Source organism: Nicotiana tabacum, chromosome 9, assembly GCF_000715075.1.
Source record: "Nicotiana tabacum cultivar K326 chromosome 9, ASM71507v2, whole genome shotgun sequence".
Classification (NCBI taxonomy): Eukaryota; Viridiplantae; Streptophyta; class Magnoliopsida; order Solanales; family Solanaceae; genus Nicotiana; species Nicotiana tabacum.
This window is the reverse complement of record NC_134088.1, coordinates 114,444,585-114,516,673: the sequence shown is the minus strand read 5'-3', so window position 1 is coordinate 114,516,673 and position 72,089 is coordinate 114,444,585. Positions and strand designations below refer to the sequence as shown.

Below are 72,089 nucleotides of genomic sequence, written 5' to 3'. Positions count from 1 at the left end.
GGTAAATCAGGTTAATAACTGCAAAAAAGAGTCTCTCTTTCTCTCTCTATATATATTTATTTATATAAAAATTAATTACATGGAGAGACATGAATTTGAAGAATAGTAGAAAAGAAAAGACGTAAAGCTCAAAGATCTGAAAGAAGAATAGGCTAGATGATATGGTGCGTTATGGTATGTTATGAAGTGTAAGAAGACAAGTGCAATAATATAAGGAAATAACAAATAAAGAAGAATTATTTTTCAAAGCCTGGCCCAATAAAATACCAGAATTCATATATATAAGTTGATTATCTGGAATTAGAGTTGACCAAATTACGTTAAATGTGTAGAGATATTATATTGTCAATGAATGAAATTCTTCTCTATGCTCAGAGTATAGTATGCTATTTTGACTTTCGAGTGACTTCTTCACCCCCTTAACTTTCACTTTCTTGCACTACACTATTTTGACTTTTGTGCTGTGACTTCAAGCTCCCCAACTTTCATTTGCTTGCACACCGAAAGCAAGCACATGCAACTATTGGCATGGGCAAATACTTTTTGGCAATCAAGGTGATAAATGGACATCAGGTCTTACTCAACCCCAAAAGTTAGCTCAAGATATGAGGATTGCCCAAGTCCTTATAGGCGACCACCCATCTCCTTCATTGTGGGACTCAACACCCCCTCTCACGCCCAGGACTGGATATCTGGAGTGTGGACAATTATGGGGGCCCAACATCGGAAAATCAGAATAGGTCCTGCTCTGATACCATGATAAATGGACCTTGGGCCTAACTCAATCCCCAAAGCTAGCTTAAGATGTGAGGATTGCCCAAGTCCATATATGAAGATCACTCATCCCCTTCATTGTTGACTCAACAGGTCAGTGGGGTCATGGAGCTACAGTATAGTTTACGAGTTTGGCCGAATTTAAATAACTTTATTTATTAATTTAAAATCTAGTGTAAAAGAATTAAAAATACGAGCCTATAAATTTCAAATTAATTATTAATTTCACATCACCTCTAAATGACAAAGTGGACCAAAATTTTGCTACATTGCCGATTCAAATTGAAACGTTATTGAAACTAGTCTTTCCCGCGGATTTTTGCGTAAATGAGAAACCCTGGAGTCATCCTTTAATTTGCTTATTTACGATAACAATATTTTAACAGTCGTGATTTTCATGCCAACTTGACATTATGTGCTAATTCTTTCGTTCCAATTTATAATGTGATACAGTCAGAGCTCTCTATAATAACATCCTTATATAACAACCATTCAGTATAAAACTCAATTTTTTTTCAGAACTGATTTTTATGTTATATCCTCTATAACAACACTTTACTATAGCAGACAAAAAATATCAGAACATATGAGGTTGTTATATAGAGAGATTTGACCGTACTACCTTTTCAAGTAATTGGCTCAAAAAAGAATGACATGTTTTATATTTAAAAGCAAAATAACTTTAAACTTCTGATTTTATATTTGATGATGAGCTTTTATAGCTACACAACAAATATATTTTAAAAATCTTCGTTGCTCTCTTAAAATAATGCAAATCAAATTAAATCAAATAAGTTGGAAGAGAGTGAGTATTATAGTTGACCTAAGGTAATGAACCTATTTTTAACGGCTCCTTTTCTGAGTAGATTAGGCTGCTGTTCTCCTATTCCAAGCATGGGCCGTTGACTTGGTGTGTTATAAACTGAACAATAGTCACTTCTATTTGAGTTTGCTTTATTCTTCTTGAACCACAAGACTTTAGAAAAATGATACTCCTATGAGAAAAAAGTTAGAAAAAGCAAATCCAACATATCAGTTTTACTGTACCCTTTCGGCTTGGATATGTCCCAAAAGGGGATATACTATTCAATCCGTTTTAAAAAGATTGATACATTCCTATATTTTCTTAACGAAAATATTTATAGTTACACAAAAGCTTTTAGAAAACAAATATTATAGCATATTTAAGATCACAGGTTTCAAAAGCCTTACTCTCTTTATTAAATTTTATGCCAAGTAGAAAAAAGGAAAATGATCTCAAACTTCAATGGGGTCTCAAGAATCAAACTTTCCCATAATTTTAAACTTGTTTTTTTTTTTCTATAACAGAATAAAGGGCAAACGAAAAGGGTCAGATCTAAAAAGATAATATAACTAGTGGTTCTGGTAATGTCTTCATTGTTATAATCTCTGTTGCTTGTGGGGGTGGGGAGGATTTATATTTGACCTAAATGAGTTGGTTGATATTCTAACCATGATATCAAATATTGACTCCCGTGGCCATTCCACATCAATGGTCACATTAGTGAAAGAAAATGAAGCTATGAATTAAATAAGTTCCATATTTTAAATTTTCTTGAATTTGATGGGAGTTGAGACCGAGTGATAGGGAAAGAAGCAATATAATTAAGAGGGTACTTGAGTATAAGATAAAGGTAAACTAAGCATTACAGTCATTTTCGTTTAGGCATGTTCGCCAGCTTAAAAGAGAAAAAGAAGTTTACCCGTTTGCGAAAGAATCGGCTTTTGGGAGTTCAGACTTTAAGAGCTAAATATCATCTAAGAAATTAAAAATGCTGGCCGATATGGTCAACTTTAGTTTTCCATTATTGTAGTTGGTTAGATTTCCAATTATGGAAAGAAACCTCCAATTAGAAGGTTTTGTTCCCCCATTTCTATAATCACCTTTTGAAGGTAAAATCATCCCTTATTTTTTACCAAACAACACAACTTTGACTCCGGGGAAGGCCTACCTCAAGGGGTGTGATGTAGACAGCCTATCTTAATGCAAACATCAGGACTTGATTCTACGGCTCGAACCCGTGACCTATGTAGGCAGCCTACCCTAATACAAGCATCAGTGACTGATTTTACGGCTCGAACCCGTGACCTATAGTTCAAGCCGTGTGATCTATAGGTCACTCCAAGGATCCGGTTCAATTCAATATGATCAAGATTATCCAAATCATGTTCATCATCTCGCAATACATTTTCAATAATAGATCAATTATATGTTGACTCGAAATGTTATCTTATCCTGGATATATTGTGTTTATAGATCAGATATTATTTTTTAATTTTATATATAAAATCTTGATCATCCTTAGGAGAATTCCAAACTTTACCGATGTTATTTCTACTACCACAATTCAATTGTTCTCTAAGCCTGGGACAAAAAAGAATGTGCAATAATAGTTCATATAGCTATGAGAGGAAATATGTCCTGATTAAATATATGAAAGTCTGAATTGTCTACTAATTTATTTCTCATAGTGTTCTGATACTACTAAAAAAGTGGCTAATTTCGTCAAGAAAAACCGATCGAAATCTATCGAAATTTGAGAAAAAATGACCGATTTTCGACCGCTTTTAATTTGTCGGAAAAATGATGGTCGCTAAGGTGTTGCGACCGAAATCGGTCGGTATTAATTAAATTTTTTTAATTTATTTTCAAATACCGACCGAAATCGGTCGGTATTAATTAAATTTTTTATTTATTTATTTTTCAAATACCGACCGAAATCGGTCGGAATTTTAAATATATAATAATTTTAGAAATCTTCCAAATATATATTTTTTTGTATCGCATATATGCTCCCCAACTCGAGATATCATAGCACCACAATATTATATCTTATTACTATATTACTAATTAGTACTATTATATATTATTATCATTATCGTTTTATTGAATTCTAATTCTAAATATAGAATATTAAATCTTATTACTAAGCACTAACTACAACCCTTCCTATATTTGCTTATTTTTTGTTAGTCCACAGCTGTTGGACTCTATGACATCAAAGCTCAACTTATAAGATGGAAAAGCTCACATCTTTCAGCCGATGTGGGACAAGAGTATAATTTCAAATTTTAAATTTTCCGACCGAAATTGGTCGGAATTTTTGAAAAATTTTAATAAAAAATTATTTTCCCATGGAAAAAGCTCACATCTTTCAGCCGATATAGGACAAGAGCATAATTTCACATTTTCCAACCGAAATCGGTCGGAATTTTTGAAATCAGTCGAAATTTTTGAAACCTTTTAATAAAAAATTATTTTCCCATGGGAAAACCCACTACTTCTCTTCCCATGAATATTTATTTACTAATCTAGCAATTTTATTATTTGTTTGTTTCTTTCTTTTTTATGAAAAAAGAGTGCATTAAATAAGGATTCCATAAATCAATAAAAGATCATTTCAAGTGAATAAAATTATAATGACATTTTAATGTAAAAATATGCTTAGTTATTTTTTCTAAAATTTCATTTATAATCCTGAAATAATACATTAATTATTTTATATAAAAAAATATATTAACTAACCGGAATTAAATATATCGTACATTGGTTAAGTAATTGGTATATAAGCTATAAGCTATATTCAATATATATATATATATATATATATATATATATATATATATATATATATATATATATATATATATATATATATAGAGAGAGAGAGAGAGAGAGAGCTTATATATTATACACTTGGTAACAATAAAGTAAGCAATAGTATATACTATACTATATATACATCTTATATAGCTTATATACTATACACTTAGTATATATATATATATATATATATATATATCAATTAAATATTAAATATTATTTATTTAAAAGTTATTTATATAAAGGTTGACAAAAACCGACCAACTTCGGTCGGTAATTTCATTAAATTTGTATTTTAATTATTTTAAAATTGTATTTTCGACCGAAATCGGTCGAAAATTTTGAAACATTTTAATAAAAAATTATTTTTTGTAGATTATACTATACTACACTTTATTATATATATATCGAATATAGAAAGCTATATTCGATATATATAAGATGTACATATAGATGTATATATATAAGTGTGTGTATATATATACACACACATACACACACACACACACACACACACACACATATATATATATATATATATATATATATATATATATATAGTGTGTGTGTGTGAGATCGCTTTTGTGATGACCCAAAATATTATCTTTAAATTTAATAATTAATTTTATATTCTAAGACCTTGAAAAGCACTATTTATCATTTCTCGACTTGCGTGCGCAGTTCGTAAAATTTTTCGAAAAGTTTTTATGTAAAAAATAGATTCAAATGTGAATTAGAGCTTTAAAACTCAACTGAGTTGTCTTTGGTCAACATTTTGAGCAAACAGACTCGGATCAGTATTTTGACAGTTCCGGTAGGTCCGTATTGTGATTTGGGACTTGGGCGTATTCCCAGAATCAAATTTCGAGATCCCTAGCCCGAGATGTAGAATTTTGATAAAAAATTAAAAGTTTAAGTTCAAATAGTGACCGGATATCGAATTATGTGCAAACGACCCCGAAATAGAATTTTGATGATTCCAACAGCTCCGTATGATGATTTTGGGCTTAGGAGCTTGATCAAAATTTTATTTGGAAGTCCGTAGTGAAATTAGGCATGAAATGGCTAAAACAAGAATTTAAGTTTGGAAGTTTGACCGGAGTTGACTTTTTGATACCGGAGTCGGAATACAGTTCCGAAAATTTTTATAGCTCCGTTATGTCATTTATGACTTGTGTGCAAAATGTGAGGTCAATCGGAGTTGATTTGATAGGTTTCGACATCAAATGAAGAAGTTGGAAATTCTAAGTTTCATTAAGCTTGAATTGGAGCATAATTCTTGATTTTAGCATCGTTTTAGGTGATTTGAGGTTTCAAATAAGTTCGTATGATGATTTAGGACTTATTGGTATATTTTGTTGAGGTCCCGAGGGCCTCAGGTGAGTTTCGGATGGTTAACGGATCAAAAGTTGGACTTAAAAAGCTGCTGCAATTTTCCCTTCTGCTAGATATTCTGGGCTGTGATCGAGCCCAAGATCGAGCTCAGATATCGAGCCCAGGGTCGATGGCCTGAGTCGAAGCCAGGGACGAGGCTCAGTATCGAAACCTCGATCGAAGGTCCAGCTTGAGGGTCATGATCGAAGGCAAGGCTCGAGGGCGAGGATCAAGACCCAAGATCGAGGGTCACGATCGAAGGCACAGGCTCGAGGCCATGACCGAGTCCTAGGCTCGAGGCCATGATCGAGACCATGATCGGAGTCCCAGGCTCGAGGCCATGATCGGGGCTATGACCAAAATCCAGGCTCGAGGGCCACGACCGAAGCCACGATCGAGGCCCAATTCCGAAGGCTGCCTCGGCAGTTTTATAAAAGAGGGCATTCGTCCCATTTGTCATTTTTGACGAATTTGAGCTTGAGCATATGCGACTTTTGATAGATTTTCAAGGGAAAAACTTTGGGATAAGTGATTCTAACTCGGATTTGGTCTACATATACAAGTATATCATTGTTTTCACCATAAATTAGTGTTTTGAGATTTAAATTTGGAAATTTTTTTGAAATCTCATAGAAACGAATTTTTGAGATTTCGCTATCGATTCGGAGTCGGATTTGAGTGAAACTGGTATGGTTGGACTTGTAATTGAATGGGTTGTTGGATTTAGTAACTTTCGTCGGATTCCGAGATGTGGCCCCCACAGATAAAATTTTAATTAATTTCGGGATTTTATTGAAAAATGTAGTATTTTCTTATAGAATTGATTCCTATAAATTTTAGTGATTGTATCGAATTATTTTTGGTTAGATTCGAGCCAATCAAAGTTGGATAATCGAGAAAAAGGCCTACTAGTGGATTAAATTGGAGCAAGACGAGGTAAGTCTCTTGTCTAATCTTGTGAGGGAAAAATTACCCCACAAGGAATTGAATTAATAATTGTTGCTAATTGTGGGGGCTACGTACGCACGAGGTGACGAGAGTCCGTGCGTAGCTACTATTAATGCTAAAGTCCGTGTAGTTTAGGGACACAAAGCATGAATTACTTGTGCAAATTATATTCTTTATTTAATTAAAATTATTATATATATATATATATATATATATATATATATATATATATATATATATATTATGAATTGTTAGGTAAAAATATTAAAGATGGAAATCTCACATGCTCAATTTTCTGTTTAAATTAATTCATTGTTAAAAAGAATCGTTCATCCTTCCGAATTTATTTTATAATGAATATACTCTCTTTCCGGAGGTACATAAGAAAATATCCTCCTTTCTTGTGGAGCGGGCCGAATGCCTCGGCAGAATAGATGCATCTATGGATCGTGCCGCACGTCCCTTGGCAGTGTACACAACACTCTGGATCGGGCCGTACGACCTCGATAGAAAATCGTGCCTAATAATAATAATTACACGATACTTTGATAGTTTATTGCAGCTTGTAAAGCTAATCGATAAATTGGAAATTTTATTGGAATTGAAGGAATTTAATTAATATATTGAGAATTGTTGCATTTGAAGGAATTTAATTATTTCTACTGGTTAAATAAATTATTGTAAATTTTGTGAATCATGCTGATTTAAATATTCTAGTTTTATCTTAATTATTATTATTGACCCATAGTGTCGGCCATCTCGTCTCTACCACTTCGAGATTAGACTTGATACTTACTGGGTACATGTTGTTTACGTACTCATACTACACTTGATGCACTTTTTGTGCAGGACCTGAGGCAAGTACTAGTGGGGGACCTATCGTCTTACACCCACGTTATCCAGGGGCATAGTGGTGAGCTGCCTTTCTCTAAGCCGTTCTGCAACTACCTATGTCTTTTCTTGTATTTTTTATTCTGTCTATTTTTATTTCAGACAGTTTTTGAGGTTTTGTATAATCTACAAGATGCTCATACACTTGTGACACCAGGTCTTGGCACATACATTGGTTGAATTTGGTGTCTTATTATTTTCTTGGATTTAAATTTTATTGATATACGTTTAATTTATTAGTTGGCTTACTTAGCTATAGTGTTGGGCGCCATCACGACCTATAGGACAAATTGGGTCGTGACAACATGGTATCAGAGCATTAGGTTCACGTAGGTCTCACAAGTTATGAGCAGACTTAATAGAGTCTTGCAGATCGGTATGGAGACGTTTGTACTTATCTTCGAGAGGCTATAGGGTGTTAGGAAACTACCTTTCTTCATATTCCATCGTGCAATTAATGTAGTACTAAATATCCTTCTTTTATTCTCTCACAAATGGTGAGAACGCGCTCTAATGAGGTTCCACACCAGGGAAGAGCTACTCCCCCAGTTGCTAGAGGCCGAGACAGAGGCCGAGGGAGGGATCCAACCCGTGGTAGAGGGCGAGGACGTCCCAGAAGCAGGGTGAAGTGCCAGTGGGTCCAGCAGAGGATCCCATTATTGAGGGAGCGGGGTGAAGTGCATGTGGTAGAGCCAGCTCCGGTGGATTTCACATCTGCGTCGGGATTCCAGGATGTTATGGGTCATATGCTGCGGTTCATGGACAATATGACTCAGGCCGGTTTATTTCCGGCAGACCCAGCCACATCTCAGGCGGGCGGGAGAGCATAGACTCTAACCGCGCAGGCTCATGGACAGGCAACTACTGTATATCAGACCCAGAGTGCACTACCCGTGGGTGGAGCCCAGCCAGTGGCTGCAGCTACACCTAAGCCCAGGCCAGTTATAGCCGCTGATCCGCTGAAACTATTAGACAGATGGACTAGACTACATCTTGCTATCTTTAGGGGTGAGCGACATGAGGATCCCCAGGATTTCATTGATCGGTGCAAGGATAGACTGTACAACATGAGGATATTGGAGTCTCATGGGGTAGACTTTGCTACTTTTTAGCTAGAGGGCAGAGCCCGTAGATGGTGGCAGTCTTATGTTCTTGGCAGACCAGCAGATTCTCCTCCCGTGACTTGCGACAGGTTCACCCGTATTTTCCTGGACAGGCATATTCCACCCTCTCAGAGGGAAGAGTTGAGGTTTTCAGTTTGAGCAGCTCCAGCAGGGTCAAATGTCAGTGACCGATTATGAGGCGAGGTTTTCTGAGTTATCTCGCCATGCACTTATGATACTCCCTACTGAGGTAGAGAGAGTGCGGAGGTTTGTTGCGGGTTTACATACTGGCATTCAGGCCACTATGGCTCGAGAGGTTGAAATGGGTACTTCTTATGAGCTAGTCGTGGAGATAACCTGAAGGATTGAGGGTGTGCATCAGCGGAGCCGAGAGCAGGTTATGAGAGATAAGCGGTTCAGGTATTCTAGAGAGTTCAGAGGTGCTCCGTCTGGGGGCAGAGGTCAGTTCGTGAGAGGGCAGTCCAGCAGGCCCCCATATCCAGCACAACCGCCTCCTCGAGGTGCTCTAGTGCGACCTTATTTCAGTGCTATACCAGAGAGTTCTTATAGCCCACCAGCTTTTCAGGGTCCTCTCAGTGGGTATTCAGTTCCCCAGGGCCAGACTCTTAGTCAGCAGCCCATCGCACCGAAGAGTTATTATGAGTGCGGGGATCCCAGTCACATACGGAGATTTTGTCCCAAGCTTCGGGGTAAGCTAGTGCAATAGGGTCAGCAACCTATGATTACTGGACCAGTTACTCCACGAGTTTTTCGACCACCAAGAGGTGGAGGACAGGTGGGTAGGGGCCGTCTGAGAGGTGGAGGTCAGCCAGGTGGAGGCCAGCCAGTTAGCGCTCCAGCTCGGTTCTATGCTTTTCTGGCCAGACCAGATGCAGAGGTCTCAGATGCCATGATTACAGGTATCTGTTTGCGGCAAAGATGCCTCAGTATTATTTGATCCAGGATCTACGTATTCATATGTTTCATCTCTATTTGCTCCATTCTTGGGTGTTTCTCATGAGTCCTTGAGTACTCCTGTTTATGTGTCCACTCCTGTGGGCGATTCTATTGTTGTGAACCGGATCTATCGGTCCTGTATTATTACATTATATGGTTATGAAACTAGAGCAGATCTCCTATTGCTTGAGATGACCGATTTTGAAATTATTCTGGGCATGGGCTGGTTATCTCCATATCATGCTATTCTAGATTGTCATGCCAAGACTGTTACCTTGGTTAATCCAGCATTGCCTAAGCTGGAGTGGAAGGGTTCGTCTATTAGTTCATTTAATCGAGTTATTTCTTTTATAAAGGCTCAACACATGGTTTAGAAGGGTTGTTTGGCTTATCTACCCTATGTTCGGGATACTGTTACAGAGACTCCGGCTATTGATTCAGTGCCTGTAGTTCGGGAGTTCACCGATATATTTCCTTCAGATCTTCCAAGTATTCCACCTGATCGTGATATTGATTTCTGTATTGACTTGGCTCCAGATACCCAGCCTATATCAATCCCACCGTATCGCATGGCTCCGACAGAATTGAAAGAACAGCTTGAGGAGTTACTAGCCAAAGGGTTCGTTAGACCGAGTGTATCGCCTTGGGGTGCACCGGTATTATTTGTGAAGAAGAAGGATAGAACAATGCAGATGTGGATTGATTATCGTCAACTGAACAAAGTCACTATTAAGAACAAGTACCCATTGCTATATATTGATGATCTATTTGACCAGTTATAGCGTGCTAGGGTATTCTCTAAGATCGACTTGAGGTCGGGGTACCATCAGTTGAAGATTCGGGATTCGGATATTTCGAAGACTGCTTTCCGGACTAGATATGGTCATTATGAGTTTCTGGTGATGTCCTTCGGTTTAACTAGCGCCCCGGCAGCGTTTATGGATTTTATGAACAAGGTATTCAGGCCATATATTGATTCGTTTGTCATTGTCTTCATTGATGACATTTTGATCTACTCGCGCGGTAAGGAGGAGCATGAGCAACATATGAGAGTAGTGCTTCAGACGTTGCGGGAACAAAAGCTATATGCTAAGTTCTCTAAATGTGAGTTCTGGCTTAAGTCTGTAGCAATTTTGGGGCATATTGTATCGGGCAAGGGCATTAAAGTTGATCCCAAAAAGATTGAGGCAGTTCAAAATTGGCATCGTCCCACTTCGGCGACTGAGATCAGGTGTTTTCTGGGTTTAGCAGGTTATTATCGTCGGTTCGTGGAGGGTTTTTTGTCTATACAGCACCTTTGACCAAATTAACCCAGAAGGGTGCTCCATTCCGATGGTCCGATGATTGTGAGGTGAGCTTTTAGAAGCTCAAGACAGCATTGACTACAACACCAGTGTTAGTGTTGCCTTCTGGTTCGGGGATATATACAATATATTGTGACGCTTCACGCATTGGCTTGAGTTGTGTATTGATGTAGGAAGGGCGAGTTATTGCATATGCTTCACGTCAACTGAAGCCCCACGAGAAAAATTATCCAGTACATGATTTGGAGTTAGCTGCGATTGTTCACGCTCTTAAGATTTGGAGGCATTATCTTTATGGGGTGTCTTGTGAAGTTTACACTGATCATCGCAGTTTGCAACATTTGTTCAAGCAAAGGGACCTAAATCTGAGAGAGCGCAGATGGCTTGAGTTACTAAAAGATTATGATATTACTATCCTGTATCATCCAGGCAAAGCAAATGTGGTTGCAGACGCCTTGAGTAGAAAGGCGGAGAATATGGGTAGTTTGGCTTTCATTTCAGTAGAGGAGAGGCCATTGGCTTCAGATATTCAGTCCTTGGCCAACAGACTTATGGAACTGGATATTTCAGAGCCCAGCCGAGTTCTTGCACGTGTTGTAGCTCAGTCTTCACTATCTGAACAGATCAAGGCTCACCAGTATGATGATCCACACTTAATGGTTCTTCGAGAAACGGTACTACGGGATAGTGCCAAGGAAGTTACTATTGGAGCGGATGGCGTTCTGCGACTCCAGGATCGTCTATGTGTCCCTAATGTGGATGGACTGAGGAAAAACATCATAGAGGAGGCACACAATTCTCGGTATTCTATTCATCCAGGTGCTACAAAGATGTATTGTTACCTGAGGCAGCATTATTGGTGGCGACGAATGAAAAAGGACATTGTTGAGCATGTAGCTAGGTTTCTAAATTGTCAGCAAGTTAAATATGAGCACCAGAGGCCAGGTGGCCTACTTCAGCATATGACTATACCGAAGTGGAAATGGAACGCATCACTATGGACTTTGTAGTTGGGTTACCGCGGACCTTGCAGAAGTTTGATGCAGTTTGGGTCATTGTTGACAGGTTGACCAAATCGGCACATTTCATTCCGGTTGTGACTACGTATACTTCAGAGAGGTTGGTCCAAATTTATATTCAGGAGATAGTTCGGTTGCACGATGTGCCAATTTCTATCATATCAGATAGAGGTCCTCAGTTTACTTCACATTTCTGGAGAGCAGTACAGAGTGAGTTGGGGACCCGTGTAGAGCTCAGCATAGCCTTTCATCCGCAGACCGACGTGCAGTCAGAGTGGACAATTCAGATTTTGGAGGATATGCTCAAGGCATGTGTGATTGACTTTGGAGGTCAGTGGGATCGTTTCTTGCTTTTGGCCGAGTTCGCTTATAATAACAGTTACCAATCCAGCATCGAGATGCCTCCATTTGAGGATTTATATGGTCGGCGATGCCGTTCTCCCATCGGATGGTTTGAGCCCGGTGAGGCTAAATTATATGGTACTGATTTGGTGAAAGATGCCTTGGAAAAGGTAAAGTTGATTCAGGATCGACTTCGTACAGCACAGTCCAAACAGAAGAGTTACGCAGATCAGAAAGAGCGAGATTTATCATTTATGATGGGTGAAAAAGTTCTCTTGAAGGTTTCACCGAAGAAGGGAATCATGAGATTCGGGAAGAAGGGCAAGTTGAGACCAAGGTTTATAGGCCCATTTGAGGTGTTGAGACGAGTTGGAGAGGTTGCTTATGAGCTTGCATTGCCTCCCAGCCTATCGGGAGTTCATCCGATTTTCCATGTATCTATGCTCCAGAAGTATCATGCCGACCTATCACATGTGTTAGACTTCAGCACAGTTCAACTAGATAATAGCTTGGGTTATGAAGAGGAGCCAGTTGCCATTGTTAATAAACAGGTTCGCCAGTTGAGGTCCAAGAGGATTTCTGCAGTAAAAATCCAGTGGAGGGGCCAACCAGTCGAGGAAGCGACTTGGGAGGCCGAGAAAAATATGCAGAGCAGATAACCACACTTATTCAGCACTTCAGGTATAATTCTAAACTCGTTCGAGGACGAACGTTTGTTTAGAGGTGGAGAATGTGATGACCCAAAATATCATTTTTAAATTTAATAATTAATTCTGTATTCTAAGACCTCTAAAAGAACTATTTATTATTTCTCGACTTGCGTGCACAGTCCGTAAAATTTTTCGGGAAGTTTTTACGTCAAAAATGGATAAAAATGTGAATTAGAGCTTTAAAACTCAACTGAGTTGACTTTGGTCAACATTTTGAGCAAACAGACTCGGATCAATGTTTTGACAGTTCCGGTAGGTCCGTATCGTGATTTGGGACTTGGGCGTATGCCCAAAATCAAATTTCGAGATCCCTAGCCCGAGATATGAAATTTTGATGAAAAATTAAAAGTTTAAGTTCAAATAGTGACCGGATGTCGAATTATATGAAAACGACTCCAGAATAGTATTTTGATGATTCCAACAGCTCCATATGGTGATTTTGGACTTAGGAGCGTGATCGAAATTTTATTTGGAAGTCCGTAGCGAAATTAGGCTTGAAATGGCTAAAACAAGAATTTAAGTTTGGAAGTTTGACCGGGGAGTTGACTTTTTGATACCGTAGTCGGAATACAGTTCCGAAAATTATCTTCGCTCCGTTATGTCATTTATGACTTGTGTGCAAAATTTGAGGTCAGTCGAAGTTGATTTGATAGGTTTCGACATCTAATGTAGAAGTTGGAAATTCTAAGTTTCATTAAGCTTGAATTGGAGCATAATTCGTGGTTTTAGCATCATTTTAGGTGATTTGAGGTTTCAAATAAGTTCGTATGATATTTTAGGACTTGTTGGTATATTTTGTTGAGGTCCCGAGGGTCTCAGGTGAGTTTCGAATGGTTAACGGATCAAAAGTTGGACTTAAAAAGCTGCTGCAATTTTCCCTTCTGCTAGATATTCTGGGCTGTGATCGAGCCCAAGATCGAGCCCAGATATCGAGCCCAGGGTCGACGGCCTGAGTCGAAGCTAAGGACGAGGCTCAGTATCGAAGCCTCGATCGAAGGTCCAGCTCGAGGGTCATGATCGAAGGCAAGGCTCGAGGGCCAGGATCAAGACCCAAGCTCGAGGGTCACAATCGAAGGCACAGGTTCGAGGCCATGACCGAGTCCCAGGCTCGAGGCCATGATCGAGACCATGACCGGAGTCCTAGGCTCGAGGCCATGACCGAGTCCCAAGCTCGAGGCCATGACCGAAATCCAGGCTCAAGGGCCACGATCGAGGCCCAATTCCGATGGCTGCCTGGGCAGTTTTATAAAAGAGGTCATTCGTCCCATTTGTCATTTTTGACGAACTTGAGCTTGAGCAGAGGCGACTTTTGACAGATTTTCAAGGCTAAAACTTTGGGGTAAGTGATTCTAACTCGGATTTGGTCTACATATACAAGTATATCATTGTTTTCACCATAAATTACTGTTTTGAGATTTAAATTTGGGAAATTCTTTGAAATCTCATAGAAACGAATTTTTGAGATTTCGTGTCGCGACCTTAAATCCCACCACAGGCGTCGTGATGACACCTAGTCTCTAACACTAAGTAAGCCGATTTTTATTACATTTTGAAGCCACTTTTTTAAAAAAAAATCTAACTGCGGAAATAATTATAATACACAACCTCCCAAAACTGGTTGTATTGAATCACGAACTCTAACTGAATACATGAAATGATCACGAGGACCGAATATACAATACTATTTGATTAAAATTAACAGTACAATGAAATGAAAAAACTCCGAGGGACTGCGATGACCAAGCAGCTCTACCTTGAGTCCTTATGATCCCGCTTTAACTCTTCTCAAATCCGATATCTCCAATACCTGGCTCTGCACAAAAATGTACAAAAGTGTAGTATTAGTACACCACGGTCGGTACCCAGTAAGTATCAAGACTAACCTCAATGGAGTAGAGACGAGGTACAGTCAAGACACTTACTAGTCTAATAACCTGTGAAATATAATATACAAAATAATAGGAAACAAATAATAATAACGGCAGGATAAAACAACCAGTGATATGTACAACAGACAACAAGAATACCATTAATATCACTCAATAATTAATAAACACAATTACACCTAATTAAATCAAGTCCTTCAAATAAATGTCTTTCACATATAATTCTTCCAGATAACTCTCTTTCAAATATAATTTTCTCAAATAATAATAATTTTTTTTCAAATATAATTCTTTCAATAAATTTTTTCAAATATAATTTCCTCAAATAAATATCTTTCAAATACAATTCTTTATTTTTTTCAAATATAATTCTTTCAATAAATATTTTCAAATATAATTTCCTCAAATAAATATCTTTCAAATACAATTCTTCCATGATAAAAACCTTTCAAATTAAACTTTCAAATAATTAGCCTTCAAACATAGTTCTTTCAAGATAAATACTTTTCAAGTATAACCCCTTTCAAATAAATATCCTTCAAACATAGTTCCTTCAAGATAAATACCTTTCAAATATAAACTTTTCAAGTAATATCCTTTGAGTATAAGTCACCCTGTGACACCTAAGCATGGAAGATTAGCAGCTCCGAACACAGATATAATCACAGGAGAATCTACCGGGATACCGTTACGTAGTCCCGAATTAATTATGCAGTACAAGGGGGATCTTCCGGAATACGTCCGTAGTCCCAAAATAAATATGCAGTGCTGGGGGATCTCCCAAAATACGTCTGTAGTCCCAAAATAAATATGCAAGACAGGGGAATCCCCCGCAATACGTCCGTAGTCCCAAAATAAATATGCAAGACAGGGGGATCTCCCGAAATACGTCCGTAGTCCCAATTTAAATATGCAAGACAGGGGGATCTCCTGGAATACGTCCGTAGTCTCAATTTAAATATGCAAGACAGGGGGATCTCCCGGAATACGTCCGTAGTCCTAATTTAAATATGCAAGACATGTGGATCTCCCGAAATACGTCCGTAGTCCCAATTTAAATATGCAGCGCAAACAACAGAGATAACAACTATAACACGACAGAAACCTCGTACATCACCACAGCAAGTAGAAAAGCAACAATGACAGAGATGCAAAGTACGGCGAACAAATCAACTCAAGAACTTAAATCACAAGAATGGTAGAACTCATTCACAAGGAATAACCGCAGTAAAGAATGCTAGACACAAGGAGAACATCTTAACAAGGGAAAACAAAACAAAATGTAGCAACGATTCCACAATATTCAAGTCAACAATAAAAAGCCAACATGAGTCAAATAATTTCAAATAATGGCAAGTCAACTAGGATATAGGTTATCTAAACTCCTTTTGAGGTTGAGAAATTACGAGGAATATTTAACAATTCAAGTAAGTATTTAGGCACGACAATTAGTTGATTAAATATATACCAACAATTACCCAATTTATCACACAATATGCTGAGGACTTTAACTCAATAAACTTTACATATATAATCCAAGTACGTACTCGTCACCTCGCGTAAATAATTTTCAATTACACAAATTGCACATAAGACTCAATGCCTAAGGGGTAATTCTCCCACTCGAGGTTAAGCAAGACACTTACCTTTTTGAAGTTAGGCCGATATTCCAAAATAGCCTTCTTGCTTGAATTGACCTCCGGACAACTCAAATCTATCCAAATTAATTGTATAACTTCATTAAAATTCATCGGAAACAATTTCGGATAATAATGCGTCGACTTAAAATTTTATTTCAAAAAGTCAACAAAAGTCAACGCGGGACCCGTCCCTCGGAACTCGACAAAATTTTTATGAAATCCGAACACTCATTCTGATACGAGTTCAACCATACCAATTTTATCGAATTCCAATAATAACTCGACCTCCAAATCTTAAATTTTTCGTTTTCAAATCCCTAAGTTCAAACCCCCGATTTACACCTCAAAAACATGTAATCTAATCTGATTATTCGATGATAATTCAATATTATGGAGTAGAAATTATCATAAGGGACTTACATTAGATTTTCCCTTGAAAACCTTGCTAAAAAATCGCCCAACCCGAGCTTGAAATGCCCAAAAATGGCAAAAGCTCGGAACTCCTCTGTTTTTGTATTGCCCAGGGATTTTCGCATCCGTGGTGATTTCTTCGCACATGCGGCTTCGCATCTGCGGTAAATTTTTTGCACCCGCGGCGAATTTTTCGCACCCGCGGCCTTTGCATTCATGGCCAATTTTTCGCACCCGCGGCCAATTTTTTGCACCCGCGGCAAATTTTTCGCACCCGCGGTGCCCGGCCCACCCATGAATTTTCTGCTTCCGCGACTCATTTCTCCCATCCGCGAGCTTGCACCTGCGGTCTTTTTTCACGCAGGTGCAATCACACCAGCAACCCAGCTGCTTCAGCTCCTCCTCCAAATCCAAATTCAATCCGTTAAGTATCCGAAACTCACCCGAAGCCCTCGGGACCCCTTCCGAACATACCAACAAGTTCCATAGCATAACACGGACCTACTCGAGGCCTCAAATCATATCAAACAATATCAAAACGATGAATTGCACCTCAAATCAAAATCTATGAACTTTGAACTTTCAAATTCTATATCTTGTGCCTAAACATATCAAATCAATCTAGAATGACTTCAAATTTAGCACACAGGTCATAAATGACATAACGAAGCTATTCAAATTTTCAGAATAATATTTCGACCCCGATATCAAAAAGTCAACCCCCGGTCAAACTTCCCAAAAATTCAACTTTCGAAATTTCAAGCTTAATTCCACTACACACCTCCAAATAATTTTTTCGTCATGCTCCTAAGTCCAAAATCATCATACAAAGCTATTGATATCATAAAAATTTCATTCCGGAGTCGTTTTTCTCAAAAGTCAACTCTCTGGTCAACTCTTTCCATTTAAGCTTCAAATTAAGGATTGTTCGTTTAACTAAATTCCGAATCTTTAGTAAATCAAACTCGACCACACCCGCAGGTCATAATACATATTGCGAAGCTGTCCGAGACCTTAAGTCATTGAACGGGGCATAAATTCTTAAAACGACAAGTCGGGTCGTTACATTTCGGTATCGATTCGGAGTCGGATTTGAGTGAAACTAGTATGGTTGGACTCGTAATTGAATGGGTTGTCGAATTTTATAACTTTCGCTAGATTCTGAGATGTGGGCTCCACTGACGAATTTTTAATTAATTTTGGGATTTTATTGAAAAATATAGTATTGTTTTATAGAATTGATTTCTATAAATTTTAGTGATTGTATCAAATTATTTTTGGTTAGATTCGAACCAATCGAAGTTGGATAATCGAGGAAAAGGCCTACTAGTGGATTAAATTGGAGCAAGACGAGGTAAGTCTCTTGTCTAATCTTGTGAGGGGAAAATTACCCCATAGGGATTAAATTGAATAATTGTTGCTAATTGTGGGGGCTACGTACGCACGAGGTGACGAGAGTCAGTGCGTAGCTACTATTAATGCTAAAGTCCGGGTAGTTTAGGACTCAAAGCATGAATTACTTGTGTAAATTGTATTCTTTATTAATTAAAATATTTGATGTATATATATATATATATATATATATATATATATATATATATATGTGTGTGTGTGTGTGTGTGTGTGTGTGTGTGTGTGTGTGTGTGTGTGTGTGTGTGTGTGTGTGTGTGTGTGTGTGTGTGTGTGTGTGTGTGTGTGTGTGTGTGTGTGTGTGTGTGAGTTAATTCATTATTAAAAGGAATCGTTCATCCTTCCGAATTTATCTTATAATGAATATACTCTCTTTTCGGAGGTACATAAGAAAATGTCCTCCTTTCTTGTGGAGCGGGCCGAACGCCTCGGCAGGATAGATGCATCTATGGATCGTGCCGCACGTCCCTCGACAGTGTACACAACACTCTGGATCGGGTCGTACGACCTCGACAGAAAATCGTGCCTAATAATAATAATTACACGATACTTTGATAGTTTATTGCAGCTTATAAAGCTAATTGATAAATTGGAAATTTTATTGGAATTGAAGGAATTTAATTAATATATTGAGAATTGTTGCATTTGAAGGAATTTAATTATTTCTACTGGTTAAATAAATTATTGTAAATTTTGTGAATCATGCTGATTTAAATATTCTAGTTTTATCTCAATTATTATTATTGACCCATAGTGAGTGTCAAAGTCGGCCATCTCGTCTCTACCACTTCGAGATTAGGCTTGATACTTACTGGGTACACGTTGTTTACGTACTCATACTACACTTGTTGTACTTTTTGTGCAGGACCTGAGGCAAGTACTAGTGGAGGACCTATCGTCTTACACCCACGTTATCCAGGGACATAGTGGTGAGCTATCTTTCTGAGCCGTTCTACAGCTACCAATGTCTCTCCTTGTATTTTTCATTCTGTCTATTTTTATTTCAGACAGTATTTGAGATTTTGTATAATCTACTAGATGCTCATACACTTGTGACACCAGGTCTTGGCACATACATTGGTAGAATTTGGAGTTTTATTATTTTCTTGGATTTAAATTTTATTGATATACGTTTATTTTATTAGTTGGCTTGCCTAGCTATAGTGTTGAGCGCCATCACGACCTATATGTGAAATTGGGTCGTGACAATAAGATTTACATATAGTATAGTATAGTATAGTATATATATATACACACTAAGTGTATAGTATAGAAGCTATATAAGATGTACATATAGTATATATACATCTTATATCTTATATAGCTTATATATATATACTATACTATATTCGATATATATAGTATAATATATATACTAAGTGTATAGTATATAAGCTATATAAGATATACATATAGTATAGTATAGTATAGTGTATATATATATATATATATATATATACAATATTAAATATTGAATATTAAAATTTAGGATCTTAAATCAATTAAATATTATGTATATATTATGTAAATATTAAATATTATGTATATATATATATATCAATTAAGTATTAAATATTATTTATTTAAAAGCTATTTATATAAAGGTTGAAAAAATTCGACCGACTTCGGTCAGTAATATTATTAAATTTATATTTTAATTATTTTAAAATATTTTTTCGACCGAACTCTGTCGAAAATATTTAATTATAACTTATTCCGATTGGTAAATTAAATATATATATAATTTTTGTTATATTAAAAACCAATTACCTTGGGCGGGAAATCATAATTTCAAATATTCTGATCGAATTCGGTCGGAAATTTTGAAAACTTTTAATAAAAACTTATTTTTGTAGATTATATACAAGTATGACCAAGTCTTGGTCAAATATTGACCAATTTCTGACCGAAATCGATTGAAATTTTTATTTTTTGGTGTGGGACCACTATTTCCATTGTTAGAAATATTGTTTTTGACTTTTGCGACCAATTTACTTAATTTTCGACCGAATTCGGTCGGTTTATTTTCCGACCAACTTCGGTCGGTATGCTTTGGATGAAATATGCCAGTTTTTTAGTAGTGTGAATCTCCTTCAATTAATTCTAAAAATTCAAGAATAATTCAGATAGCTAGCTAGAAGGTTTCAAGCTACTTCAGATGAGTAATTTAATTCCAACTAGTACATAATTACTATTTAGATGGGAAGTGTATGCATATGGATTAGTTCTAGGCCTAAGATCTCTTAATATTTCATGCAAAGGCCTAGCTTAATTTTTTGGCACCTCACTTTCGGCTTAATTATATTGGACTTTTGGGCTATCCCAGTCTCATTGACTCCTTTGCAATCTTATACTACTAGAGAGTAAAATTCAAAAAAAGCCAGATTTACAAATGATAATTGAAAAAAAGTCACAGTTTTAAAAGTAATCGAAATTTAGCCACTTTTTATGTAAAGATAAATACGAACGAAAGCACTGTTTAAAATCCGAAAAATATTTTAGCATAATATACTGGAGTTCGAATTTTTTACATGTGAACTTCCAGCATAATATACTGGTCCAGCATAATATGTTGGAAATTCATACACAGGTACTCCAATCTCCAGTATATTATATTGTAACTTTCCATGTGCTGGAGTTCCAGCATAATATGCTGGAAGTTCATACACAGGTGCACCAATCTCCAGTATATTATGCTGGAACTTTCCGTGTTGCAGCAAAATATTGACTATTTTTTAATGACTTTGCAATTGATGGCTATTTTTCAATTACCAGTCCGAAAACTGGCTAGCTCGTGCTATTTTTACTATACTAGATCCTCTCTCTTGAGTGGAAATGACACCAAATAACTACTCTAAAGGACTGTTATTTAGTAGTTAGCCAGTGTGTCATGAATTTCAATTTTTTAGTTTAATTTTTTAGGATAAAAATGTCTTGAATTGTCCTGAAGTTAAGATTTTTAGTTTAAAATTTTAGGACAAATTAAATACTAGCTAATCTTTAAATAACCTCTCTGAGAATGGCTATCATTGCAGTTGCCCCCTTCCACCAAATATTCTAACTATATCCACGTTAAAGAGTAGAGAAATTTTCAGAAACCACTATGTTTTAGTGATTATTAGCTTGCTATAGCTACCATTTACTAAATTACTTCCTATAGCTATATTTTCAGTTGTTATAGACTGTATTCGATGTATTTTTGCTACTATATTCATGAATACAGTAGCAAAACTCGGCGAAAAACAGGGGAGTCCAGCTAAGCAGAGAATGTATTTGACTGTATTTGCGAGCTATATTCGTGAATGCAGTAACGAAATTTGCAAAAAAAAAAAAAGGTCTTCAGCTGTTTAAAAACGGTAAGTGAATCAATTAACGCGATAGACTCCTAATATAACTCAACAAACTCAATTATAAACACACAAAATTTGTAATTCCAGTTATAGAAAAGATTCTTAACCGAAAAACACCCCAAAAACAGAGCAATCTTCAGAGATTCAATCCATCATTTTTTTTTAGTGGTATCTTTACTAAAATATTTTTTAGTGGTATCTTTACAAATAGATTTATATATTGAAATTATATAATTACATTGAGTACAGTTAAATACATAAAAATACATTGAATACATGAAGTAAAACAGGTCACCTATAGTGCAAAAATATTTGAATACATACTGCAGATACATTTGAATACATATATACATCTGAATACATAAATTATATTAATTAAAAAAATATATGAATACATTCATGGAATACAGCGAGACAGTGAATACAATGAAATTCATAGAATACAACGAGATACATTGAAATACAATTAAAAAAAAGATAACAGACTCTTCAAGTTCCTCAGCCCCAAACTCCATCCCCAATCCACCGATATCAAGGTCGCCGCCATGTGGGGCGTCGCCGCCGGTACCGGCACCCTCTGAGTCGTCCAGGTAGTGAGTCTCTCATTTATGCTTTGAAAATTTTGAGATCTGCACTTTTGGGGCCTTTATCATCCTTGGAAGGATCAATGGCTTCCCTTATAACAAATCCTGCATTTGTACTTCCTGAGGGAATAAATGGCTTCGGTGGTATAAATTATACCAACGCTGCATCGCCAATGGGGCTTGATCTCGACAATGGTCTGTTAAGTCCTCCGCCAGTAATTTTCACAAGCTTGGCTAAAAAATTGAGAGAGATAATGGAGATGAATCAGTGGAGAATCGTTGATAGAGAGAATGGGGAAGAGAATAGCGCTGTGACAGAGAGAAATTGGAGAGAGAGAGATCCTGGAGAGAGAAGTTTACTTCCTATACGGTAATTTTGTGAGAGAAAAAAAAGAAAGGAGAGAAAAAAATAATACACAGCATATTTAATGGCTTAAAGATAAGAAGTGACCATAAATAGATATTTTGCTATAAAAATTAAAAGGTAGCTATAGGAGATAATTTTTTAAAAGGGTATTTATTTATAATAAATAAGGTATCAACCTTTGCTATAGGAGATAAAATTTCCTAAAGAGTATCAGTTGCTCCCGACTCGATAAGAGTTAACCACACAAAATTAAACTCATGAAATCATCTAATTATTCATCAATATCAGCTTTTCTTTCTCTTTCAGATTAAGCACAAAATATTCATAAACCACAGAGTAGTATATATTGATTCAAATACTCATAATTTTGTACAAACAAAGAGGTGCATAGCTTTAGATTTATATGACCATTACAATATTGTATAGGAGATGCGTACAAATATTAAAGCATTAATGGGGTATGGCCAGTAATGCTTGTGATTGTTTCTCATATTTGAAACCATTTGACTTAGAATCATCAGCACTCCACACAAATATTCCAGCCAACTCTCCTTTACTTTTCAGCTTACTACACGCTGTGAAAAATCCATTTTCTGGAGATAATCCCCCACTCCCATCAGTGCTGAAACTAGCCAAGATCTTTCCCCCTTCGTAATTGGATCTTTGTGTAGCAAAATAGTCCATGAATTGAGATACAGTGGTTCCCTCATCGTACGCGTAAAATTGGAAATTAACATAGTCTATAATGTGACCATAGCTTTTCCATAGCGCCTGATAATGACTTTGAACTTCATCGTTATCAAACGGAGCTATTGAAGCAAAGGAAATTACTCCATTATTTTTGAGTGTTGTAATAAGCCTACCTATGCACTCTGTAAATGTATCAGGATCAGCTTGAAAATGTTCATAGTCGATATCGATTCCATCTAAATTGTATTGCTTAATTATATCAGTAAGAGAAGAGACTGCATTTGAAACCCAAGAATCGACAGAAGAAGGGTTGAAATAGGCGCTGCTTCCTCCAACACTGTCTCCTCCTAAGCTCAATGCTACTTTAACATTCGAATGTTGGGTTTTAATGGATGAAACGGAAGAAGGGGTGAGATTATCTGTGTCCCAAAATATGTTGAATTGACCTTTCGTGGGAGACGCAGAAGAAGTGTAGTCAATGGCAAAGGAGAGAATGAAGTGAAATTCGACGCCAGAGTGAATAGGGACATCACTAAACTTGACATTCTTAAACTCAGCTCCAATGTATTCCCTGAATATGTTGGAATTTCCAGGTTCTGCCTGGATTGGTGATAGAAAAAGCACTAAGGCTTGAAAAGCAAAACTTGAAATTAAAAATTTGGAGAACTCCATGAATTGTTGAGATATTAGAAAATATGTAGTCTGATAGAATGGTCTGAAGCTATGCAGTTTAAATATAGGTTCCTTAGTAATTTTCTGGATAAATGTTAAAGTATGAGTCAAAAGATAAATTAAAGTCAATAAGGGTTGGCCTTACTTTTCCGTTTCTGCTAATTGAAAAAATTAGCAGAAGACGCACGCCGATGACTCCTAAAATTTGTTTGGACATGTATGCCAAAATTCTAGTTTTTCTGTGCCAATTTTTAATTTGGATGCAAGGGACCTGATAATCTAATCTAATGCATTACTTTCCTTAAAACAAGGAATCTTTCAATAACCCAATGATTTTTTGGTCTTTTTTTATTTTATAAATGCAGACATTTATATTAACTCTGCATTATTGCCCCACAAAAGGTTAGGTTAAACAAGACAAGAAGGGGGAAAAGGTGCTTCTTGAATAATATTTCTTGAGCATTGTGAGTTTCAAACTCTATATCATTTCTTATTTGAACTCCTTTGAAGTTTGATTGGCGAGATTTATTAAGTTCTTATTTTAGTTATTATTAATTCAAAAAGAAAAACTATTACATCACAACTTTTATATCGTAGTAGTATCGGTAGGATTCTCCTACATAATGTGGGGCAAAAATGAGCAGTGATCATAATATATATAACGTCCTTTTAAAGGGCGCTATACTTTAACGACCGTTTGCCCAGTTAAGTATAACGCCCTTTTAAAAAACGCTATATTTGAACGTCAAAAGATTAGGAAGGTATAGCGCCCTTTATTAAGACGTTATACTATAACGTCTTAATAAAGAGCGCTATACCTATATAAAAAATCGTCCCTTCCCTTTCCCCACCAACAGAAAACGATCCCCCATTAAAAAAACAAAACCAGCGGTCTCCCCTCCATTGATAACCAAAAAAAACTCGAGCGGAGCCCACCGATCCCACAAAAAAGTATAGATTTTCAGTCTCACATCCTAGCTAATACATTATCTCGTATTGGGTTGCTCGTTTCGGCTCCAAATCACCAAATCTTTAACTTTTCAAAAAATTTAAATCGAGGTATTCCGACTTAGTTTTTGTTAAAACTCGTATAAAAAATGCATATTAGTTATTTTTAATGTGCTCTATGTTATTTTGTGATTGTTTTGCTATTTAATTAATTTATTATGTTTTATCCGGGCTATAGTATTAGTGTGCTAAAAAAATTAGTAAAATAGAGAAATTGTTATTAGTTGTTAAAAAAAAGTTAATTAGTTACTTTTTACTGTGGTATATGTATTTTCGTGATTGTTTTGTGATTAAATTAATTTGTTATTTTTATCCGATTTAGGTTATTTATTTGCTAAAAGACTTGTAAAATAGATAAATCATTACTTTATTTCCCTATAGTGGTATCTTGTGGCCTAATGTAGTGCTCGTATTTGTAATGTAGTGCCCTTTTAGCGTAGTAAAATATAGTGCCCTTTAGCGTAGTATCCTTGTAGTTATTGAAATTAATCATTTAATTATCTGTTAAATCCAAAATACGACAAGAAAACTGATAGTTCAAACACAAACTCTCTCCAATTCTAGTCAACAAACGTAAAAAAATAACATGAGAAAATAACAATATTTGTCAAACTAAGTTTTGTTATATGAATATTTAATAATTAAATTTTGTATAGTTATGAAAATTAATTATTTAATTTTATTATAGTAAATAATAAGTGAGTAACAAACATATAAAATAATAAACTAACATATAAAATAATAAACTAACAGACCTGTTGAGTAATAAATCGGGAAAAGTTTCTCATGATGAACACAAGAATTCAGGATACCTTGGTGCTACTTAGCCTCAAATATCGAGTCTGGAACCAAAATGTGAATATTTAATAATTAAATACTGTATAGTTATAAAAATTAATTATTTAATTTTATTATAGTCAAAAATAGGTGAGTAACAAACAAACATATAAAGTAATAGAACTAACATATAAAATAATAAAACTAATATATTAAAGTAACATATAAAATTATAATATTGAAAATATATCAACCTAATTAACAAATTAATTATAATATCGAGTATAATTAATATTGTTCAATTTACAGTAGCCGTCATAGAGGTTCCGTCTTTGCATCCCGAACGTGCCTCGCTAGAGCTACTGTTGCTATAGGTCGATCATATATCTTCCTACATATGGGAGGGACAGTTATTGGCCCAGACATTCCGCGCCAGAAGAGTAGACGATATGTGGGACTTTCTTAGGGCCCACCATCTCCATCCCCGTATAGTTAGACACCTCTAGGATACAGGTTTTTATAGGATTGTTGAGATCGGTCGGATGCAGCTGGATTGGTTTCCATTTTTCCATTGGCGAGGCCACTATCACGCTGCAGGAAGTGGAAGTTCTGTATGGGCTGCCGGTTGATGGACATCATGTTGCTTTGCCGCATGCCATCAGAGAGTATACGGGTTTGCAATACCTGGAGATGTTGCAGCGGCTCACCGATTTCCAGCCAGTGGATAAGGCTGCATCGATTGGGGCTAGTCGGCTGCAGTTGACGCCCATCCGACTGCATCTGGAGGCGATGCATGCTGACATCACGGATGATACACTGAATCTTCATATTAACTGGTACACGAGGTTGTTGCTGCTACTTATGTTTGGAGGGGTTTTGTTCCCGAACACTTCAGAAAACCTAGGCAGCTTGAGATTTCTTCATTATCTTGAGCGACTAGATGATTTATATGATTACAGCTGAGGTGCTGCTGTTCTCGGTTACTTGTACATGCAGATGTGCCGGGAGAGCACCCAGCGAGACATTGCCGGATTTTTACCGCTGAAAACATAGTCGAATACTATCTTCATTATAACATACCTAGTAAAAATATAACTTAATTTTTACGTCCACATTGTATATTAGGTTTGAGCCTGGTAGCGGTTCTTGCAGGTGTAGCCACCTCTACCACCCTTCTCTCCGGATAGACCACCTCCGTTTATCCCTTTATCTAGGAAGTGGGTTGATAGGCGAGGATATGGACGAGAGTACGAGGCTCGACATAATCTCCCCTATTACAGGGATTTGTTGGATTTAATGGAGGGCGCACAGGTAAATGTATACTTAATTTTACTTGGCCTGGCTTTATATATGTTGCGTATACTCACGGTTCCTGTTTTTACTTAATAGTTCATTTGGAGGCCATACAGTGACGAGCTAATAGCTGGTTTGCCCGATTATTGCTCAACCGACTGAATTATGTGGAGCTCTTTTGTCCTATTGATGTGTCTCGATATTGTCGAGCATCATGCCACCGAGCGAGTCCTTTGCCAGTTTGGCCTACTGCAGCTTGTACCTCCACCGCCCTCTTGGCATATGACACATTACCAGTGGGATGATCATTCCAGAGTGGACCAGACATATGTGGCATGACTAGAGGTACAGATCGATACTTGGGACCAGCGATATGACTTGATTCAGCCCCCCCAAAACCTGACCGGACGGATGGTAAGCATGACTATATAGGCTGGTACCGCAGCGTTAGCCGACTTTTCGTCGGGAATCCTGTTCATTGCACTGGCGGTCGGTATGTTCCATACGCCGGGAGGCACGAGGCACTGGTATGTAATTTGGTATACTTACTTATAACGTTAACCTAGCGTTTCGTAATTAATATTTTACATGTTGTGCAAGCTATTGGCCCACATCTGTTCTACCAGTTGGGACTGCAGATGCAGCAGTATACCGTCGAGGGAGCTGCTGCTTTACACGAGTATGGACGACAGGTTACAGATCTGGCTTCTCGGACATTGAGGCGAGCCCGAGATGATGAGCGCTTAGGATACGAAGCTGATTTTGTGGAGCCAGAGAAGTACCATCGTGGGCCAGCAGTGGAGCCGGAACATGGTCAACGTGGTAGGCATGCCCAGAGAGGTAGGGTGTCCCATAAGGTAGGGGTGTCCCACGATGTAGGGGTGTCCCACGAGGTCGTGGGGGTCGGCGAGGAGGTGGTACCTAGAAAGGGGGTGTTGAGGCACCTGTAGAGGATGTTGGAGTTGATAAACCGGGTGACCACCATGAGCTAGACCATGCTCCTAGTGGTATGTCGTCATTCGACTTTCAGCTTACTCCAAGGACTTCGCAGGTGACCCCGTCAGCTCCATTGTTGATCGCGGGCATGACCATTATGCGACAGGAGTTGGATCAGTGTTTTCCTGGTCCTCCAGATCCATCGACGGTTGCTGATGATCATCCGACCCGAGATGTGGATAGTGGGCGCTGACTGAGTTATGGCTCATCATCGAGGGATGTTGAGGATCTTTCACAGGTGCAATTATTTATATTACTATTATTTATATTTGTTTTTATCTCATTGATTAGTCATAAATATCTAAAGCCTTTTTTTAAGGCATCATCCTCGCCCGTCACCGAGGTCACTTTGTGCGATACTGACATGGCTGAGACGGATGATTATATTCAGGAGCGCGAAGAGACCATGGAAAGACAATTTAAATTTTTGTGACTTAACACGTACATTACTAATATATATTTCATATACTAAAATATCTTATTATTTTGTAGGTTACTGCTGGAACGACAACCCCTTCTACCGAGCCTGCCAGTCCTACTGACGATCATGCTGCAATGCATCCTGCGATAATGAGGCAACGTGATGAGGATGATCCTGATAGTGTAGCCGGGCGGGATGGGATGCGCCTCAGGCCAACGACCGCTTTAAAGCATACAGGATGTGGGACAACGTATTTTTATTGTTTACATTATATGCACATTATGTTTTTTTCTCGGGATTCTTCGTTATTTTAATACTATATTTCAAATACAAACATAACAACTTAACATAATTTAAATTCAATACAACTAATGAAAATACATGACATGGAAAACATAAAGATAAAATACTACACTCAACACATACATGTGTTTGTTTAGTGACTATCGCCCATTATTCTCTGCTTCAACCACTTAAATTCTATTTCAACCTATTTGTTTGTTCTTCCGCCTCTTTTAGTTTCTCCTGCACTGCCGCAATTTATCGTTGCATTTTAAAGATCTGGAGTTTATATTCACCGGTCATATTCCAAACATACTACAAATATGATTTGTAGTATTCCTGGTTAATGGGTTCATCATATCATTTTTCAAATCTACATTGATTTATGTCCTACCAATGGGGATTATAACACAACACTATTAGTTAACATTTTATATAAAAATTATTAACAAATATTTTTTCAAAACAATAACTTACAAGTCGTTGACATATCCAGCGTCTGCGCCCAACATTACTATTTGACCAACATGGCTTCAAAATCGCACGTTTGCCACAATAACACCTTGGTATGTCATTGCATCCAGACATTTGTTAATGCAAGAAAAATGAAAAATTTATGGAAAGTTTTTCTATTTACTTTGGTTAAGCGCAGATAATAACTAAAATGCACTAGTTATTTATAGGCAAGATAAAACACATAACGTGGTATTTCACCGTGCTATATTTCGCGTGATAATAATTCTTTAGGGTACAATATAACTTTTCCAAAAGATAGCTTTTGCAGAACATCAGCTTTTTCAGGTCGACAAAACAACACACATAACGTGGTATTTCACTGCGCTATGCTTCGCATGATAATGATTCTTTCGGGTACAATGCAACTTTTCCAGAAGATAGCTTTTGCAGAACAACAACTTTTTCAGGTCGACAAGACAACACATATAACGTGGTATTTCACCGTGCTATGCTTCGCGTGATAATGATTCTTTCGGGTATAAGATATCTGCTTAAACTGAACCAAGTCATCCGTATTTCAAAGATTTTTTGAATAAATATTAGAACATCCATTTAAAAAATGCCACTAACATTTAACAAGTGGTTCAAAAAGAGGCAAAAGGGTGAAGGTAGTTCAAAAAATCCCCATGGAACACGTCTTAACACTATCGATCCCTACCTTGAAACAAATATGCTAGGTTGCTACACTGACTTGGTTGATAACAAGTGATATGGTGTTCTGCGTCCCTTGGAAAATAAGCCTATTAATATACACACTGATCTCAAAGTTGTAGGGCACATTATTGAGGGCGAAGTGCATTCTACAAAGCCTGAAGGTATGCGAATTTGGGGCAAACAACTACAATGGGTTCCCCTTTACTCAAAACGGTGTGATTACGAAGTACTATGTTGCTGGCATAGGCTTGTTGTGCCACAAGCACTGTCTGCAACCTTCCAAGCAAACAAATACAAAGATGAACCGGAAGTGATTCTACATTTGATGAAAGAGAAAACAAAGATGGAAAAGGCACTAGATATTCATCATGCAATGGATGATCTTAACTTCTTGGGAGGAACGGAGGATCAGGTCTGAGATTTGTTAGAAAGTGATAAATTGCATAGAGACGATGATTATCCTGTTTTCCCAACAGTTGTCGAGTGGGAGGGACTACCTAAGTTTCTACCACAGACGTTGGACGTTGGAGTCCCATATTGTTTTTGAACTCAAGAAAAGGTTCTTATTGATGCTAGCGATAAAATATGAGATATGTGTGTCAATTGGGGCCTAGATTACGATGCCCTCAGTCCCGAAGGGTGTGTACACGATGTTGAGGAAGAAGATGAAGACAGTGACATTGAAATTGTGCTAGACAACGACGATAATGGTGAATGATAATTGTTTTTTTTAAATGGGGTTTATGTTAAATTGTTGTACTGAAGTATTAATGCTAAATATCAATAAGACTTAACAGCAATTGAAACATAATTTTATTTCATACATTCTGCAAGATGAACAAGTACATACACTTATTATAATAAATTACGGAAACAAAACACTACGTGTATCCTTGATAATTAGGCACATTGGATGAACTTCCACTAGGAGTTGAATTACCACCGCCACCCAAATTAGCTGAAGGACATTTACGACGGTCGTGTACTGTTTGCGAGCATATGCCACATATACGCACATAAACGATATCACCAACATCCATTTGGTTCTGTATATGCATTCTTTTTTGCACTTGTCATTGACGTATATACTCCTTATTACACACCATTGTAAATAGTTTCAGCGGCCAATAATGCTCAGCACCCACTGGCTGCAACTGGCCACTATAGGTGTTTAAGTATGCAACAACACTATATTATTTATCAATGTAGTTAGTTGCCGCGAAACCTGTATGTTGAAAGCACTTCATGGCATGTGAGCACGACATGTGGTAGATGTACCATTTTCCACAAGAGCATAACCTCCTGGCTTTATTTACGGTGTGCATATTATTCTCCCGATTTTGATAGATAGCGGTGCAAACTTCAAAAATATTTCGCTCGTTGCAATACTGTAAATATGAATGCCAATGTGCTCGCCTCCTGTATTTCTCAAATCTTTTCATTGATATTGGTATAAATTCAATGCCTCTTTCCCTCAATGACGATGCACCTCTAGCCCTTTCAACAAACCTCTCCATCATCTGCTTGAATGACATCCGCACCATGGCAGTGGCAGACAATCCACGTGCAGACTTCACTAACCCGTTGAAAGACTCTGACACATTTATAGTCAGAATTCCCCATCATCTGCCACCATCTGCATGCAAAGTCCACTTGTTTAGCTCATGTCGCATCAACTAACGATAGGCTCCTTCATTTTCCTGCCTGATAGATTCTATGTGCCTCCTAAATTTACACTCTTGGTGATATGTTGCATCCATCCACATTAAATAATGCAAATCCTTAATGGGATATGCCTTCTGGAAATTGGCCTTCAGGTGCCTCGCACAGTAACGGTGGTAGGCATACGGTTTCTGCCATGCACGCAAATTCTGTACAGAACTTAAAATACCACCATGCCGATCAGATATTAGACAAATACCTGAACGATGTCTGACAAAGTACTCCTTCAAGTGGTTCAAAAATAGTGTCCACGTCCCTTGGCTTTCATTGGCACAAATAGCAAAAGCTAGGGAAAATATACTTCCAATAGCATCTACTGCAACGACGATCACCAACTTAATATCATACTTTCCATAGACATGAGTGTCGTCTATGGATATTATCAGCCGGCAATGCACAAAACCATCAATTGTTGGTTTAAATGCCCAGAACACATATTTGAATATATGTTCTGGTATTCTCGGACTCCGCTCAAGCTTCTATTCAACAACAGTACCGGGGTTAAAGTGTTGCAATGCATCCATATACCTGGGTAGAGATGCAAAAGGACTTATCCCAGTTACCATAAACAATTTCAAACGCACGTTTGCGCCCGAGAAATGCCTTTCATTTGGTAATGGTACACCCATATTCCTGGTGGATAGATGTTAGACACTCTTTGATCTTGTATCTTATGGATGCTTCAATGTGTGGAATCAAGAAAAGAGAAATCAAGTCAACATTCAAGTTAAAATGATTCCCACTGAATGTGTCCATTTCACAATTGTGGGTGCCAATGTATTTACCCACAACCCACATATTTGTTTTCTTCTTCCTCGCACGCAATATCCAATTACAACCCATAAACCATCTACGATAGACTACCTTGTATACATCTGGAGATGACTCTAATACCGTGATCTCACGATACTCTTTTACGTTGTACGTTCACACCGCCCTACTTAGGCACGCTTTATCGGGAAAAAGCATGCCCTTTGACACCACTGTTGCTCTAGATTCATCCCACATTGCTGTCTGAATTTCATCAATATCCCTTGTGAGGGCATCCTCATCCGGCATACTTGGAAAATAATTAAGGTAGGGAATCTCCCTGGAATGAAACAACATGTGGGACTCGTACACTCTTGGTCTAACGGGAGGTGGAGCATGCTCCCTCGTCAAATCAGGTTCAACATTCTCTTCCTCCTCCTCATCACCCTTATTGGGTAAGGGTGTGTCATCTCTAGACTCATCGGTATTGTTATCATAATCACTATTCTCTTCCTGACTCTGCGCATCTGCCAGATCCAGATTAAATATCTCGTCTTTGTGCAATTGAGTAAGGACATGACCTTTAAGTTGCTCATTTTCACTGCACAACAAACAAAATAATGAGTTACTCAAATTGATCCAAACTTTACATATAGATTTATCACTTCACTTACAAATCGTAATGTGTTGACATCCCATTATGAATATTATCCTGTTGGTAATGACTCCAGGATGGACTACCATGATCCAACATACCAGAACTAGGCATATTCCAACTGGGCGTTGGTTCATAACTTGTAAAATTCATATCTGGCCGGTACCCCATGTGGAATATATGAGTGTTAATACAAATTCAATACATCAAAAATAAACATCGTAACACAAAAGAAAATTGAAGATTACCACTCGTCTTGTGGATTATGTAAACTAGGAGAGAAATTATTTCCTCGCTCCTCATTCGCCCGTGGAGATAAGTTTAGATCATGCCAAACTCTTTCAGCCGGAACCTGTTCGGCTAAAACTTCTCCAAAATAATCACCCGATGACTGAGGGATATCCCTACTTTGCGCAACCTCATTATTGCGAACGTCTTTAGCCTTGACATACATTTCCAACATTTTTATCACAATAAATTCCTGATATTCATCTGAAGTCCTCAAAATATCTCTCATAGTTTCATCGTCTTCGATGTTAAACTCAACATAACAAGTAATCCTTTGCGGAGTGACAAAATACAGATATCTTCCGGTTACTTTAATATTCACCGAACGTTTGCTCATACTCATTTTTTTACATAACAATGAAAATGTATCATACTCCATTGTAAGTGAAAACTTAACATAACACTGTGGAGATAAACTATAGCTTATTGAGTTATTCGCCACCACAACCTCACCCCCCCCCCCCCAATATAATGAAACCCTAATTTTTCGCTCTTCAAACATTATGACAAAATGCAAAACAACTTAACAAAGAAATATTTCAGAAGACTTGGGAATATTTATGAATGAATTTTTACAGAATCCTTAACCTCTTTAAATAAGGTACAAACCAGTCCGGGGGGTACAATTATTTGAGGTATAACGCCTTAAATATGGGCGCTATACCCAGTTAAATTATTGTTATGTCATTTAAGCCCAGAAAAATTATTGGTGGGTCCACATAATATATATAACGCCTTTCAAAAGGGCTTTATATATATAGCGCCTTTTTAAAAGGCGCTATACTTAACTGGGCAAACGGCCGTTAAGGTATAATGCTCTTTTAAAAGGCATTATATATATTATGGTCACTGCTCATATTCTACACATTTTGGTTCTTTGAGTCCAAAAGAACCACATTTTGGTTCCGGGTTCCTAGTTTGATTCCCGCTACTTCCTTTTTGGCCTTCCCCTCCCCGATATCCCAATGTAATGAACTTTTCTTTAAAATTATTTTTAGTTGCGACGGAAGTATACAAGTCCTTTTTACGAACCATGATCCATTCAACTGTTAAATTAAATTAGTCATGGTGTGCTAGAATTGTCCTTTTAATATGAAGTATATACGAAAGAATGAAGCTCTTCGAAAGTTCCATTGAAGCTCATTTTTTAAGTAATTAAATGAGTTGAAATAAGAATGAGCCTAAGGAGGTGCATAGAAATGTAATTTTCAAAAGAACTCTTAAGAGAGCTTAGTTATCCATTATTTTATGCTGGTTATTCGGAGTGAATGTCAAGGTTCTCCAGTTCAAAAGTCAAGTGATGGGTTACTTCAAAGTCAATGATCCACGGTTTGGTGGATACAGTGGGAGATGAAGTGTAGTTAGATGGGGTTCAAACCATTGTGGTTGTTATATTTTGGACTTGGACACATTGTCTTGAGGTGTGTCCTCGGCCCCAACAATTGTAATAGGTGGGTATGAAAGGCTCAATATTATTGTGAGATGCATGACCAGAATTTGATAATTAGCTTCCACGCGGCCTCTACCTTGTGCTCCATCACTAATATTTTAGAATCGATTGTTTGACGGGTATAAATTGGACTGGAGTCAGTGGCGAAGCCTGAAATTTCTTCAATATTGTTCAAACATGAAAGAAGTGAAAATATTCTCCAACAAAGAGTGTTCAATATATGTTATATATCTCTAAAACCTAATATTTTACCTATATACGCAATGTAATTTTCCGACGAACTTTAAGGCATGTAGCTTCACCCATGACTGGAGCCTACGTATTGGCTCGAGGAGTTTTGAGATGAGTGGATATAATCCTTTGCTAAAGTTGTTCTACTCACAAAAATATGCCCACAAAGTGTTTGATAAAATACTTTAAAGAGTCAACATGTGCTTAATTGGAACTAGTGAGTATATGTTGACTAAGTATATTCTAGTTAAAACTTATATATTTTACTCGAGAAGTATAAGCGTCTATTTTTCATATTTTTATGCTTTATTCTATGATCTTACATGTTAAAGTTTCAAGAGTTAGATAGAACTTTTAAAAATACGTTGAGTAATTTTATTTCATGCTTATGCTATGTATACACTCCAGAATATTATTATGAATATTGATAGATCACTTTCAAACAAGATTTAGATTTGAAAAGTCACAAGAAAAGGTTTTAGAAAGAAATATATTTTGGGAGTATCCTCTATTCTAATAAGGGTCATCGTCCAGGCCGAGGGTCCTGACCGAGACGTTGACTTTCTAAAACTACTTGTGCCAAAGTAGGGAGCAAACGAGCCAAGGGTCTCGTTGATGAGAATTTGCCTAGCCAAGCTAAGGTATGATACAAGAGCGTTGAGAACCATGAAGCGAGTGACTCCATGTAGATTGGGCCTATTCGATCAGGTTGGGATCGAACCTGTGCCGATCACACGGTGACTAAGACAGAAATAAGTCAGGATAGTTGGAACTCCCAAAGCATAAAGTGAAGTATTTTGTTTTTGATAAGAAAGAAAAAGAAAAGAATTTCTTTTAGAATATCTATAAATTGTCGTTATGCAATTATTTTAGAATTGTTCTTAGATGTTTTATGTTTTCCATGCATTTAGAATCTTTGCTTGTAATATATATTTTATTAAAGTTTCGTCCCATGTCGTTGAGATGCACTGAGTATAATTGATGGTACGGACATTCTCTTTTGGGAATCTGCATTGGTCTGGGATACAACATAGGAACCGATTTTGCAGGAGAGCAGGCTACATGTTAGAACTTCCCTTACTTCCAGTGCTATCGGCGAGCTCCACTTTTGTTCGTGGAGTATTCCTTTGAGTCGTCATTATTTAGCTATTTCTTTGTTTACTTGGAGAACTGGCCAGGAAATCTCATATTCTGAGCAGGCGTCAGTTTATCAATAGAGGCTTCATAGACACAGTCGGTGGGTTATGATTCAAGTATTTTTGATAATAACTTTGTAGTATTTCAGTAGTTACTATTAATAAAATTTTGGAGTTTGTTTATTTAGATATTCAAATTAATTAAAAGTATTTGATTAAAGTATTACCTTGTTGCATATAAAGTTTGAAATTATAATAGTTTTGATAAGCGCAGATGGTTCTCTCGGTCAAATTTAACGATCGGATGCCGGTCACGGCTTGTTTAGAAAATGAGTCGTGATAAACTTGGTGTTAGAGCATCAGGTTTATGGAGTCCTAGGGGTCTATGAAAAAGTGTTAGTAGAGTATTGTTTACGGGTATGAAGCGCACCATACTTATAAACAGGAGGCGAAAAGCATCTAGGAAAAGTCTTATTTTTACACTTTAGATCGTGCGGTAGATCCTACCTCTATGAAATTATCTAATGTATTCTTTCTCTAAAACTCGCAGAAATGGCTCGTACAAGCAACTCTGACACTGACCCTCAGGATACTGCTCAAGAACCTATTGCTACTATTGTGGCTCAAGGTAAAACTAAGAAGGCTTCAACATTAGAAAAGAAGGATAAATCCACAAAGGGGGTTCAACATGAAGAAGAGGTGGATCATGGTGAGCAAATACCTCAGGATCTAGTGCCACCCCTTGCAGCAATTCCGGCTCAGACATCTATATCTCTAGGAGGGTCAGATTTTTAATGCTGTCAGCAGTTCCATGGAGATGTTTAAAGCCTTCATGGTCAATCAGAACAAGAGAAAAGATGAGATTCCACCTCAATCAAATAGACAGAACAATTCTAAGTCCTCAAGAGTGAATGAACTTTTGAGTTGTTCTAAATCCTCAAGAATGAAACTGCCCAAAGTTGCAACGTAATTTCAGTGGGGGATCAACTCGTCTTTCTAGTTGCTCAGCTACTACAGTTGCACCACCTCAGGCTCGTGGTTCTCATAATCAGGTCGGGCACGGAGCATGCAGAGGTGCAAATCGAGCTACTCAGGGAGGGGGCACAACCCCGTTTGTTTGCTACACTTGATCGTCAGAGTGCAGAGGCATCTGCAGAATTTATTACATGTATACTTCTAGTCTGCTCTCATAATGCTTATGCCATAATTGATCCAGGTTCAACGTTGTGAGTATGTAATTTTTACCCTACCAAAATATTCCAACAAAATTAATACATAAATTATTCATATTTATTTTTTTAAGGATTTTTGTTAATTATTCGCAATTATTTGCATTTAGTTGCATTTCTCATGCATTTTTAGCATTTTTGAAATCATAGAATAACAAAAAATATTTAAACCTTCATCATCTTGCATTATTAGGTTTTAAATTTAATTTAACACCTAATTGCGCAATTTAATAATGTTATTAATAGGAAATCACAAAAATTATTTATTGTTAGTTTTTATGTTAAAATTAGTAGTTTTACTTCTTATAACTTAAGATTAATTAGTTAAATAATACAAATAGATAGTTGGTTTAATTTTACAAATTAAGATAGCCTAGTACTTAATTAGGATTTTTTAAGTTAATTAGATTTTTGGAATTAATTAAATTACTTATGGGTTTAAGTAATTTAATCGGACTGGGCCAGTGTAAAAAAACCAGCCCAATCCCTAAAATTAACCCAAAAACGCACAAGCCCAATACTCCCAAACCGGTTCGCCCCCTCTAAAGACCAAACGACGCCATTTAGGCTACAATCTATCCAGGTCGTTGATCTTCGAATGATCTAACGGCCCCGGAACTCCCTCCCTCCACCACCTAAGTATAAAACTGTCCTAAACCCTTCACCCCCCTCCCCCCATTTCCAAATTCCCCTACTCTCTCACATCTCTCTCTTAATCGTCCAAACCCTGGCCGCCCCAAATCCATAGCCGCCACCATCTTCCTCCACCTTAAACCACCACCAAACCCTACCGCCCTAAAATCCTTCCCCTATGCCGCCACCAGAAATCGCTTAAGGTGGCGGTGGAACTTCAAACCCACTCAAACTCACCCCATACCCTCCTCTCGTCCTCATAAACCTCATCTTACTAACCAAATCTCTAAAACCTCCACCAATAACCCTAGATCTGTCAAAACCCTACCTAGTCCATCTAGAAATCCTCAGGCCAAGAGCTTCTTTCACGGGTCTCACATCCTAGATAGGGGTCTTGGCATGAGGGTTTTTTCTCCGACTAGATCTATTTTTCAAAACCCTAAAATCCACCTAGCCGTCAAAAAATACTCCTGCCAAGATCTCCCATCAAGGATCTCAGATCCTAGACGGGAATCTTGGCATGAGGGTTTTTTCACGGTTAGACCCATTTAATTTTGCTTTTTGCTATTTTTTCTGTTATTTCCGCATTTTTATTTATTTCTGTTATTTTCGCATTTTTAAAAATTATTTTTTTTATTTTTTTCCGCATTTTTATTTATTCTGCTATTTTTCGTTATTTACGCATTCTATTTTTGTTTTGTTAGTTATACTCCGTTATAATTAATTGACTAATTAAACCGAACTTAATTAAAAAATATACAAGATAAGGGCTTAAATATATTCTGTTAATTTTTACATCATCTGTTATTTCGTTTGTATTAAATAATTAACTAAAATGGATTAATCAGTGTTAAGCTTATTTATTTTTTATTTTTTATGTTTTTTGCTTACTGTTGCATTTTATTCCTGCTACTGGTAAATATTAGTAAATAAAATGCCCTAATCAAACACTTGTAGAAATGCTTTAGGCGCAATTATTTTTAAATTGCTATCACGATTACGTTTCTTTCAAATAAATTCAAAGTATGTGTTTGTGCAGCTTTGACCAAATCTTTTTTCTTAAATAAACCAAACGCTAGCAATTGAGTATACGTACGTGTAACTCATCTTAAATTAATTCTTTAAATACGGATTATCAAGTGATTAATAGCGGTAAATGGTAAAAATTAACATAGGTCCTAAAATAAATAATTAGACAAAATAGGCCATGTATAAATCATTAATCGACCGTGCTAGAATCACAGAATTCGGGAGTGCCTAACACCTTCTTGCGGGTTAACAGAATTCCTTACCTAGTTTTTTCTGGTTTCGCAGACTTCAAACTGAGTCAAATTTCCTCGATTTGGGATTTAAAATAAACCGGTGACTTGGGATACCATAAATTATTCCAAGTGGCGACTCTGAAATTAAATAAATAATTCCATTTCGATTAATGCCACTTTAATTGAAAAAACTCCCTTATCCCATATCCCCCCGGGAAAAAGGAGGTGTGACAATTATTTTCGTACATGACTCCATACTTTGCAATTAATCTCGGGCTAGAACCTGAACAACTTAGTGACCCCTTCCTAGTATCTACTCCAATTGGCGAGTCAGTGAAAGCCACAAGAGTCTATAGAGGTTGTATAGTTTCAATCCATGGTCGTAGCACCGAGGCCGATCTCATAGAGTTAGAATTGGTGGATATCGGTGTGATCATGGGTATAGATTGGTTTTCTTCCTGCTATGCCATGTTAGATTGTCATGCCAAGATAGTCAGGTTCTAATTACCAAATGAAGAAGTCTTAGAAAGGAAGGGTAGTTCATTATCACTTGTAGGTAAGTTTATTTCTTAACTTAAGGCACATCGAATGGTCGGTAAGGGATGTCTCACCTATTTGGCTCACATCATTAATCCAGAATCAGAACCACCAACTCTTCAGTATGTGCCAGTTGTTAGAGAATTTCCAGAAGTTTTCCTAGATTACCTTCCCGGACTCCCTTATGAAAGAATCATAGACTTTGGCATCGATCTCATGCCAGGCACTCAACCCATATCTATACCTCCTTATAGGATGGCTCCAGTAGAAATTAATGAATTGAGAGAATAGTTGAAAGGCCTTCTTGATAAGGGCTTCATCAGGTCGAGTGTTTCACCGTGTGGTGCCCCAGTCCTGTTTGTCAAGAATAAAGATAGGTCACTCAGAATGTGCGTGGACTATTAGCAGTTGAATAAAGTTACCATTAAGAACAAGTACCCACTACCAAGAATTATTGATTTATTTGATTAACTTCAGGGTGCAAAGTACTTTTAAAATATAGACTTAAGGTCGAGGTACCATCAGTTGAGAATCAGAGAAGAGGATATATCTAAAACAACCTTTAGAACTCGCTAAGGGCACTATGAATTTCTAGTAATGTCATTCGAGCTAAAAAATGCTCCAGCTGCATTCATGGACATCATGAATAGAGTTTTCAAGTCATTCCTTGATACCTTTATTATCGTTTTTATAGACGATATTCTGGTATACTCTAAAGGCAATGAAGAGCATGCAGAGCACCTCAAGATAGCCTTGCAGACCTTGAAGGAGAATGAGCTTTATACCAAGTTTTCAAAATGTGAGTTCTGGCTGCAGTCAGTGGCAATCTTAGGCCAGAGTCGTATCTAGTGAAGGAATAAAAGTAGACCCTTAGAAGACAGAAGCAGCCAAGAACTGTCCAAGGCCGACAACGCCTACCAAAATCAGGAGTTTCTTGGGGTTAGCTGGATACTATAGAAGGTTTGTAGAGGGATTTTCCTCACTTGAAGCTCCATTAACTAAGTTGACTCAGAAAGCAGTTAAGATCCAGTGGTCATACGCTTGTGAGCAGAGTTTTCAAGAGTTTAAGAAGAGGTTGACCACTGCACATGTGTTAACCTTGCCGCCAGGTTCGGGTGGGTTCACAATGTATTGTGATGCCTCCAGAGTTGGTCTTGGTTGTGTTCTTATGCAAGATGGTAAATTTATTGCTTATGCTTCCAGGCAATTAAAGAATCATGAGAAGAACTACTCCACTTGGAGCTTGTAGCAGTGGTGTTTGCATTAAAGATATGGCGACACTACCTTTATGGAGAGCATTCTGAAAGTGTTTACAGATCACAAAAGCCTCCAGTACATTTTTAAGTAGAAAGAGTTAAATTTAAGACAGAGAAGGTGGCTCGAGCTATTGAAGGATTATGACATCAATACCCTTTATCACCCAGGCAAAGTTAATGTGATAGCAGATGCACTTAGTAGGAAGTTAATAGGTGTCTTGGCCCATCTTGCAGTACAAAGGCTGACTTTGGGTTGAGAAATTCAAAAACTGGCAAATGATGGAATTAGATTGGATGAGACCGAAGAAGGAGGTATAACTGCTTATGCCTTAGCGCAATACTCTCTTATTGTGCATGTTAAGGCTAAGCAAGATGAAGATCCGTACTTAGTAAAGTTAAAAGAAGAATTCAGAAACAAAGTAATCACTTTCACTATAGGAAGTGATGGAGTTTTAAAGTTGAGTGATCGGTTATATGTGTCTAATGTAGATGGTCTTAGGAAGGCCATAATGGAAGAAGCTCACAGCTCGAGGTACTCTATCCACCCAGAAGCTACCAAAATGTACCTGGACTTGAAAGAGTTGTACTGGTGGAAAGGCATGCAGAAACAAGTAGCAGATCATGTGGCCAAATGTTTGAATTGCCAACAAGACAAAGCCGGGCATCAGAGGCCTAGTGGCCTAGCTTAGGATATAGAGATACCACAGTGGAAATGGGAGATGATTAATATGGATTTCGTAGTAGGTATGCCTTGCACATACCGCAAGCATGATTCAATTTGGTTAATCCTAGACCGATTCACATAGTCCGCTCATTTCCTACTAGTAAAGATGATAGACTCCGCAGAGCAGCATGCGCAGTTGTACATCAAAGATATAGTCTAATTGCATGGTACTGTAGTTTATGAAGATCCAATGTTGTGGCTGGAGTGTGTCAAGAAATCCCTCCGAGCGATGAAGGCATTTGATAATGAAGTTATGGAGATGGTTGCCTACCAATGTAGAGATGTGGCTGACACCTAGGATATGGGAAAGGGAAAGAGATGAAGATGTTGTTTCGCCTACTTGGTAAGAATTTGAAGAGGCCTTCATGGCTAATTTTATACTAGAAGAGCATAGAGAAGCTAAGGCTAAAGAGTTCAAGCAGCTCAAGCAAGGGAATAAAAGTGTGCAACAGTACTACACGGAATTCATAAGTTTGGCTAAGCATTCTCCTCACATGGTTAAGACAGAAAAAATAAAGATCCGTAAGTTTGTTGGCGGTTTGGCTTATCACATTAAGGATACGACATCACCTGCAGCGGTAGGAATCACATCTTTCTCATCTGTTGTGGGTTTCACCAAGCACTTAGAAAAAGACAGACAACAAAAGAGAGAAGAAAAAGAGCATAATAAGAAATCCCGGACTGCGGGCGGGTTTATTGGTACATCCAGCGGATGAGGAAGGGGTTCCTTCAATAAGGGGTCATTAGCACCAACTCAGTCCAGTCATAAGTCAGGTGGTGAGTCTTCTTTCAGATGTACGCAGAGTTATGGAAACCAGTCTTGCCAGAATCAAAATTTTATGACACCATCCTCATATAGCCAAAGTCATGTTGAGAAACATTCACAACAACAAGGTCTTTGTGGTACATGTAAGTGGCAACATTCGGTTCAGTGCAAGCTCAGGTTTCAAGTTTGCTATCATTATAGAGAGAGTGGCCCTATAATGGCAAACTGCCCAAAGTTGCAACATAATTTCAGTGGGGGATCAACTCGTCCTTCTAGTTGCTCAGCTACTATAGTTGCACCACCTCAGGCTTGTAGTTCTCATAATCAGGCCGGGCACAGAGCATGTAGAGGTGCAGATCGAGTTACTCAGGGAGGGGGACAACCCCGTTTGTTTGCTACACTTGATCGTCAGAGTGTAGAGGCATCTGCATAATTTATTACAGGCATACTTCTAGTCTGCTACATAATGCTTATGCCATAATTGATCCAGGTTCAACGTTTTCGTACGTGACTCCATACTTTGCAATTAACCTTGGGCTAAAACCTGAACAACTTAGTGACACGTTCCTAGTATCTACTCCAGTTGGCGAGTCAGTGAAAGCCACAAGAGTCTATAGAGGTAGTATAGTTTTAGTCCAAGGTCGTAGCACCGAGGCCGATCTCATAGAGTTAGAATTGGTGGATATTGACGTGATCATAGGTATAGATTGTTTTTCTTCCTGCTATGCCATGTTAGATTGTCATGCCAAGATAGTCAGGTTCTAATTACCAAATGAAGAAGTCTTAGAGTGAAGGGTAGTTCAGTATCGCTTGTAGGTAATTTATTTCTTACCTTAAGGCACATCGAATGATCGGTAAGGGGTGTCTCGCCTATTTGGCTCACATTATTAATCCAGAATCAGAACCACCAACTCTTCAATCTGTGCCAGTTGTTAGAGAATTTCCAGAAGTTTTCCTAGATTACCTTCCCGGACTCCCTCATGAAAGAATCATAGAATTTAGCATCAATCTCATGCTAGGCACTCAACCCATATCTATACATCCTGTTAAGATGGCTCCAGCAGAAATTAATGAATTGAGAGAATAGTTGAAAGGACTTCTTGACATGGGCTTCATCAGGCCGAGTGTTTCACCGTGTGGTGCCCCGGTCCTGTTTGTCAAGAAGAAAGATGGGTCTCTCAGAATGTCCGTCGACTATCGCCAGTTGAATAAAGTTACCATTAAGAACAAGTACCCACTGCCAAGAATTGATGATTTATTTGATTAACTTCAGGGTGCAAAGTACTTTTCAAAAATAGACTTGAGGTCGGGGTACCATCAGTTGAGAATCAGAGAGGAGGATATATCTAAAACAATCTTTAGAACTCGCTACAGGCACTATGAATTTCTAGTAATGTCCTTCGGGCTGAAAAATGCTCCAACTGCATTCATGGACCTCACGAACAGAGTTTTCAAGCCAGTCCTCGATACCTTTATTATCGTATTTATAGACGATATTCTAGTATACTCTAAAGGCAATGAAGAGCATGCAGAACACCTTAAGATAGCCTTGCAGACCTTGAAGGAGAATGAACTTTATACCAAGTTTTCAAAATATGTGTTCTGGTTGCAGTTAGTGGCAGTCTTAGGCCAGAGTCGTATCTAGTGAAGGAATAAAAGTAGACCCTCAGAAGACAGAAGCAGTCAAGAACTGGCCAAGGCCGACAATGCCTACCAAAATCAGGAGTTTCTTGGGGTTAGATGGCTACTATAGAAGGTTTGTAGAGGGACTTTCCTCACTTGCAGCTCCATTAACTAAGTTGACTCAGAAAGCAGTTAAGATCCAGTGGTCAGATACTTGTGAGCAGAGTTTTTAAGAGTTTAAGAAGAGGTTGACCACTACACATATGTTAACCTTGCCGACAGGTTTGGGTAGGTTTACAATGTATTGTGATGCCTCCAGAGTTGGTCTTAGTTGTGCTCTTATACAAGATGGAAAAGTTATTGCTTATGCTTTCAAGCAGTTAAAGAATCATGAGAAGAACTACTCCACTTGGAGCTTGCAGCATTGGTGTTTGCATTAATGATATGGCGACACTATCTTTATGGCTATCATTCTGAAGTGTTTACAGATCACAAAAGCCTCCAGTACATTTTTAAGTAGAAAGAGTTAAATTTAAGACAGAGAAGGTGGCTCGAGCTATTGAAGGATTATGACATCAATACCCTTTATCACCCGGGCAAAGTTAATGTGCTAGCAGATGCACTTAGTAGGAAGTTAATAGGTGTCTTGGCCCATCTTGCAGTACAAAGGCTGACTTTGGGTTGAGAAATTCAAAAACTGACAAATGATGGAATTAGATTGGATGAGACCAAAGAAGGAGGTATAACTGCTTATGCCTTAGCGCAATCCTCTCTTATTGTGCATGTTAAGGCTAAGCAAGATGAAGATCCGTACTTAGTAAAGTTAAAAGAAGAATTCAGAAACAAAGTAATCACTTTCACTCTAGGAAGTGATGGAGTTTTAAAGTTGAGTGATCGGTTATATGTGTCTGATGTAGATGGTCTTAAGAAGGCCATAATGGAAGAAGCTCACAGCTCGAGGTACTCTATCCACCCAGGAGCTACCAAAATGTACCTGGACTTGAAAGAGTTGTACTGGTGGAAAGGCATGCAGAAACAAGTAGCAGATCATGTGGCCAAATGTTTGAATTGCCAACAAGACAAAGCCGAGCATCAGAGTCCGAGTGGCCTAGCTTAGGATATAGAGATACCACAGTGGAAATGGGAGATGATTAATTTGGATTTCGTGGTAGGTATGCCTCGCACATACCGCAAACATGATGCAATTCGGGTTATCGTAGACTGACTCACAAAGTCCGCTCATTTCCTACCAGTAAAGACGACAGACTCCGCAGAGCAGTATGCGCAGTTGTACATAAAAGATATAGTCCAATTGCATGGTACTCCAGTTTCAGTCATATCTGACAGAGGCCCTCATTTCACGGCTCATTTTTGGCAGGCATTTCAGAAAAGATTAGGTACCAAGGTCAATTTGAGCACCGCTTTCCATCCACAGATCGATGGTCAGGCAGAAAGGACCACTTAAACTATTGAAGATATGTTGCGAGCATGTGTTATACATTTTGAAGGTAATTGGGATGATCATTTTCCACTTATAGAATTTGCTTACAATAACAGTTATCAGGCCAGCATTGGTATGGCTCCTAGTGAAGCATTGTATGGGCAAAGATATAGGTATCCGGTGGGTTAGTTTGAACCAGCAGAGGTGTCGTTGATTGGTCCAGAGTTTGTTTGTGAGGCTTAGAGAAAGTCCAGCTAATTAGAGAAAGACTGAAAGCGGCTCAGAGTCGTCAAAAGTCCTATTCTGACTAGAGGCATCGTGACTTAGAGTTCATGGTTGGTGACTAGGTGTTTTTGAAAGTTTCACCAATGAAAGGAGTTATGAGATTCGGTAATAAAGGAAAACTTAGTCCTAGGTTTATCGGACCTTATGAGATTATAAAAAAGAAGGGAAAAAAGGGTTAAGAACTAGTGTTGCTCATTGAATTGTCCTCTATTCATCCTGTCTTTCATGTGTCTATGCTTAGAAAGTACATTCATGATGAGTTGCATATAATACCTACCGATACCATAGAAATTAAAGAATGCTTGACTTATGAAGAGGTACCTATAGAAATTCTCGATAGACAGTAAGAAAGTTAAGAACAAAAGATATAGCATCGATAAATATTTTATGAAGTAATCATGATTCAAAAGAGGCTACGTGGGAGGTCGAGGAAGATATGAGGAAAAAGTATCCTTATTTATTTGAGGAACAAAGTATGTGAACCTATGTTCGTCTTGGCATTTATATTTCATTTATTAAATACAAGTTAGCATGTATTTATGTCCTTGCTAGATTATACTTAGTTATTGAAGTAATTTAGTTTCTGTTAGAGTACATTTCATTAAAGTAATTTACTTTTGGCTGAAGTGTTGAGCTTTAGATTTTGATTGGTTATTGTGGTACCTCCTTGCCGGAGTGTGAGTAATTAGTTTATGAGCTGTGTATGGTGCTTAAGAATGGCTATTATGGTGTATTTGGTTGTTGTTGGTGTAGTTGTATTATTTGCGGCAGGGAATTGTTTTTGGATAGTCCAATTTACAGAGGAGACTCTGCTGAAATCTTTGAAAATTTAGAGAGTTAGCCAACATTTTGAGTCCTTTGGGAAAATGAGTAGTGCTAAGAAAACGTAAAAAGATCAAGGACTTAAGGAATGACTGTTGGTTTAAGAATAAGGCCCTAGCAACATTCGATGACGAATATTTTTAAGGATGGAGGATTGTAATATTCCTCAAATCTATAAAGCTTTCAAGACACGCTCAATATAGAATTTTTTTTTTTTAATCTTGTCTTCAGTGCATAAAAATTATACTTCTATTATGGATTGAAACCCTTATGATTGACGTTTGAGTTACTTATCTATTTATAAATAATTGGATATATAAATAGGGTAATATTAATAAAGTTAATATTATTAGTTTTTAGAAGTGAGTATCATTAAATACTAGTTAAGTCAAAAAACAAAACACGTAAAGATTAACGTAAAACCCATAAAGTGATTGTGATAAGCAAAGGCTTAAAGCCTTGGACGAAATGGCAAGAAACATATTTTACTTTTAAAAGGCAAAAGGCTTAAAAAGCTTTATACGAAAAATCGTAAACAGAACGCTACGAAACAAAGGCAACCTTGCTGCTACTCATGCAGGCAACGAAAAATTCTAGGCTTCTTTACAAATAATTAGTTCTTGAACGCAGGTATATAAAATTTCCTAGTCTCAGTTATCCTACAGTATAAGAATTGGACAGTTAGTTCCATTCTTTCTATGTATCAACATTAAGTTCAATGTTTAGGTGTGAAAATTTAAAATTAATTAAATTACACTGGTTGTTGTAGAATCAATAATTTGCCGGGTATAAATTGGACTGGAGCCTACGTATTGGCTCGAGAAATTTTGAGGTAAGTGGATATAACCCTTTACTAAAGCGATTTTACTCACAAAAATATGCACACAAAGTGTTTGATAAAATGCTTTAAATAGTCAACATGTGCTTAATTGGAACGAGTGAGTATATGTTGACTAAGTATATTCTAGTTAAAGCTTATATATTTTACTCGAGAAGTTTAAGCGTCTATTTTTCATATTTTTATACTTTATTACGTGATCTTACATGTTAAAGTTTCAAGAGTTAGATAGAACTTTTAAAAATACTTTGAGTAATTTTATTTCAAGCTTATGCTATGTATACACTCCAGAATATTATTATGAATATTGATAGATCACTTTCAAACAAGATTTAGACTTGAAAAGTCACAAGAAGAAGTTTTAGAAAAAAATAATTTTTCGGAGTATCCTCTATTCTGAGAAGGGGTCATTGTCCAGGCCGAAAGTCCTGACCGAATAGGGAGCACACGAGCCGAGGGTCTCATTTATGAGAATTTTCCTAGCCAGGCTAAGGTATGATACAAGAGCATTGACAACCATGAAGCGAGTGGCACCTTCGTGGATTGGGCCTATTCGATCAGGTTGGGATAGAACCCGTGCCGATCACACGGTGACTAAGACAGAAATAAGTCAGAATTGTTGGAACTCCCGAAGCATAAAGTATTTTTTTCATAAGAAAGAAAAAGAAAAGAATTTCTTTTAGAATATCCATAAACTGTCGTTATGCAATTATTTTAGAATTATTCATAGAAGCTTTATGTTTTTCATGCATTTAGAATCTTTGCTTATAATGTACATTTTATTAAAGTTTCATCCCCTGTCGTTGAGACTCACTGAGTATAATGGATGGTATTGACGTTCTCTTTTGGGAACATGCGTTGGTCTGCGGTACAATGTAGGAACCGATTTTGCAGGAGAGCAGGCTACATGTTAGGACTTCCCTCACTTCCAATGCTATTGGTGAGCTCCCCTTTTGTTCGTGGAGTATTCTTTTGAGTCGTCATTATTTATCTATTTCTTCGTTTACTTGGAGAACTGGCCAGGAAATCTCATCTCCCGAGCAATGCGGCAGTTTATCAATAGAGGCTTCATAGACACAATCGGTGGGTTAAGATTCAAGTGTTTTTGATAATAACTTTATAGTATTTCAGTAGTTACTACAAATAAAGTTTTGGAGTTGGTTTATTTTAGATATTCAAATTAATTAAGAGTATTTGATTAAAGTATTACCTTGTTGCATATAAAGTTTGAAGTTATAATAGTTTTGATAAGCGTATATGGTTTGCTCGGTCGAATTTAGCGATCAGGTGCCGGTCACGGCTTATTCAGAAAATGGGTCGTGACATTTGAACTCTTGAGGCGCATTTCTTCAGAAAGTAGTATGTCAAATAGATCATCAAAGGGATATGAGTTAAGCTTGCTTCAGTATTACGTGCAAACGGTCTGTACTTGTCACGACCCAATTTCCTCTCCGTTTGGGTATCGTGATGGCACCTAGTCTTAGGGACTAGGTAAGCCTAACAATAATTGAAACAACAACATTATTTTAATAGAATCTCTTACAATTCCCAAAATCGGTAGTACAAGTCATAAGCTCGACAAAGTATTTGCTAAAAAGCCTCTAAATACAACTGTCTAGAAATAGGAATAAACAGTGCAAAACGAAAACTTAAAGGTGACTCCAAAGCCAGCGAACGCAGCAACAGGTTTACCTTGAGTCTCCACAACAACAGTCCACACAGCTAGCTAACGAACAAGTACCCGGATCTGCACAAAAATGTGCAGAAGTGTAGAATGGGCACACCATAGTGGTGCCCAGTAAGTATTAAGACTAACCTCGGTGGAGTAGTGACGAGAAACAGTCAAGACACCCACTGGTCTAATAAACTGAATAGGTATAAGTATATGAACAACATAAGTATTATGTCTACATAAACACTATGCAATATAGATCACAATATAGTAATGGCAATAAGGAAGGAAACAACAAGTATCAGCAGAATATCATGAAAATGACACAGACAAAGTGAATGGAACACAACCTAAATCAGGAATCACAAATACAGCAAGGACAAGTAATAACTCAGTAACTACAACCACTTTTACATCAGGTTTTAGTCAACAACTCCACGAGGTACCGAACCTCAGACAAATCACAACTTACGGGTCTCAATACATGAACCCTAACACTTGGCATCATGTGCCCCCATAACACCTCATAACAGCACTGACGACTCACGTGCCAATAGAGCCATTCTAACATAGAAGGCAAGGAAACAAGGGTGAGCATCTATGCTCAACAATAACAAGAACACCTCTTATTTGATAAGAATGCTTAAGTACGTGTATGCTTGTGCATGTGTCCTACCATAGTCCATAGCAACAAATAAGCATAAGGAAAAAGAACAGACAATACGTAGAATATTGTCTCACAACTTTCACAAGATAAAGCTCACACAGGTACGTATATCACTACAAAAATATCAACAACAAGAATGCCCCAGGCCATAAATCATCACAAATTAATCCCTGACACAGCCCACCTTGTCTTGCCACGTGTGCAGTAATAAAGTAAGTGCATGCCTTATCTCGCCACACGTGCATAACAATGTTCCCACCTTGTCTCGCCACATGCGCAACCCATATATATATCCCGCCTTATCACGCCGCATGTGCAAATATCAATAGTAACAATAGCACGGCATAAACCTAGTGCATCACAATAATAACAACCGCACGACAGAAACCTCGTGCATCATCACAACAAGTACAACAACAACAATGGTAATAATACAAAGTACGACAAGTACATCAACTCAAGAACTTTTAAATCACAAGAAACGGTAGAACCAATTCACAAAGAATAACCACAGTAAAGAATGCTAGGCGTAAAGGGAACAACTCAATAAGGGAAAACTAATGTGTAGCAACGATCCCACAATATACACTTGAACAACAGGGAAGCTAACACGAGTTAAATAATTTCAAATAAAATAAGTCGACTAAGATATAGGATATCTAAACTTATTTTAAGGTTGAGGAAATTACGAAGGATATTCAATAATTCAATTAAGGATAAGCAACGGAAAAATAATCATAACCTCAATTAAGACTGAACACTTATATGATGAGATAATAATAATTCCAAATAAAGATAAGCAGTTATGAAAAGATAGCATGATAATAGAGAAGGTAAAATCTTCAATTAAGTCAAATAGGCAATAAGAGTGAATCCTGAAGCAATTAATTCTAATTAAAGCATGTAGAGGTGAAACTAGTAAATATGAACTTAATCATATCAAGAACAACTTCATACTCGGTGAATATAAGGACCTAAGAATCCTAAAAGGCCAACATTTCACAAATAAGTCCGAGCACGCACTCGTCACCTCGCGTACATGCACTACAATCAACATAGAAGACTCAAATCCTAAAGGGAAAATCTCCCACACAAAGTTAAGCAAGATACTCGAACCAAGCTCAATCAGTCCGTAAGAATGCCCTTTTCTCAATTATCCGACTCCGAATGGCCCAAATCTAGCCAAACACAATTGCATATAATGAATACAACCATAATAGACTCATCTAATTAATGAAATCAATACTTCAACAAAAATCCCGAAATCCGCCCTAAAAGGTCGACCTGTGCCCACGTCTCGGAATTGGGTAAAAATCACAAAATACGAACACTCATTCACTCACGAGTCTAAACATACTAAAATCATCAATTTCCGATACCATTTTGTCCCTCAAATTGTGATTTTTCATTTTTCTTCAAAAACCACCATTTTCCTCAACTCAAAACACAAATTAAATAATAATAATAAAGATAGAATCATGGAAATAAATAAATTCTAGGTGAAGAACACTTACCCAATCGATTTGCTTGAAAGCCCCACAATGAATCGCTCAAAACCAAGCTCTACAAGTCATAATGTTATAAAAAATGGCCTAACCCTCGATTTGGAAAACTTATATTCTGCACAAGCTAGAAAGCATCGTGATCGCGGAAGAGGAGCTATGATCGCGAATAGGAAATGGCTACTTCCCGGAATTGATGTTGTGCGATCGCGAACAAGAATGTGCGACCGCAGAGAAGAAAATTAATGGCCCGGAACTGGGCTACGCGAAAGCGTGAAACGGAACACGAACACGAAGAAGGAGAAAGCAGACCTTCGCGATCAAGAACGTGATCATGCGAACACGAAGAAGGGGAAAGCAGACCTTCGCGATCGCAAATGGAATCACGCGAACGTGAAGAACAACGAATTCCTCCTCCAAAATTACTCTTCGCAAACGTGAAGGAAGGGACGCAAACGTGATTATGGAAACCAGATTACAGAAAACAACATTTCAAAAATAGAAGAAAATTGCCCGTAGCCGATCTGAAATACACCCGAGGCCCCCGGGACCCCATATAAACACACAAACAAGTTCCATAACCTAACACGGACTCGCTCGAGGCCTCAAATTACATGGAACACCGCCGAAGATACGAATCGCACCATGAATCGAATTTAAGAACTTTCAAATCTTCCAACTTTGAAAACTCGTGCCGAAACCTATCAAACCAACCCTGAATAACGTCATATTTTGCAGGTAAGTCCCAAATAACATAACAGAGTTGTTCCAACTTCCGGAATCGAAATACGACCCCGATTTCAAAAAGTTCACTTCCGGTCAAAATCTCTAAAAATTCGACTTTCGCCATTTCAAGCCTAAATCAGCTACATACCTCAAATTCATAGTCCGTACATGATCCTAAGTCCAAAATCACCCAGCGGAGCTAACGGAACGGACATAACTCCATTCCAGAGTCGCCTTCACATAGTTCCGACTACGATCAAAATCCTAAGACTTAAGCTTCCGTTTTAGGGACTAAGTGTCCCAAATCACCCTTAATCATCCAGTAACTGAATTCAACGACGCACGCAAGTCAGTACACATAATACGAAGCTGCTCAGGGTCTTATGCCGCCGAACGGGACTTAAATTTCCAAAATGACCGGCTGGGTCGTTACATCCTTCCCCTCTTAAACAAACGTTCATCCTCGAACGTGCCAAGAATCGCCTCGAAGTCTTCTAATCACCGAAGGCACATATTCAACATATACTCACGGGGGATCCGACGTCACCCCAATCCACATAATCTTGACGACACCATCCCAATTGTAATTTATCCTTTCTATCAACTCCGATAAGCCTTAGAGTCAAAATTCTCACCTTCAATTTATCCTCAAAAGACCCGATTCTAAATCCATAACCGGTATCAGTCTCAACCAGCTGTAACAACTTATGGCTACACCCACAAGGTACGACCACACAACAAGGCATACCACACATAGGCCCATAACAACATTTCTGATCACAATAGCTGCCTGTAATCAAAACCACCACCGACAATTAGTCTCATATCCGTTAGAACCCTTTTTAAACCTCCACAACACTGACAATGATGCACAAAACATGAAGACCTCTTAACTATACACCCGAATCAAAAAGTCACAACTAACACCACCAGGCACACACCTCGCAAGCTAAAACTCAAGAAGCACATAACGAAAATGACTGAATATGTAAAGAGAAAACATAAGCGAAATATAAAACAAGCCCGACATGCACAACTCTCTAACAGTACCATACTGCGAATCAAATTAAAAGGAAAAATCAAAGTACATGAACAAATCATAAGGATCTCATCTTGGTATAACTTCCACCGCGGCACGCAGCTCGGCTCAAACATATCAAATCACATGGAATCACGAGGGTCTCAACCTCAACTCTGAATCACAAGTCGAATACACATCATACCAATGAAAATCTTCCACTAACTCAATTCTTCCAATAAAATCACAACACTTACTAAACTCTCACCTCGGTAGAGTATCAAATCATAAATCGTAACCAATTTACTCAGGAATCACATCAAACCTGTCATAATGGACAACATGAATTCACTTCTAGTCTCGTAACTTTCAATAATGAATAGAAACAAATGATAGACATGACTATCACTCATAGAATCTCCCAACGGAGGCAAACACATAAACATAATACTAAGTCATGAACTTACCCATAGGTGGGACAACAAATAGGGGAACTCGCCCCGATAAGCAGAATCGAATCAAAATATGAATGGTGCCCCTCTGTAACAAATCAAAAGCATACCTATATGACATCATTTGGCACAGTGGCCTCAATCCTACTATATAAAACACATCAATGGGTCGGGCCTTCCCCTCTTGAGCGCCCTCTACTCGCCTGAATACTCCGCTATGACACACCTGTCCGGCGTCTAGGATAATCTCTCACCATGTGGCTGGTATCTCCACACTCAAAGCAACCTCTCTGCTGGTGTCGCTGTGGGAACTGTGCGGTACGAGTACTCTAAGACCCATGAGCACCTGAAATACTATGCGAAGCCTGAACTGCAAACTGAACTGGCTGACCCACAAAACCTTTACCATGTCGTACCCTACCTCTAAAATAAGGACCAGTATATCTCTCCGGTCTACGAGGCCTCCTCACCTTATTGTCCTCACTCTCCTGAACTCGCCTGTACTCTCTCTCATGGCCCCGCCTGTCCTCTCTCTCCTGATCCCATATGCCCTCTACACAGCGAGCGATCCCTACCACCTGCTGAAACGAAACATCTGACTCTAACTCCCGAGCCATGCTGAACCGAATATTATGCCTGAGTCCCTCAATGAATCTACGGACACACTCTCTAACTGTGGTGACCAAAGCAGGTGCATGCATGACCAAATCACTGAATCTCACGATATACTCTGACACTGACATAGTTCCCTGGCGCAGCTGCTCAAATTCCGCACGCCATGCATCTGAAAACTGAACCAATGTAAGTGAAACTAACTCGGCTGGGCTACCCAACTCATATGCCCGCCACCACTGATAAGTCATTCCCCTAAGCTGGAACGTAGTAAAAGCAACCCTGTTCGCCTCCATAATACCCATAGTACGGAGAATGCAGTGACACTCATCCAGAAAACCATATGCACTCTCTGAAGCCAAACCACTGAATGTAGGAGGGTCATATTTCTTGAACCTTGCAAATATAAGCTGCTATTCCTCAGATGCTGCTTCCCTGACCACGGGCTGAACTGGAACCACAGTATGTGTCACCATGACAGCTGGAACCTTACCAACATGAATTCATTGCTCTGGGGTGTGGGCAGCGGGAGTCTGGGTTCCTCCCCCGATTTGTGAAGTAGTTGGTGCAACCGGAATCAACCCCGCCTAAGCCAATGTACCAAATATGCTTAGGAACTGTGCTAAGGTCTCCTGAAGTCCGGGAGTAATAGCAGGCGCCTCCGATACCTTCTCCCCAACTGGAACTACTAGCGCTCCTCAATTGCTGCTCTGGTAGGTGCTCTGGCTGCGACACTTACTCCTCGTCGGCCTCTGCCTCTGCCTCTAGCGATACCTGCTCCGGGAGCAGCGTCATCAATAGTTGCAGCTCATTTCCTTACCATCTACGAGAGAATGGAATGATAAAAGTTCAAACTTCTAGATCACGCACAATAGGAATGAAGGAAGTGAGATTGTCCTAATAGTTTTGTAGCCTCTCGAAGATACGTACAGAAGTCTCTGTACCATTCCGCAAGACTCTACTAAACTCGCTTATGACTCGTAGCATATATGAACCTAGAGTTCTGATACCAACTTGTCACGACCCAATTTTCCCTCCGTTTGGGTGTAGTGATGGCACTTAGTCTTAGGGACTAGGTAAGCCTAAAAATAATTGAAACAACAACATTATTTAAATAGAATCTCTTACAATTCCCAAAACCGATAGTACAAGTCATAAGTTCTACAGAATATTTGCTAAAAAGGCTCTAAATACAACTGTCCAGAAATAGGAATAAACAGTGCAAAACAAAAACTTGAAGGTGACTCTGAAGCCTGCGAACACAGCAATAGGTTTACCTTGAGTCTCCATAGCAACAGTCCACACAGCTAGCTAACGAACAAGTACCTGGATCTGCACAAAAATATGCAGAAGTGTAGAATGGGCACACCACAGTGATGCCCAGTAAGTATCAAGACTAACCTCGGTGGAGTAGTGACGAGCAATAGTCAAGACACCCACTGGTATAATAAACTGAACAGGTATAAGTGTATGAACAACATAAGTATGATGTCTACATAAAAACTATGAAATATGGCTCACAATACAATAAGGGCAATAAGGAAGGAAACAACAAGTATCAGTGGAATATCATGAAAATGACACAGACAAAGTGAATGGAACACAACCTAAATCCGTAATCAAAAATACAGCAAGGACAAGTAATAACTCAGCAACTACAATCGCTTTTACATCAGGTTTTAGTCAACAACTCCACGAGGTACCGAACCTCGGACAAATCACAACTCACGGGTCTCAATACCTAAACCCTAATACTTGGCATCTTGTGCCCTCATAACACCTCATAACAGCACTAACGACTCACGTGCCAATAGATCTATTCTCATATAGAAGGCAAGTAAACAAGGGTGAGCATCTATGCTCAACAATATCAAGAACACCTCTTATCCGAAAAGAGTGCTTAACTACGTGTATGCTTGTGCAAGTGTCCTACCATAGTCCATATCATCAAATAAGCATAAGAAAAAAGAACGGACAGCACGTAGAATATTGTCTCACAGCTTTCATAAGATAAAGCTCACACAAGTACGTATACCACTACACAAATATCAACAACAAGAATGCCCCCAGGCCATGAATCATCACAAATCAATCCCTGACACAGCCCACCTTGTCTTGCCACGTGTGCAGTAATAAAGTAAGTGCTCGCCTTGTCTCACCACACGTGCATAACTGTCACGCCCCAAACTAGGGGAGGCACGACTGGCACTCGATACTGTATTCGATCGAGTTAGCCACTAAACATACTAGCTAACTAGACTGGGGGCCCAACAGATCGGGCAGCACAACATCTAAAATACTAAGCCTGGACCGTAAGGTTATGACATGAATAACAATAAGCCATATAAACATAGGTAGACAAGCCAAAATAATAAAATACTAGATGGCTGACGAGGCCGCGACTGAAGACATACATGCCTACACACCTATATATACATGCCAAGCCTATGGGCTGGAGACTGAAAGCAGCAAAAAGAAACCCAGAATATTGTGTCCACAATAGCCTCTAAGAGTGTCATAAGCACTGTCGGGATAAGGCCCCAACTATACCTAAACTGTACAACAAAAGTAACCATCCTATGAAAGCTCCAGGAAGAGGTGGAGCTTACCAACTCACAGCTGAACCCCGAAATCCTAGCGGAGGGGTCGATCAGAGTCCCTACCTGAACCTGCACGCACGAAACAAAAATGCAGTGTCCCCAGGCAATGGGACATCAATACGAATAAAAATGTACGGGTATGTAAGGCAGAAAGTAGAATCATACATAGCTAATGTAAAAAGGTAATAAAGATACCACCTGACACTGAAACTCTGATAGCCTCCATGGCCGACATCCGACCTCATAGTAATAAAATATGCATGGTATGCTCGTGTAATCGTATATCGTGAATACATATATATTGATGTAAATGCATGACATACCCAACCAAATGCTAGCTATGGCGGTCTCTCCCGGTAGCTAACCGGTATCATTTTGCCAACCTGTGGCCATCTGTACAATATATATAGTCTTTCGGGCAAATAGGCCCCTACCTCCGATTATTGCTCGAAGTCCATGCATAATATGTCATGTATGATATGAACTTTGAATGCACATAATAGGCCATAACAAGAACTTAGCCAACCTTGGCTCATTGGTACTCTTATTCTCATAATCTCATAATCACCTTCGTATCGCATACAAATGTCTCGTGGAACCTCATATCTTTTTTAATAAGATTGAAAATTTAACTCGACTTTTAGAAAGATAACTTAACTCTGAATATGTTCATAAAAAGCTTAAGGTGCTTCACTTAGTCCTTATACCTGATTTCTTGATAATTAGTAAAAGAAAGTATTTCAAAAAAAATCAAATATTTTAGTAGTTTAAACATAAAAATTATATTTGAGAATTTTGAAATCGATGTGTCATTTTAGAGATTTTAAAATATACTTTAACAAGGAAGAAGGACTGATCGCAAATACTAAATGCCTTTATTTTTAAGTCACACAACCCAAAGACGAATAAGAATTCATATATATGGACATATATTTAAGAAAGCCGACAAAATGACATATATAGATGTCGAATACCCTTTTTAACCGAACGAGTGGAATATCAACCTAATAGCATCATGAAAATACTTCAGCTACGATACCAATGCCTTTCACAGAAGGTCTTTCTAGCAACAGAATAATAAAATATCACATTTGGCGTCTTAGGAATTTCCCAAAATTCGTGCTAAAAGGAAGGACGAAGCTTAGCTTTAACATACCTCTCCAACGAACGTCCGAATGCCTATAGTTCCTTCACGAAAGTTGTTCCTTACGTCCTAAGCTTCGAAACCACTATATATATGCAGCTTATACGCACCTATAAATAGTTCATAAATGAGTTTAAATCGGCAGATTTGCCATATGACCCTAACTTGACGAATCGCCTGTAGAACTTTATAAAAATGATCATAAAAGAGTCCCAAGATGATTACCTTGGCAAACCAAGTATAAATCCTGAAGAACCATCAAGAACAACAATTTCCTATCTTCCAAAATTAGCTCCAAACACAGCTAATAGAAGGGGAAAACGATTGCAAAGTGTAGAGATTGCGCTTCTAGGCACGAGGGCAAACTTTAACGATAGAAATCGTTAAAAACGCACCTTAATCACTCAAGAACACCATGAAACCCTCTCTTAAGCTTTCTCACTGTTTTGGGACGAATATGAAATGTTTTAGGGTCTTAAAAGTCGGATTTTCCGACTTATACCACTTGTTTGACCCGACCCGGTTCACGACCCGATTTCAGCCCGGACAGTCCGCGGTAAAACAGTCATAACCTTTTACTTCAATGCCGGTTTGATGTGAGATTTATTTGGTTACAAATTAGACTCGTAGACCTTCGATTTGGTAGGTTGTGGGTCTCATAACTCTTTATATATTGGGAGAAATTATCTGATACATTTGACCCAAAGTATAAAAAATTTATTAGAGAAATTTACGATAACTTTTGCCGACCTTTATTTCGCAACTTGCTTGACTCCAAAACTTAACATGTGACCAGTGTGATATTATAATACCTCATAACACATTATTCTTAGCATATTATACACTCTTAGTCTTATCCCACAGGTGCAAGTTAACTTAAACCTTCCGAACGCGCGGGGTGCTACCCGAGCCATTTCTTTAACCATGAACCTTTGTTTAAGGGATTCCTTTGACTTAAAGCTTTAGTTTAGTTCCTTGATATTACCACACATTTTCAGTCTTATTCTCCCAATGTGCTATACCCAATCATATATACTTAATATAACCATGCCACGTTACGTATATTATGTAAGAGAAGAGAGAAATACCTGGGGTCTCACAGCCTCCCCCCCTTAAGAACATTCGTCCGCGAATGGGTCAAGTCAATTCTTTGGTTTCATTTCTTGTCCGCTAATATGTTATTTGCGAGGCTATATTTGTTACATTTGTAAAGCATAAATCAAATTCTGAAGATTCCAACTACTAGGCTTCGTATAGCTATCTCGCAATAAGAAATTTAAATTGCACTTTCAAGTCATTTAAAATCCAATTAAGTTGCTGTAAAGAAATAATAGGCAATTATTTAAATGCGACTCACCTTAAGTCGTAAATAGGTGGGGGTACTTCTTCCTCATTTCCTCCTCAGCTTCCCAGGTCATTTCCTCGATGTTGTTATTTTACCATAACACTTTCACGGAAGCCACTTCTTTAGTTCGAAGCTTCCTTACCTGCCGATCTAAAATAACTACTAGTACCTCTGCATAAGATAAGTCTTCGGCAATGTGAATATTCTCAATGGGCGTAATATGTGAAGGATCTCCAATGCACTTCCGCAACATAGATACATGAAACACAAGATGGACTGCTTCCAATTCTAAAGGCAAATCAAGCTCATACGCCACCCTACCAATCCTCCGAATAATCTTATACGGTCCAACATACCTGGGGCTGAGCTTCCCCTTCTTTCCAAATCGCATGACGCCTTTCATAGGCGATACCTTCAGGAAAACCCAATCTTCTACATCAAACTCTAAGTCTCGTCGTCGAACATCTGCATAAGACTTTTGCCGACTTTGTGCTGTACGCAGTCGGTCTCTAATAAGTTTTACCTTTTCCATTGCTTGCTGGACTAAGTAAGGACCTAGCAATTCTGCTTCCCCGACCTCGAACCAACCGATCGGCGACCTACACTTCTGCCCGTATAGTGCTTCGTAAGGAGCCATCTGAATACTAGCTTGGAAGCTGTTATTATAAGCGAACTCAATAAGAGGTAGATGATCATCCCAACTTCCTTTAAAATCTAGCACGCAGGCACGTAACATATCCTCAACTGTCTGAATAGTACGCTCTGCCTGTCCATCAGTTTGCAGATGAAAAGCGGTGCTAAGATTTACCTGCGTGCCTAGACCCTTCTGAAAAGATTTCCAAAAATATGCTGTAAATTGAGCCCCTCGATCAGAGATAATAGATAATGGCACTCCGTGAAGGCGAACAATCTCTCGAATGTAAAGCTTGGCATAATCCTCGGCTGAATATGTCGTCCTGACTGGCAGGAAATGAGCAGATTTTGTAAGCCTATCAATAATTACCCAAATAGAATCATACCTCCGTGGAGTGCGAGGCAAACCAGTGATGAAGTCCATATTTATCATGTCCCATTTCCATAATGGAAGCTCAATACACTGAGTTAGGCCTCCAGGCCTCTGATGTTCGGCTTTAACTTGCTGGCAGTTGGGACATTGGGCTACCATCTCCGCGATATATTTTTTCATTCCATTCCACCAATAGATCTGTCGAAGGTTCCGATACATCTTTGTCGCTCCGGGATGAACTGCATATCTAGAATAATGGGCCTCCGAAAGAATCTTGGCACGGAGCTCTCCTACTGACGGTACACATAAGCGGCCCTTGTATCTAAGGACTCTATCTCCAGTTAGCTCAAATAAAGGTTGTCGCTGCTGTAGAATACTTTCCCTCAGTTTTATAAGCTTAGGATCCTCGTGTTGTCGCTCTTTCACTTAAGTAACAAAAGAAGATTTTGCCGTATTTTGAACGAGAATGCGCCCACCCTCTGCATCTACCAAACGCACCTGCAAACTAGCTAGCTGGCATAGATATTTGGTCATCTTGACCTTATCAGCTTCAACATGGCTTAGACTGCCCATGGACTTTCGACTAAGGGCATCAGCAACAATATTAGCTTTGCCGGGATGATATAAAATATCAACATCATAGTCCTTTAGTAATTCTAGCCATCTTCTTTGTCGTAGGTTCAGCTCCCTCTGTTTAAATAAATACTGAAGGCTCTGGTGGTCGGTGAAAACATCAATATGAACCCCATATAGATAATGCCGCCAAATCTTTAGGGCAAATACAACTGCGGCTAACTCAAGATCGTGCGTAGGATAGTTCTGTTCATGTTTTCGCAACTGTCTGGAGGCGTACGCGATAACCTTACCATGCTGCATAAGAACACAACCTAGGCCAATTCTCGAGGCATCACAATATACAACATAACCCTCGGTGCCATCCGGAAGAGTCAAGACATGTGCCGTAGTAAGCCTTTTCTTTAGTTCCTGAAAACTTTGTTCACATGCCTCAGTCCACTGAAACTTAGCTCCCTTATGTGTCAGTTTTGTCAATGGTGCAGAGATAGAGGAAAATCCCTCCACAAACCTTCGGTAATACCCTACCAAGTCAAGGGCCTCGGCCAAGTCATCACAACTTCAATCTTTTGGCCATCAACCTTGATACCATCGCCGATAATAACATGACCAAGAAAAGCTATAGAAGTTAGCCAAAATTTACATTTAGAGAATTTAGCATATAACCTGTAGTCTTGGAGAGTCTACAATACAGCTCGCAAGTGGTCCGTATGCTCGGCTTCCGATCGTGAATATATCAGGATGTCGTCAATAAACACAATCATAAATTCATCCAAGAATGGTTTGAATACCCAGTTCATAAGATCCATAAAGGCCGCTGGGGCATTTGTAAGCCCGAAAGACATGAAAAGGAATTCAAAATGGCCATACCTCATCCTAAATGCTGTTTTTGGGATATCAATATCCCTGACTCGTAGCTGATGATAACCGGATCGCAAGTCGATCTTCAAAAAGCATTTGGCACCTTGTAACTGGTCGAACAAGTCATCAATCCGTGGAAGAGTATACTTATTCTTGATAGTGACTTTATTTAGTTGCCTGTAGTCAATGCACATCCGCAAGGACCCATCTTTCTTTCGAACAAAGAGCACCGGAGCACCCCATGGGGATGTACTTGGCCTAATAAAGCCTTTATCGAGCAAGTCCTTCAGTTGTTCCTTCAATTCCCTTAGCTCTGCAGGAGCCATTCTGTAGGGAGGAATGGATATAGGCTGCGCATCAAGAAGCAAATCTATAGCGAAATCGATTTCCCTTTCGGGGGGAATTCCTGGAAGCTCGTCAGGGAATACCGTCGAGAATTCATTCAAAATAGGAACCGACTGAAGAGTCGCTGGCTCCTTATCTATATCCCTAACATGAACCAGATGGTATATATAACCTTTAGCAATAAACTTCCGAGCCCTAAGGTATGAAATAAACTTACCCTTGGGCATGGCTGTATTACCTTTCCATTCAAGGATAGGCTCACCAGGAAAATGAAATTGGACCAACTTTGCATGACAATCAATATTAGCATAACAAGCTGCCAACCAATCCATACCCATAATGACATCGAAGTCTAGCATAACCAATTCAACAAAATCAACAGAGGTTGGACGGTCCTTAATTAACACTGTACAATCTCGATAGACATGATTAGCTATAATAGAGTCGCCAACTGGCGTAGACACCTCAACTAGCTGTGGCAACAACTCAGATCTCATGTCAAGCTTACCTGCAATAAATGGAGTAATATATGAAAATGTAGAGCCGGGATCCATCAATTCATAAATGGCATGAGAATGTATTGTCAATATACCTGTGACAACATCTAGGGATGCCTCTGAATCCTGTCGGTATGTGAGTGCATAAAAGCGGTTCTGGCCACCACTAGAACCTGAGGTGTCTCCTCCATCTCTCCCCTACCACGGCCCTGAGTAGACTGTGGACCTGGTCCGGGAGCACGGACTGAGGGCAAAGAGGCTACTATGAATCCTGAAGGCTGAGTTGGTGTACCTCTGCCTAACCCCGGGCACCGGCTAATATAATGTCCTGTCTGCCCACAATGAAAACATGCACTCGAACCCTGTCTACATTGCCCGGTGTGCAGCTTACCGCACTGAGTACATAGAGGAGTAAGCTGTCTCATCTGTGCAGAACACTCCTGTCGAAGGCCCTCAGGCTGGCCTGAGCTCTGCCCCGGTCCTGACTGAATATAACGATCAAACCGCTGGCCCTGCATCTGTGGTGGGAAACTACCTGCTGACCGAGGTGGATATCGATGGAGTGGGGGCCTAAAATCAACTCGTGGCTCCCTATAAGACCCCATAGTATGAGCCCTCTTACTCTGCTCCCTATCCCTGCGAGTATCACGAATCCGACGGGAAAGGTCCTCTGTAGTCTGAGCGAAAGCCTGTATGCGGGAAATATCTACATCATCCGATAGGGATGCAACCCTACAGTCTCTAATCAGATGATCCCCCAAACCATCCACATAATGATAAACTCTAGCCCTTATGGTACGTACTATATCTGGTGCATACCTTGCCAAAGAATTAAACTTATGGCTATAATCCCTCACACTCATATCCCCCTACTTTAGGCTAAGAAACTAGTCAAGACGGGCCTCCCGAACCTCCCGTGGCAAATAATGGGCTAAAAATGCCTCAGAGAAGTCCTCCCACTCTGCTGGCGGAGCATCAGTTCCTCTAGATCTCTCCTATGCCTCATACCATAGGACGACTACATCACATAGTCGAAAAGAAGCCAACTCCATAGCCTCGATGACGAAGGCATGCATCACCCTCAATACTCTATACATATGGTCTATAAAGTCCCGGGGATCCTCAGTGGAACTGGATCCTGTAAATAATGGAGGGGCCAAGTGAAGAAACTCTCGTACCGTCGAGCTTCCTATCCGATCTCTTCGGGCATCTGCTCCTGACTCTAGCTGTTGCTCATGAATAGAAACCATCCTAGTCAGCAACTGAACAACCTCCCTCATCCCCTGCTCCCCAGTCTCTAATGGGGAACAATAGGTGTTGGAGGTCTTGTGTCTCTAGCTGCCTCAGGTACCAATGGAACTGGTGAGGCTGGGGGTACTGCATCTCCCTGGGCTCCAACAAGTGCTGGGGAAGCTGAAACTAGGGGTACTGGAGACTCACTGCGAGCCTCTAAGGGAAATCTATCCCTCTGACCCGGTGGGGAATGACTGGTACCTTCTCCCGGATCCATACCTATCTCTCGATGTGCCATCTCCTGAGCGTAGGTAGCCTGTTAGATAGGAAACACAAAGCACGATTTAGATTTCATCTGTTCTTATAACTTCGCTCTATAACACGATCTATTAATTGAAAGAAATGTAACCATTCCTAAATGCCTCATAGCCTCCTGATTATAAGTGTGGTGCACAACACACCCATAAGCAAGACTCTACTAGACACGGCTTGTGGACTCCATGGGATACGACCTGCTCTGATACCAAGTTTGTCACGCCCCAAACTAGGGGAGGCACGACTGGCACTCGATACTGTATTCGATCGAGTTAGCCACTAAACATACTAGCTAACTAGACTAGGGGCCCAACAGATCGGGCAGCACAACATCTGAAATACTAAGCCTGGACCGTAATGTTATGACATGAATAACAATAAGCCATATAAACATAGGTAGACAAGCCAAAATAATAAAATACTAGCTGGCCGACGAGGCCGCGACTGAAGACATACATGCCTACACACCTATATATACATGCCAAGCCTATGGGCTGGAGACTGAAAGTAGCAAAAAGAAACCCAGAATATTGTGTCCACAATAGCCTCTAAGAGTGTCATAAGCACTATCGGGATAAGGCCCCAACTATACCCAAACTGTACAACAAAAGTAACCATCCTGTGAAAGCTCCAGGAAGAGGTGGAGCTTACCAACTCACAGCTGAACCCCGAAATCCTATCGGAGGGGTCGATCAGAGTCCCTACCTGGACCTGCATGCACGAAACAAAAATGCAGTGTCCCCAGGCAATGGGACATCAGTACGAATAAAAATGTACTGGTATGTAAGGCAAAAAGTAGAATCATACATAGCTAATGTAAAAAGGTAATAAAGATACCACCTGACACTGAAACTCTGATAGCCTCCATGGCCGACATCCGACCTCATAGTAATAAAATATACATGGTATGCTCGTATAATCGTATGTCGTGAATACATATATATTGATGTAAATGCATGACATACCCAACCAAATGCTAGCAATGGCGGTCTCTCCCGGTAGCTAACCGGTATCATATTGCCAACCTGTGGCCATCTGTACAATATATATAGTCTTTCGGGCAAATAGGCCCCTTACCTCCGATTATAGCTCGAAGTCCATGCATAATATGTCATGTATGATATGAACTTTGAATGCACATAATAGGCCATAACAAGAACTTAGCCAACCTTGGCTCATTGGTACTCTTATTCTCATAATCTCATAATCACCTTCGTATCGCATACAAATGTCTCGTGGAACCTCATATCTTTTTTAATAAGTTTGAAAACTTAACTCGACTTTTAGAAAGATAACTTAACTGAATATGTTCATAAAAATCTTAAGGTTCTTCACTTAGTCCTTATACCTGATTTCTTGATAATTAGTAACAGAAAGTATTTCAAAAAAAAATAAAATGTTTTAGTAGTTTAAACATAAAAATTATATTTAAAAATTTTGAAATCGACGTGTCACTTAAGAGATTTTAAAATATACTTTAACAAGGAAGAAGGACTGATTGAAAATACTAAATACCTTTATTTTTAAGTCACACAACCCAAAGACGAATAAGAATTCATATATATGGACATATATTTAAGAAAGCTGACAAAATGACATATATAGATGTCGAATAGCCTTTTTAACCGAACGAGTGGAATCTCAACCTAATATCATCATGAAAATACTTCAGCTACGATACCAATACCTTTCACAGAAGGTCTTTCTAGCAACAGAATAGTAAAATATCACATTTGGCGTCTTAGGAATTTTCCAAAATTCGTGCTAAAAGGAAGGACGAAGCTTAGCTTTAACATACCTCTCCAACGAACGTCCGAATGCCTGTAGTTCCTTCACGAAAGTTGTTTCTTACGTCCTAAGCTTCGAAACCACTATATATATGCAGCTTATACGCATCTATAAACAGTTCATAAATGAGTTTAAATGGGAAGATTTTCCATATGACCCTAACTTGACGAATCGCCTGTAGAACTTTGTAAAAACGATCATAAAAGAGTCCCAAGATGATTACCTTGGCAAACCAAGTATAAATCCTGAAGAACCATCAAGAACAACAATTTTCTATCTTCCAAAATTAGCTCCAAACACAGCTAATAGAAGGGGAAATCAATTGCAAAGCGTAGAGATTGCGCTTCTAGGCACGGGGGCAAACTTTAACGATAGAAATCGTTAAAAACGCACCTTAATCACTCAAGAACACCATGAAACCCTCTCTTAAGCTTTCTCACTGTTTTGGGACGAATATGAAATGTTTTGGGGTCTTAAAAGTTGGATTTTCCGACTTATACCACTTGTTTGACCCGACCCGGTTCGCGACCCGGTTTCAGCCCGGACAGTCCGCGGTAAAACAGTCATAACTTTTTACTCCAATGTCGGTTTTATGTGAGATATCTTTGGTTGCAAACTAGACTCATAGACCTTCGATGTGGTAGGTTGTGGGTCCCATAACTCTTTATATATTGGAAAAAATTATCTGATACATTTGACCCAAAGTTTAAAAAATTTATTAGAGAAATTTACGATAACTTTTGTCGACCTTTATTTCACAACTTGCTTGACTCCAAAACTTAACATGTGACCAGTGTGATATTATAATACCTCATAACACATTATTCTTAGCATATTATACACTCTTAGTCTTATCCCACAGGTGCAAGTTAACTTAAACCTTCCGAACTCGCGGGGTGCTACCCGAGCCATTTCTTTAACCATGAACCTTTGTTTAAGGGATTCGTTTGACTTAAAGCTTTAGTTTAGTTCCTTGATATTACCACACATTTTCAGTCTTATTCTCCCAATGTGCTATACCCAATCATATAAACCTAATATAACCACACCACGTTTTGTATATTACGTAAGAGAAGAGAGAAACTCCTGGGGTCTGAATAATAATGTTCTCATATATATATATATATATATATATATATATATATATATATATATATATATATATATATATATATATATATATATATATATATATATATATATATATATATATATATATATATATATATATATATATATATATATATATATATATATATATATATATATATATATATATATATATATATATATATATATATATATATATATATATATGGCAGAAACCTCGTGCATCACAATAATAACAACCGCTCGGCAGAAACCTCGTGCATCATCACAACAAGTACAACAACAACAATGGTAATAATACAAAGTACAACAAGTACATAAACTCAAGAACTTTTAAATCACAAGAAACAGTAGAACCAATTCACAAGGAATAACCACAGTAAAGAATGCTAGGCGTAAAGAGAACAGCTCAACAAGGAAAAACTAATGTGTAGCAACGATCCCACAATATAAACTTCAACAACAGAGAAGCTAACACGAGTCAAATAATTCCAAATAAAACAAGTCGACTAAGATATAGGATATCTAAACTTCTTTTAAGGTTGAGGAAATTACGAAGGATATTTAACAATTCAATTAAGGATAAGCAGCGAAAAAATAATCATAACCTCAATTAAGACTGAACAATTATAGGATGAGATAATAATAATTCCAAATAAAGATAATCAGTTATGAAAAGATAGCATGATAATAGAGGAGGTAAAATCTTCAGTTAAGTCAAATAGGCAATAAGAATGAATCCTGAAGCAATTAATTCTAATTAAAGCATGTAGAGGTGAAACAAGTAAATAGGAACTTAATCATATCAAGAACAACTTCATACTCGGTGAATATAAGGACCTAAGAATCCTAAAAGGCCAACTTTTCACAAATAAGTCCGAGCACGCACTCGTCACCTCGCGTACATGGACTACAATCAATATAGAAAACTAAAATCCTAAGGGGAAAATCTCCCACACAAGGTTAGGCAAGATACTTACCTCGAACCAAGCTCAATCAGTCTGTAAGAATGCCCTTTTCTCAATTATCCGACTCTGAATGGCCCAAATCTAGCCAAATACAATTGCATATCATGAATACAACCATAATAGACTCATCTAATTAATGAAATCAATACATTAACAAAAATCCCGAAATCTGCCCTAAAAGGTCGATGCGGGCCCACGTCTCGGAATCGGGTAAAAATTACAAAAATACGAACACTCATTCACTCACGAGTCTAACCATACTAAAATCATCAAATTCCGATACCATTTCGTCCCTCAAATCGTGATTTTTCATTTTGAAATTTTTCTTCAAAAACCATCATTTTCCTCTAACTCAAAACACAAATTAAATAATAAAAATAAAGATAGAATCATGGAAATAAATAAATTCTAGGTGATGAACACTTACCCAATCGATTTGCTTGAAAAACCCACAAGAAATTGCTCAAAACCGAGCTCTACAGGTCATAATATGATAAAAAATGTCCTAACCCTCGATTTGGAAAACATATATTATGCCGAAGCCTTAAAGCATCGCGATCGCAGAATGGGAACTGCGATCGCGAATCGGAAATGGCTACTGCCCGGAATTGATGATGTGCGATCGCGAACAAGAATGTGCGATCGCGAAGAAGGAAATTAATGGCCCGGAACTGGGCTACGCGAACGCGTGAAGTCACGCGAACGCGAAGAAGGAGAAGGCAGACCTTCGCGATCGCGAATGGAATCACACGAACGCGAAGAATAACGAATTCCTCCTCCAAAATTACTCTTCGCGAACGCGAACGAAGGGACGCGAAGGCGATTAAGGAAACCAGATGACAAAAAATAACAGTTCAAAAATAGAAGGAAATGGCCCATAGCCCATCCGAAATACACCCGAGGCCCCCGTGACCCCATCTAAACACACAAACAAGTTCCATAACCTAACACGGACTCGCTCGAGGTCTCAAATCACATCGAACAACGCCGAAAATACGAATCGCACCATGAATCGAACTTAAGAACTTTCAAATCTTCCAACTTCGAAAACTCGTGCCGAAACCTATCAAACCAACCCGGAATGACGTTAAATTTTGCAGGCAAGTCCCAAATAACATAACGGAGATGTTCCAACTTTCGGAATCGGAATCCGACCCCGATATCAAAAAGTCTACTTCCGGTCAAAATCTCCAAAAATTCGACTTTCGCCATTTCAAGCCTAAATCAACTACAGACCTCAAATTCACAGTCCAGATACGCTTCTAAGTCCAAAATCACTCAACGAAGCTAACAGAACCGACAGAACTCCATTCCGGAGTCGCATTCACACAGTTCCGACTACGGTCAAAATCCTAAGACTTAAGCTTCCGTTTTAGGGACTAAGTGTCCCAAATCACTCTGAATCATCCAGTAACTGAATTCAACCACGCACGCAAGTCAATACACACAATACGAAGCTGCTCAGGGTCTTATGCCGCCGAACGGGACTTAAGTTCTCAAAACGACCGGTCGGGCCGTTACAGTAGTCTGAGCCAAGACCACGCAAGATATGATCAATAAGATCGTCCTCAGTAATGGCAACATTAAGTACAACAAGTTGATCAAACAGTCGCTTGGCACGATCTATGTAGGTTTCAATGGAGTCATTGTCCAGAGACAAGGCATAAAGAGCATTTTTTAGTGTGCGAAACTTGAGCTCTAGAGCCTGAAGCATAAGTGGTCTGTGGACGAGAACAAGCAGCATAGGAGGTGGTTACACCAACTTGGGAGAGAACACATTCAGAGAGGGAACTTAGGATCCAACTTAACCTAATTTGGTCCTTGATGTGCCAGTCTGTGTATTCTGGATTTGGAGTATCGTTAAGTTCTTTAGAGGAGGAGGCTTGGAACCATCAGATGGTGAATCAATAGCTGCCTGCAAAGGAGTGGAATCATTGTGTTTTCCTTAGAAATATAATTGGAGGAAGTGCGTGATTGTTGCTTGATCGTGAACCGAAGGAGGAGTCAAATGCATTAGAGAGGAAGATGAGTAAGAAGATGATGATTGGTTCACTTTATCATTTTCATGGATTCTTACTAACACAATCATTTCCAGTACACTTACAAGGTGAACAAAGAGGATTGGCAGTATGACCCTCCACTGATGTATAAATTACACAAAGAATAGCTATAACAATTGATAATTTTTTACACTTTTTCTCTAATTTGTGGTTTGTACATATGTGGTAGTTGACATTATATAGTGCACTTATTAATGCACTGAAATTGTAAGAGGATTGAAGCAACATTAGATTACTTGGAAACTCGAGTTTTTGTAGATAAATGTAACTAACTAATTCATTGGCCCCTGGGCCCGAAGAAACAATGTCACTCACAGACTGCAACCTTTTTGTCTGTGAAGATCTCACTATCATGAACTAGATCAGAATCATTTTCAACGAGTTCATAAGAAGTGATCCCATTTTTAACCAAAGATCTTGGATGACCGATCCAACAATCAGCAGAACAACTCAAAAGAAAAATAAGTACATTAATCTCTTCGTGCTCATTCCAAGTTCGAAGTACCATTTATACAAATAAGAATTTCGAGGTCATTCTTATCTATTATAATGGATAATTCTCCAACGGAACACTATTAACTATTTGAAACTTATATATATTAGTAGACTGATACTAAGAGAAATAATAATGTTCAAATTCAGTACTACATGTTGCGTGCAACTAACTATATATGTGTATGCAAACCTGTCAATGAAGTGGTAGTAAACTTTGGAGTAGGAATGAAGAAATAGGCCGGTGGCATCGTCAAGTTAAGACCAATAGGCGGCTCGTTGAAAGACAAAAGGGTGCGGACGCTGCCATCTTGAAGGTCAATTCTGTTCAGATAATAATCACACGAACTTGAACTGTATCTGTCAAAATATAGTATATGGAATTTGATTTACATCCCAAAAAGTTGGAAGCCAAAACAGACATGGAACCACACTCACACAAGAACAAGGCTTCGTCTCCCAAATTGTCCACATCTACAAACATCTTGTGACCAACTTGGAAATCTTAACACTTAATGCATGGCTCACGACACATTTCAACTCTTAGCAGCTCATCAGTTGTAGTCTTTACGAGATAAAATTCTCCACAGTAAAACCTATTCGTATCTGGATATACTGGCCGTACTAAATTGTCAGATTCTAAAGTAGTTTTGTCAGTAGATGAAACGCCACCTCTGTCATTCACAGTGTAGTATTTACCACCATGGTCTATCATATCACAAAGACGGTCATAAGTATCTTGAGGACGAGTAAAAATCCAAGTTTTACTACCAGGTTTTAGGATAGCGAAATAATACGTGGGCCACTCGTAACTCATTGCCACGACCTCAAAACTATTTGGATTGGTTGAAGGATTGTTTGATAGAATAATTTTAGAGGCATGAAATTTAAGACGAGGAAGATTGATTATCTCACCAGAGAAAGGATTGAAAAGGCCGATATAAGTTTGGAAATTACACTGATAAGCCAACCATGAGACGAACCACAACATATTTCAACCCGATGTAATGGTAATTTGAAATCCAATAGTATTTTATCTTTGGTTACACTATATAAGCTTGTGTTAGTGGTCACTATCTTTGAAGTCCAGTTGTCGCGACCTCTAAAGATCACTAATAGAGGAAGTTCTCCAACAGAACATGAATTGATGCGTTGTTGTAGGGCGTCGTAATTGTTGGATACGAAGGAAAACCATGACTTGCACACTATGCAAAGCGAACACAATCAGAAATTGAAGACAATTTTTGCAAAAATCAAGTCGAGTACGAAATCAGAAAGCCCTGCCGATTCCGTTTCATAAACGAAGCCATACACCTATGCTGGGATTAGTTATGCTGAGATTGTTTTTTATTCACTTGTATACAGTCAAAATAGATTTCGGCCTTTCTACGTTCGATCGAGTTCGAGTGTTAAGAAGTCGGAATGAGATTTTGGGAGTGAGCTTTGAGGTC

At 38.5% G+C, this 72,089-nt stretch overlaps 1 protein-coding gene across 1 annotated transcript; it reads right to left on the bottom strand.

Annotated features, from left to right (window-relative positions):
- Window positions 1–23,016: 23,016 nt before the first annotated feature.
- Window positions 23,017–24,106, bottom strand: LOC107801492 (chitinase 2-like). The gene has a single exon (XM_016624823.2). The coding sequence runs from the start codon at window positions 24,055–24,057 to the stop codon at window positions 23,146–23,148; it is 912 nt and encodes a 303-aa protein (XP_016480309.1). The 5' UTR covers window positions 24,058–24,106; the 3' UTR covers window positions 23,017–23,145.
- Window positions 24,107–72,089: the final 47,983 nt, after the last annotated feature.

Bases quoted from the DNA above. Each gene is read 5' to 3' on its own strand.
- LOC107801492 (XM_016624823.2), bottom strand. From the start codon at position 24,057: ATGGAGTTCTCCAAATTTTTAATTTCAAGTTTTGCTTTTCAAGCCTTA.